At 35.3% G+C, this 72,089-nt stretch overlaps 1 protein-coding gene across 1 annotated transcript; it reads left to right on the top strand.

Annotated features, from left to right (window-relative positions):
- The first annotated feature begins 59,408 nt into the window (after positions 1 to 59,408).
- LOC6033044 lies at positions 59,409 to 66,757 on the top strand. The gene is made up of 6 exons (XM_038262925.1): positions 59,409 to 59,592; positions 59,654 to 62,243; positions 62,300 to 64,195; positions 64,251 to 64,465; positions 64,521 to 66,011; positions 66,069 to 66,757. Exons 1-6 carry the CDS (start codon positions 59,539 to 59,541, stop codon positions 66,420 to 66,422), a joined length of 6,600 nt encoding a protein of 2,199 aa, XP_038118853.1. The 5' UTR covers positions 59,409 to 59,538; the 3' UTR covers positions 66,423 to 66,757.
- Positions 66,758 to 72,089: the final 5,332 nt, after the last annotated feature.

The following is a 72,089-nucleotide window of genomic DNA, read 5'->3' as shown; positions in this document are numbered from 1 at the left end:
AAACTTGCAGAGCTGACTTTCGATGCCTACTACGACCATTTGGGTGAGTTCGTTCTATGTTGAACATTTTAGTGGGGAGGGGGAGAACATAAGTGCGAGAGCCAATCGAGAAATTCAAAAGAGAGATGTGAGCCGGTAACATGGAGTTAAACTTTCGCAACTGTCATGGTAAACTTCACAGAAGCTTGACAGAAAGTTTAACTCCATGTTGCACTTTTAATTTCTCGATAGATCTGAGTGAATTTGTCAAATTAAACTAATTTCATCATATTTTACAAAACCCAAAATAACCATGATATATTCTATCTACAATATTCTACTTGTTGAAGATTTTCATGTCGTTTCATTTTGATTTCAGAACTTCATAAGAAATTATGTGACTCTGAACTGACGTAGCATTTTACCCATATATTTTTTTATTTTTTTTTTAATGCTGATCTTTACCAAAAATTTATTTTAAAAATCAAATGAAAAACTGGTTTTATAGTATAACAACTCCGTAATTTTCCTCTAAATGGTCGCAGTGGCAATAAGGCTCAACAAAAAGAAATAGTATAACAAAATTCTGATAAAATTGCTTTATTCCTTACTATCTAAAAAAATATGGTTATATCATATAGTTATATGGAAAAAAATGTTTTGTAACAGTAAATGCGTTGCAATATTAGTAACAACAAGTAAAAAGTGTTTATTCTAACTTCTGTCTAAAATGCTACGTCGGTTTGAATGGTGTCTTAGTTTCATTACATGAATATATAATCTTAATTCTTGTTTACAGATTTTGGACCCATCCGGCGGTTACATTTAACATTGTATAGAGTATAAATTGTTTCAATGAATTTCAGGCTCACTATTGGATCCAACTGGAAGATTTTTAACAATTATATACAGTTGTAATAGATGTAATGTCTCGATTTTGGCCTCAATATTTCGTTTGCTCGATTGTTTTAATAAGTTTAAATTAATCAAAAAGTTTATTGTATTTTTTAAAGCTTGAATGCTTTGCAGTTCAGTGACCAGCAATTGTTTTGTTTTGCATGGTTTCTTTTATTTTAAATTAAAGGAATTTAAATTTTATGCAGTCAAACTGAGACATTATATCTACAAAATAAAAATAATCCTTAACAAATGTTTTGAAGTTTTTATTAATTAAAAACTGGTCATGATTTTGGCTTGATTGATACATTTTATTTAACTTTAAATTTCAGGATCCCTGGGGAGACTACATTCATTAAATTTATAGTTTAATTTCTAGAATTGTCTCGATATTGGCACCAATATAAAATTTGCTTAACTGTACTTACAGATTATTTAAATTAATTCTTAGTAATTTGCTATGTTAGTTTTTATCAATATTTATTAATCATTTTTTGACAGCATTTTAAGAATATTGCTGCCAAAATTGGGACAATTTTTTATCAGTAAGAACAAACGTTGACACTTGTTTTGAAGTTTTTCTTCTCCAGCGCCTACATTTTTCTCTAATTCTGTTTTAGCTCTAGCTGTTGCTTATTATTTGATCATAGCTGCTTGATACATTTTGGAAATTTAAGCTTCTAAACAACTTGTATTATCTTACAACTTTTATTTCTTTGATCTTTCATTATTTTCCATGTATTTCCCATTTCATTTTAATTTATTATATATTTTATATTTATTATATTTATTGTACATATTATATTAATTATTTTATTAAATTTATCATATTTATTACATCTATTATATTTATTATACTTATTATATTTATTATATTTACCTTATATGTTTCAAACGCCTAACAACCCCCAAAAAAATACTAACCCCTCTCAAAAAATAACATCCCAGGGCCTTCATATATTTTATGGACTGGATGAGGGAGTCGTGGATCGCCTGGCCCAAGTCACATGAATGTCATTGTCTATTTTATCATATCATAACAAATGGTTGGATAGAGAATGATAATCTTTTAAGGTCCTTAAGATATAAGTCGGTTACTAACCAAACCGTCTCAGTTGAAACATACTGTGGTCATGGCCAAGTCCTGCCAAGACGGGGGTACTAATACATACATACATACATACATAATTTTCCATACAAATTTTGCAGCTATCCATACAAAAATGATGTATGAAAATTCAAAAATCTGTACCTGTTGGTGGATTTTCTTTTGATCGATTTGGTGTCTTCGGCAAAGTTGTAGGTATGGATAAGGACTGCACTGAAAAAAATGATACACCGTAAAAATGGGTGATTTTTAATTAATCTGTTTGTCACTAAAACTTGATTTGCAAAAAAACACTATTTTATTTTTTTTTTAATTGTGCTATATTTTGGGGGACACCAAATGCCAACTTTTCAGAAATTTCCAGAGTGGGCAAAAACACTTTGACGGAGTGATGATTTTTTGAATCAATACAATTTTTTTCAAAAAATCGAAATATTAGTCACAAAAATTTTTCAACAAAAATTTTTCATTTTTCAAAATTCAGCAACTAAGGGTCGTATCAAAAAAGTTCAAAAAAGCAAAGTATAGAGAATTTTCTCAGTCTTTCAAAAAAAAATTGGGCAAACATGTGCAAAAGTGGGCAAACATGTGCACTTGGTTTGAAAAATTAAAAACTGCAAATATTTTCAAAAAAGTTACCTAAACATGGCTATAACTTGAAAACAGTGCACTTTATCAAAATTTCAATGAAGTGCTTTTTGATTGCAAATTTGATTTTACATCAAAAAATGAAGTTGAAAATTTTTTGCGACCAATATTTCGATTTTTTGAAGAAATCTGTATTGATTCAAAAATTTATAACTCGGTCAAAGATTTTTTGCACAACCTGAAAATTCTGAAAAGTTGGCATTTGATGTTCATATCCATAAATAAAAAAAAATAAAAATAGTGTTTTTTTTTTTTGCAAATCAAGTTTTAGTGACAAAAAGTTAAATTAAAAATCACAATTTTTTTACCATATATCATTTTTTTAGTGTAGTCCTTATCCAAACCTACAACTTTGCCCAAGACACCAAATCGATCAAAAAATTCCTTCAAAAGATACAGATTTTAGAATTTTCAAATTTTTGTATGGACAGCTGCCAATTTGTAAATGTCCATACAAATTTGGCGGCTGTCCATACAAAAATGATGTATGAAAATGAAATATTGACAAACTAATGATGCAAAATGGCTTCTTTGGGCATACCGAAGGCACCATAAATGTTTCAGCCGGAATAAAAAATATAAAAATTAAAATTTAAGAGAAAAGATCGATTTCGTAGAGACATAGTGAAAATTGCATCACCAAGTCTGATGAATTTAAACTTAATCGTGATAGCTGCATTTCAACAATTCGTCAGCTGTGTGCTATCTTGTGACAACGACCATTTAGTAGTTTTCGAGAAAATCGATTTTTAAAGTTTGATGATAAATATTTTCAAAACTATGAATTAGAGCGTCAAATTTCCCGGAGTTACAAAATTCCCGGGGAACGGAAAATTTTTAAAAATTTCCCGGGAAATCCCGGGAATTCCCGGGAATTTTTGAATTTATCGAAAATTGATCAACATTAATGTTCAAAGTGAGTGTGGAGGTCAATTGAAAAAAACATACAATTTTATAAAAATATTGAAATTTTCTAATTTTATATTCTGTCTTTCAACTCTTACCAAATAAAAAAATCAATTGATTTTTTTTTGTTGAGAAGTATTATTTTTTAAATCAAATTTTGAATCAGTGAGTAAAATCCATGCTTCTCAACCATAAATATGCTTTTAAATTTGTCTCTGTTACCATTTTAAGGGAATATGTTTAAGAATAACGTTGACTCATAAAGCCAAAAAATAAAATCATGCAGAAATTATGTTTTTCATGGCAAATAGCTTGTTCTAGACCGTAATTTCATCAACAAAAATCATTTTTACGATTTTTAGGCAAAATTTTGACTTTTTATTAACCCAAAATTTATATGTATATTGTTAAAAAGCTTATAAACTAAGTTAAGTAAATTTACACATTGATTATTTTTCTTCTTAAAAACATATCAGCAACCTTAGTGATTGTGTAAAATTTGAACACTTTAAATCTGATTTTAACAACAAATACTTTGTACAAAGCCATTTTCAACGACACTATTTTTCAAATACTATTGAAAAACACTTTTTTCCAACAATAGTTCATGGACCTTGTGTGGCCTACCCCAGTACATGTTTTACAAAATAATTATCTAGCCAGTTAAAAAAAATATAAAAAACAGAATGAAATCATTTAATTGTTACCTGGTTTAACAATCAATATTATCTTAAATACGAATTGTTTATTTTGCACCAGTTTTGCCCCAATCCGACACGAAAAAGTCGACAACAAATCGCGAAACACTGTTTCCATGCTGTCGGTAAAGATTGAGAACTGAAAAAGAAGAAAACCATGAAAATCTTGAGTTTTAAAAATCACATTCCCCATAATTACTTAGCTTAGTCCGTCTAGCTCGACGATTCTCCCTCATCATTTTCACACGATCAATAGAAAGCTCCCAAATGAACGCAGCACCGGCAACCGAGAATCCACAAACCAGCAGCCACCACATCGAGATCAGATCCTGAAAGGTAAGCAATTCAAGCTGGGCAAAATGAATTATCTCCCGAGCCTCGGTATCGTCCGTGGTCCACAGCTTCCAAAGTCCGCACTCGACAAGCTGGTTGAAGATATGCTCAAATCGCGGTGCAAACGGTTGCCGGGACGAAAATATGTTTGCCAAAATGAACCAGTTCAGGCGGTCTGACAAGGTGTACATGGTGACATCGGTAGCGGTAGTGAATGCTTTGGTGAACAACGCAATTTCCGAGCATGTCAGCAGGGAAATGCAATTTTCGTCATCTTCACCTACCATTTGTAAGAGCGCTGGGTAGGTGTCGTTTAACTTTGCATAAATGGAGTACTGTGATTGGCAAAGATAGTGATCTGATTGCACGAAATCCGCGATCATTTTGTAGTGCGGCTGCACCTTGTTGTTGTTCATGAAGCTGATCATTTTGGCAAGGTAAGCCTCACCAGCTAGAAAGAATAACCAGGTGAGTGCGATCATCGCAAATCGTTCCAACTTTTCCAACTCGTAGTCGGCGACGTTCAGTCCGAAAAAGTATCCCGAAAGCAGATCTCGTGGCAGTTGCTGTTCGAAGATGCGATTCAGAATCCGGACTATGACGATGATCAGAAGTATTGCAATCCACACCTCAATGTTGAACGGAACTGCCAGATGTCGAAAGTAGGATCCGATGGGAGTTTCGGTGATGAGAAAGCAAAGCCCATCAAGAGTTGGCAGTGCTACAAAGCTGAATTCTACGTTTGTTTGCTGTAATACTTTGAATGGATACAGGTTGATTGAGTTGATGTTCAACGCGGAGTACAAATCTTTTTCCGCAAGTTCAAACACCCATTCCGGACTTGCGTTTAGGTGCAAACACATAATCTCAATCACTTTTCCAAAAATGCCCATGTCGTCCTCGAAGGAGTACGGAAGGTATGTAAAATGGGGAGTTACGTGAACCTTCATGGGATACTGGTGAACATTGAGCAATTTTTCACTAGCCAAGAAAGTCAGTACTTCGTTACATCCTTGCAGTTCAGTTCCCGTCTCGGTAAAGTAGTTAAAACTAAACATCGTAGTGCGATTGGTTGACTTCAAGAAAAGTACCGAATTGACAACACCGAATCGTAGTACGATGTCTGCAAACGAATCCAGTTGATTGCTTTCAGTGGCAAAAATCAAATACCAAGCCGCACTATTCCAATACGACGTCTTGGACAAACTGTCCAGAGCCGTTTTCAATCGATTAGAATCCGAAGATACCAAAACTAGCAGGGAACATTTGCCCTCAACTCCATCTAGGCTATCCAAATTAGTAAACGTGCTGATAGTCCGGGGCAGTTCCAGTGTATCTAACGCTGTTGATATTGTAGCGAGTGATTCGTCGTGGTAAAAACCGGAATCGACGCAGATGTGACGAGGTTTAAGAATAGAAGCTTCGTGGAGCACTTTGTTTGAAATTTCTTCCTCTTTCGACGTTGATTTTTTAAAAAAGAAAATGCAAATTAACAGCAAGACTTTCATGCTGAACTTGTTGGAATGTGACATGGTTGAGGATTACACAAGAACTAAACATTCAATGATCAATGGATAAAATTTATTTTCCTAAAATAAAAATTCAACGTAAATTATTCTCAAGAGAACAATTCACAGTATTATCTACAAGATCAGATATTCTAGGTTTAGATTACATGAAAATAAGCTACATCGAATCGAATAAGCATTCGAATCGACTGTTTAAAAGTTACTTAATTCAATTGCTGGTTGTTCCCAGCGATGGAAGAATCATCATAAAAAGATAATCATTTGACGCTCATCTAAAAAAAAATCGAAAGAGAACTTGGCTCTCCTCTCTCGCGCACGAAAAATCATCATCTTGATTTTTCGACTGATCATCTATTTCACTACTACACTTGCACGTGTAACGTCACAGGTCGAAAAAAAATCTTTCACGTTTTGTAGATGGGCAATGTGTGTAATCAAACCGCAATAAATAATTTTAAGTGGTGCTAACAAGGAAAACCACCAAAAATCAACTGATTGATTTTAGTGGAGAAGTTCGGGAGCGATTTTCTTTTGCATGGGATCGTCTTCTCACTCTTTCGCGGGTGACCGACAGTTCTCAAGAGAAAATGATTTTTTTGCGATTATTCCATCCCTGGTTGTTCCTCTTTCATCACCTTTTAATGGTATTTTTTTTCAAGAAATGCCGTAGAACAGGGTTGCCAGATTCATCACAATATCACTTTGCACATGAATTTGATGCACAAAAATAAAAATTCGAGTAATTTTCATACAATGCACAATATCCATTTATAAATTCTACTTGATTATTTCCGATTTCAATGAAACTTTTTAGACATGTTATCCTAGGCCTATTTAAGCCATTTTTTTTTTGTTTATTGAGCCAGTTGCGCTCGATAATGGCATTTGAGAAGGGCGTAAGTTATTTAAATATTTTTGTATTTCCTAACTTAAATGTTGCTGTATCTCGTATCGTATCAAAAAGTGGTTAAAGACAAACTTGTAGGAAATTGGACGGGCTTTCTGTTAAAAATACACTGAAAGCAAAATACACGCCAATTTTATGAGAATTTTGAATTTTTAAGTTTAAAAGTTAAATTTTAAGGTGGTGTCACGATTTTTTTTCGCTCAAAATTTTTGAAGAAAAAGCCTAAGATGTTACAAAAAGACTCACGAAAATGCAGGATGCTATGCCTCTTCTAAAAAAATTCAAAAAACATTTACTAAAACACTTTTTTTTGTTTGAAAAGTGGTCTAAACGTAAAAATTTTCAAAAACCGATAGTAGGAATTGATTCCCCAGACAATTTTACATTGAAGCCTCCGTATTGATCATTGTCCTATGTCCAATTCTTGTGAAGATATAGAGCTTTTAAAAATAAAATTGTTGAAAAAATAGGTTTTTTGGTGGTTTTAGACAATTTTTATATGACAAACTTGATTTTAAGTCTCAATTTTTTTTTGCCGGAAAACTCGTCCAATTTCCCATAAGTTTGTTTTTGACAGCTTTTCAATTTGACTTCAATTTCAATTCTTAAGCAAAATTCTGATAATACTTTTATCGAGAATAAGAAAATTACACGCATGTGTTTTTCTTTACATTTAAATCAACAGTTGCTGAGACATCGGCTTTTAAAAATTGAGTAAAATTTAAGTTTTAAACAAAAAATCGAATAGAAGAAGTTTCTTGGAATAAAATTATAGGAAACCATTAAAACCAATAAAAAACTAATAAAAATACCCGAAGAAACGAAAAAAAGCTGAATTTGATTTTTTACGCAAAAATCAAACTTTATGTAAATTAACCTCAAAAACGGTACACATTAGGGTAGGGTAGTCATCAATGAGACACTTTTGGTTTTCAACTTTCAACGATTTTTCTAATTTTTTCATCAGCATGTCTTAATGAGCTTTTAGTTGCATTATCTTTCTTTTAATGTGTTCTATCATTGACCAAAATATGAGATCGATCCGACATCTACAGCCAGAGTTATTCAACTGTCTCATTGTAGACGCACTTGGCAGGAACAATGAGACAGCTGGGGAACAATGAGACACTCTACGAAAATCAACATTTTTCTAGCAAAACATCATGTTTTTGTATTGTTCCATTGCAGGTGACTTGCCTTGAACATTTTAGAGCAATTTTGCCAACATGAAACTTTTAATAACAAAAGTTACACTAAAAAGTATTTAAATTTTGTAAAATCCATATATTAATACCAAATAACTTTGTATTTTTGGTTAAATGAAGTTTAAACTTTATAAATATGCCAAAAATCTCTTTTAATTCATGTTTCCAGATTTCCATCGATTTTGAAATGTTTATTGAAGAAAAATCAAAGTGTCTCATTGTTACCCATGGGCTGAAATGAGTGGGGAACAATGAGACAGTCCTGGATTCTGGGTGTATTTTAAATTTTGGCCAAATCTAATGAAAGGACATTGTAGCCCAACTTAATCCCTATGGAACGTCGAAAGACATTTGAAGAAATATTAGTTTTGGTGTAAATGGCAGCCTACGAGCGAAAAAGTATTTTTTGTCCATGATTTACTTTTACACCCCAGAATCAAACATTTATGAATTACTTTTCAAGGGAGCGTCCATAACCAAAGCCACTTATATGGCAGATGTGTATCCAGTAGACACACCTTTCCTCAAAATATGAGCCTGATTGGTTGAAACTACGACATGTGAGAGCCATTTTATCATTGTTCCCCGTGTCTCATTGATGACTACTCTACCCTACCACTATTTTTGTAATGTTTTTTTTTATTCAAATCCGATTTTGCATCTAAAAATTAAGTTGTTGCATTTTTCGATCGTTCTAATAGTTTTCTAACAAACTTTTTTTTTATTTTCAAAAAAATTGGCAACACCGCCATAGCACAAAGTTGGCCATAACAAATTAAAAATAATATTCGACTTTTCGATGGGTAATTCTCTAACAACTCACACGAAATCGGGAAAAGTTGCCCCGACCCCTCTTCGATTTGCGTGAAACTTTGTTCTAAGGGGTAACTGAAGGGCCTGAAGGGCACGACAGGGACTAGGTTGTTAACAAGAGTGCTCTGCACTAGATTCGAAATTTTGAAGTGAAAATAATTGTGCAGAGGAAGAAAATAGTGTGAATTGGATAGAATTTCTTTTGTTGTGTACGGGAAAAGTGCAGTTATCAAAGAAAATCGCATTTCATGGCAGGAAAAGTTAATTTAAATTGTTGTTGAAGCTCCGAGTTTCAGTCGCCGTCAAAATCATTCGATTACAGCAGTACGTTATTTGATCGCTGCGGTACGCCTGTGTGGAATGGAACGATTCCTAAGGGTCAAACTGTCAAACCCGCAAGGCTAACTACGATGTCACTGTATAAGTGTGAAAGTAGTGAAAAGTTTGTTGTTTTCGTTCTCACAAAAGCTGTGAAAAAAATAATTGGATGACAATCATTTATTCAAAATTGTGTAATTGTGAAAAATTGTACATTGAGGTGGAGAAGAAAATGCCTACGCGAAGGACGTAGCTGAATATCCGGCCCTAGATCGTGAAGCAGCAATGTGTTAAAATAATTCCAGCTACATTCGACTTCACTGTTTGCCCCGAGCCCCATCAACATCGCACAAGAGGTGCTGGCGCAGATCATACAAGGCAAATAAGGAAGAGCTAGAGGAGAAAAGCTGATATTTGGTGAGATCAATCCAAAACAAACGAACAGAAAATAAACCTTGCTAAATACGCGTCATTTGACGAGGACTCGGAAGTTCTGAATAACGTTTGAATCAAATTGATGCAAACGTTCTTTAGGGCGGGGCTTGTCGGTTCAGCGGAGGTACCTCGCGCACGGCTAGCCTGCGTAGAAATGGGTCACCGAAGCTCGGCAGAGCTAACACCATCCAAATGCCTATGCTAGTTATTTGTATGTATAGAATATAAATCTAAAATACATAGAAACAACTCAATTTGTAAGAGGCGACCGCGTGGTCCCGTTTGGTTGGTTGCACACACACACACACACAACTTTGTTCTAAGGGGTAACTTTTGTCACTGATCACGAATCCGAGGTCCGTTTTTTGATATCTCGTGACGGAGGGGCGGTACGACCCCTTCCATTTTTGAACATGCGAAAATAGAGGTGTTTTTCAATAATTTGCAGCCTGAAACGGTGATGAGATAGAAATTTGGTGTCAAAGGGACTTTTATGTAAAATTAGACGCCCAATTCGATGGCGTACTCATAATTCCGAAAAAACGTATTTTTCATCGAAAAAAACACTTAAAAAGTTTTAAAAATTCTCCCATTTTCCGGTACTCGACTGCAAAAAATTTTGGAACATGTCATTTTATGGGAAATTTAATATACTTTTCGAATCTACATTGACCCAGAAGGGTCATTTTTTCATTTAGAACAAAATTTTTCTTTTTAAAATTTCGTGATTTTTCTAACTTTCCAGGGTTATTTTTTAGAGTGTAACAATGTTCTACAAAGTTGTAGAGCAGACAATTACAAAAATTTTGATATATAGACATAAGGGGTTTGCTCATAAACATCACGAGTTATCGCGATTTTACGAAAAAAAGTTTTTATAAAGTTACTTTTTGCGTTTCTCTTTGTTTCGTCGTCCGTGTCTTTCGCGGGTGACCATGAACGGCCATGATCAACGACGACCAACATTTTCAAAACTTTTTTTCGTAAAATCGCAATAACTCGTGATGTATATAAGCAAACCCCTTATGTCTATGCATCAAAATTTTTTTAATTGTCTGCTCTACACAACTAGAACATTGCCACTCTAAAAAATAACCCTGAAAGTGAAAAAACACGAAATTTTAAAATGAAAATTTTTGTTCTAAATGAAAAAATGACCCTTCTGGGTCAATGTACATGTTCCAAAATTTTTGGAACAGTCGAGTAACGGAAAATGGGAGAATTTTTAAAACTTTTTTAGTGTTTTTTTCGATGAAAAATACGTCTTTCGGAATTCTGAGTACGCCATCAAATCGGGCGTCTAATTTTACATGAAAGTCCCTTTGGCACCAAATTTCTATCTCATCACCGTTTCAGGCTGCAAATTATTGAAAAACACCTCTTTTTCGCATGTTCAAAAATGGAAGGGGTCGTACCGCCCCTCCGTCACGAGACATCAAAAAACGGACCTCGGATTCGTGATCAGGGACAAAAGTTACCCCTTAGGACAAAGTTTCACGCAAATCGAAGAGGGGTCGGGGCAACTGCTGTGTGAGTTGGCGGAGAATTACTCCGATACATTTCCTCTCGTCAAAAAAGACTGATGAGTGAAACTAATTTAATTTTTCTTCTAAATTGTTGATCGAAACCTAATTTAAAACTTCACACAATAATGAACAATTTAAAAATTGACGTAGGTTTTTGGCAAGCAGAAATGTTTGAAAAATTCGTGTTGTTGCCAAACACGGGATGTCACGAGCCTAAAAACAAAGTTTTTTTTTGCAAAATAGTTAATGAAGAAAAATGTAATCAGAAAAAAGGATGTTGGTTGCCTGATGTAAAATTACACTATTTTTGACACAAAATCTGTCAACATTCCCAGATGCAATATTACCATCATTTAGTGTGTACCTAAGTGCTCGAAACCTTTGTTGCCAGATCTGCAGTAAATGTTTACTATAAAAAGGTTATCTTAATTTTTTGGAGAGTAAATGAAATTTCTCGCAAAACCATCATTAGAAAATTCTCTGCTTGGCTTTTATACTTTTTTAGAACAATTTTGAAGTACTCATTCAGTTTAATTTTGAGTCGAGATGTTGATAAAATGTCTCTTTTTCGAGAGGCTTTAAAAATCAAATCATCTAAGTAAAAAAAGCAAACAGCCGCAGACAACATGTCGACAACTTACATTAAGCTTCGTGTAAACCCCTCCACAAATCAACCGGGTGCTACGATTGTTCCATTTAGCAGTGCATAAGCAAATTGTCTCCCCGACTCGTTAATCATCGTTTCGCACCCCGTACTGCTTGTTGCGGTGACGAAGTGGGGTTTCAAAATCACTTTCAATATTGGTCAAGTGATTTATTGAAATTTTCTCTCTGTTCGTTTTTTTTTAGTTTTCTCCTTCTCCAATGGAACACCACCCCCCATAACTCATATTGCCAATTGACCCTTTTGACAGTCGAGGTATTAGTCCCTCCCTTTTATACAATCCGGAATGCGCCCGAGACCTGGCTCGGAAGAAAGCTGCTCGCGTGGAGAGAACCGAAAACAAAATCCGGAGAAGTGAATGTGCCTTTGATTAATTCCGTGTGGTCGGCCGTGAGTGTCGTACTAATTTGACAAACCTTGGACAATGGTGTTCTGGGGCAACGAGTCTACAGGTACAAAACAAACGGTCAATAAGCTCACCATTCAAGGAGATGGTAGCACTTGGATTAGGAGTATTGAAGAAAGTTGATTGGGTATTCAGGACACACGGTTGCAATTAAAATAGATATTTAGTTGGGTTGAGGTGCACCTTCGGTGTCACTTTCGTTTGTTTGGATTAGCTTAATCAGATTGATGAGCGAGGAATTTGAAGAACTATTATGAATAAATTATGATGAGTTTCACTTTTTTATGTTTTTATGTTTATGTTTTTGTCGTTTGTATTTTTGTATTTTTATATTTTTGTATTTTTGTATTTTTGTATTTTTGTATTTTTGTATTTTTGTATTTTTGTATTTTTGTATTTTTGTATTTTTGTATTTTTGTATTTTTGTATTTTTGTATTTTTGTATTTTTGTATTTTTGTATTTTTGTATTTTGTATTTTGTATTTTTGTATTTTGTATTTTTGTATTTTGTATTTTTGTATTTTTGTATTTTTGTATTTTTGTATTTTTGTATTTTGTATTTTGTATTTTGTATTTTGTATTTTTGTATTTTTGTATTTTTGTATTTTGTATTTTTGTATTTTTGTATTTTGTATTTTTGTTTTTTGTATTTTTGTATTTTTGTATTTTGTATTTTTGTATTTTTGTATTTTCGTATTTTTGTATTTTTGTATTTTTGTATTTTTGTATTTTTGTATTTTGTATTTTTTATTTTGTATTTTGTATTTTGTATTTTTGTATTTTGTATTTTTGTATTTTGTATTTTTGTATTTTTGTATTTTTGTATTTTTGTATTTTTATTTTTGTATTTTATTTTGTATTTTTGTATTTTGTATTTTTGTATTTTTGTATTTTTGTATTTTTGTATTTTTGTATTTTGTATTTTTGTATTTTGTATTTTTGTATTTTTATTTTTGTATTTTGTATTTTTGTATTTTGTATTTTTGTATTTTTGTATTTTGTATTTTTGTATTTTTGTATTTTTGTATTTTTGTATTTTTGTATTTTGTATTTTGTATTTTTGTATTTTGTATTTTGTATTTTTGTATTTTGTATTTTTGTATTTTGTATTTTGTATTTTTGTATTTTTGTATTTTTGTATTTTTGTATTTTGTATTTTTGTATTTTGTATTTTTGTATTTTTGTATTTTTGTATTTTTGTATTTTGTATTTTTGTATTTTTGTATTTTGTATTTTGTATTTTTGTATTTTTGTATTTTGTATTTTTGTATTTTGTATTTTTGTATTTTGTATTTTTGTATTTTTGTATTTTTGTATTTTTGTATTTTTGTATTTTGTATTTTTGTATTTTTGTATTTTTGTATTTTGTATTTTGTATTTTTGTATTTTGTATTTTTGTATTTTGTATTTTTGTATTTTTGTATTTTTGTATTTTTGTATTTTTGTATTTTTGTATTTTTGTATTTTGTATTTTTGTATTTTGTATTTTTGTATTTTTGTATTTTTGTATTTTTGTATTTTGTATTTTGTATTTTTGTATTTTTGTATTTTTGTATTTTTGTATTTTTGTATTTTGTATTTTTGTATTTTGTATTTTGTATTTTGTATTTTTGTATTTTGTATTTTGTATTTTTGTATTTTTGTATTTTGTATTTTTGTATTTTGTATTTTTGTATTTTTGTATTTTTGTATTTTGTATTTTTGTATTTTTGTATTTTTGTATTTTTGTATTTTGTATTTTTGTATTTTGTATTTTGTATTTTTGTATTTTTGTATTTTTATTTTGTATTTTTGTATTTTTGTATTTTGTATTTTTGTATTTTTGTATTTTGTATTTTTGTATTTTGTATTTTTGTATTTTTGTATTTTTGTATTTTATTTTTGTATTTTGTATTTTGTATTTTGTATTTTGTATTTTTGTATTTTGTATTTTGTATTTTATATTTTTGTATTTTTGTATTTTGTATTTTGTATTTTTGTATTTTGTATTTTTGTATTTTTGTATTTTGTATTTTGTATTTTATATTTTTGTATTTTTGTATTTTGTATTTTTGTATTTTTGTATTTTGTATTTTGTATTTTGTATTTTTGTATTTTGTATTTTGTATTTTTGTATTTTGTATTTTGTATTTTTGTATTTTTGTATTTTTGTATTTTTATTTTTGTATTTTGTATTTTGTATTTTTGTATTTTGTATTTTTGTATTTTTGTATTTTGTATTTTTGTATTTTTGTATTTTTGTATTTTGTATTTTTGTATTTTTGTATTTTTGTATTTTTGTATTTTTGTATTTTTGTATTTTTGTATTTTTGTATTTTTGTATTTTTGTATTTTTGTATTTTTGTATTTTTGTATTTTTGTATTTTTGTATTTTTGTATTTTTGTATTTTGTTTTTTTTTTGTATTTTTGTATTTTTGTATTTTTGTATTTTTGTATTTTTGTATCTTTTTTTGTACTGCTGAGATCTACATTGTGACCAGGACGGCGTCGTTGGTGACCAGGATCCAATTTCTACCTAGTAACGGAGAGACTTCATCATGAAATTTCTCAAGCAGGACTAATTTGGGTACATTTTTAACTTTACGGTCATGTCTCATATCTTATACTCACATCTTAATCACAAATCGCAACATAAACCTGCAGCATCAATCAAAAAACGCAAAAACAATACGCATCTTTCGACATGTTTGTGGGTCACCCCCATCAAGCAATGTCCGCTAGATGTCACCGCGGTGCATACTGATGAGCATGAAATCTGCCTAAAACATAAGCCTAGTTCAGGCAGGGAGATCAAAGAGTCCACCCAAGTGCATCGCCACCGTTATTGCACACCGAGCTGTGGGGATGCAATAAAACTTATGCTTATTCAAACACAAATGGAAATAAAAATGCAAATTTGTAACCCAAACACAAGCGCTGCTGGCTGGGTTAGACCTTAACGATGACTTGGTTATTACTTCTGGGTTTTGCCTCTTCTTAACACGCTCTGGTTGAACTGAATGGATGATGATGACGATGATGATGGCGTCTGGGACGACGATGATGATGTCACTCTCATGACTAAATGTGCATGTCACCAATTTGTTTGAGAGATTCTGAGGGGTAATTTGTTGAGTATTTTATGAACAGGCCCTCACAGAGGTTCAGAGAGATTAATTGCAAAACTGTGAACTAGTTTGACTTAGGTTGATATGATGATTTATTCAAATTGAATGCCCCAGTTTAAGTTTAATTTAAATAGCTTTTCTCGTTCAAGTCTAGTCAATTAAGGGAATTTGTTCAAGGGTGGTCTAAAAGAGTGACTTTCAACAAATCTCACACATTTCATACAAATTACTGTTAAAACAAAACAACCCAACTTTTTATGGAAACACCAAATGGCAAACTATACCAAAGATAACAACTCGAAACCGCAAAGAGTTCACAAATCAACATGGTCGAAGTTGTTCTATACGGTTTCAGAATGCCAAAAGAGGTCCGCCGGCCATAAACGGCTGCAGAAACGAAAACATCGCGGTGTTGAGTCCAGTATTCCGGCATGGGAGAAGCGTACCGCGTAAACAAATCCCCTGAAATTTATTTTCATTTCCAGCGTGTTCAATTAAAACAAATCGAGTTGAAGCTCGAGAGAACGCCGGGAACGAAAAACGGGTTGGGAATTTGCTAAGAAGGTCCAATCTTAATGTGGTCACTTGCACTAAACGGCTTATGGGACTATAAATTTGGGATCTGTTTTTTTTTATTGTTGCGAAAATGCGGAAATGGTTTGGTAAGTTGGTGATTCATTTAATTTTATAGGAGGATTCATCGATGAGGAATTTGATCAATCGAATGGACAGATAAATAACAGATAAGCATCAATTTAAGAGTATTCTGCAAATCATACAAGAAATTTTCCTCGTTTTTACAGACTATTTTTTTTATTGTTTCAAAATAAGACCGTGAACCAAATTATCATAAAGTTTTTATCCTACGGCAACGATCGGAGCAGATTTTTTTACAAATTATAGCAAAAAATGTCACATTGTCTGTTAAAGCATTAATAAAAAATGCAAAATTTTCTAGGTTTGTGATACATTTGCGATCGAAATGAATACCATTTTACAATTAGTGTTTGGGACGGGACCTACAAGTTTTTTGCAATGAAATTATCGCTGCATGTTTTTTCAAAATTTCAATAACAAAACAATCAAAAAACATTAAAATTTCAGGAGTTACGAGCGTCACATATTTTGCAACCCATTTGTGAAACTACTGCTTACTAAAAATTCAGATAAGTCGTGTATGCAAAGAGTTGCCTTAAAAAATATTGATCAAATTTAGATTTCTGACTTATTTAACCCTTTCAGGCTTGATGCATATATTACCCAAAAATCAAAATTTTCTAAAGTATTTTCTTATAATTTTCGTATGGTTCTCAGGATCATTTTTCCATCAGGTCAGAAAGGGTTAAAATACATTGTATAAGGATCCATCTATATACTATGCGGACTCTTTTTATGAATTCTTTAACCGATCTGTGGTCCCAAATTCCAAATTTGTAATATGTTCTAAATGTTTTTATTTGATTAAAAAAAATATAAATAAGCATTATACAATATGTTCTGAAGAGTTTACGATTTTTCAGGAAAATTTTAAAAAACTGACGAAACCTAAAAAAAAATTGATGGCACACCGCCTTTATGACAAAAAGTTACTAAAAACACAAAAGAAATGTTGCAACCGACAGGATTCTAACCCAGCACCAACAGTATGGACTGGCGCCTTAGCCCGTTCGGCCATCAGACCAATGAAGAGTGGAAAGCATAAACGCAAATATGAGCTAGGTTTCCCATACTGATGGGGTACATATTTCAGAGTGTAATATCACCAAAAAAAGCTTCATAAAATAATGCAAAAGGCGCACAGTAAAAAAATCATGGTAATATTACACCTGAAACGAAATGAAATGTCACAAAATTAGTGTAATTTTACCTCAGAAAATGTGTAATTTTACAACTTTTCTGGTGTAATGTCAATTTTTCAGTCTAAATTGAGATAAAATTACATCAAAAGAGAGGTAATTTTAACCCTACCATTTAACACCTTCCAAATGCATACATTTTTTATTGTAAACAAAGTTGAAAATAAAATTTATAATCTAAAAATCATTTTCGACCAGAGCCGCAGTTTTTCAACCATTGGAAATGGAATCCAAAATCGGACTTAATTGAACGCGGCTGATCCCCTGGTATGAAAAATAGTGTTTCTTATGTAAAAAATCCGGGGAATCGATTGGTGATGGTTTCATCTACCGCATGAAACGGCAAAGAGTCCATTTTGCCCCAATTCTCCATTTTTTACATTTTTTTCTTGAAAATCGGTCTGTCTTTAGAGCGGAAGCTTTATGCGGCCATCCGAAATGCACTTAACTTATGTGAAAATGTCCCAGGAATCCAGTAAAAATAACCACTTGCTCCGCAAAAATCATCTATGGTCCATTTAACCCCAATTTCGCTATACAAGCATTTTAGGCCATTTTCAAATGTTAGGTCAGATTTAAAAAATCTGAAAATATTTTTATCGTAAAGATCAGACAATTTTACATAAGAATGACGATTTGCACTTGTTAGTTTAACACATTTATGTTGATATAGAAATTAAACTGAATAAAAAGATTGAAGAAACAACTACAATTGAACCAATAGTTGCCTAAATATGATCAGTTGAAAAATTTGATCTACTTAGGAGACACTATGAAAAACTTATTTTTCAAACTTTTAAAACTTTATGAGGTTATGTCTTAGCAGACAGTTTTCTGATCAACAAAGTCTAAAAGAGAAAATTGTATTATTATATTTGTTAAACTGCAAAAAAAATGCAAATGTTTTTTTAAATTATTAATTTTAAGTATTTTTTTTTAATTGGGATTTTTTGTCATTAACTTAAAATCGGTGCACTTTAAAAAAATGTGTAAATCAATATTCGGTCTGATTTGATCTTGCATCTAAATTCAAATTTAAAAATTGTGTATGATTCAAAATCTATTCACTCATTCATTCATAGCTCCGGTACATAATTTTGAACCATCCTAAACTCTGGCCAAAAGAGGCTTTCTATTGTCCTCGTAAAATTACCAAAACATCTTTTTTTTTTTTTTTTTGGGAGGGTGATCCAGCCGCACATCGTTGATGTCGAAACCTCTAAACTGGGCCCTCGTCCTGTCACGTCCGTCAGTAGTCTTGTCGTACATTACAACTAGAACCAGATCTGCCAATGAATTAGTACACTTCGACCAAATAAACACTGACGCTGTATGGATCTGACTCTAGAATAAATGCACAGTTGTGTGTTATTCATAAGTCCAAAATGTTCAATTATTTATATAAGTCCAAATATTCATTTGCGGATAACTACCTAACTTGAATTGAATACAAGATTTAAAGCAACCTATCCGAAAGCTACTCTTATCTCAAATCCCCGACATTTTAATTATTAACCAAAAAAAAACGTTTCTTTTAAAACCTTTACTGGCTTCTTTTAAAAAAACAAAAAAAAATAACAGTTGATATTTTACAAGTCGTGAATTGAAAAAGAGACGACCATTTGTTCGTCAGAATTCCAGTAGATCCTCGATTCGCAACAATGGTCGATACAATCATAATCCGACAACCGTTAGTTCAACAGACCAACGAATTTAGTCCGATATCATTTCACTATTGATTGATCGAGACTCTATGGAAATTTTGACAAATCAGAATGGTTTTTATGCTACTTGAATGAAAATCACCGATTCTGATAAATTACTAAATTCACTGTTACTAATTTTGTCCCTAAATAACTAAAGGCAAAGTATAAAAGTTGATATTTATAGTTAAAATCCTAAATTCTACAAACACTATTTTTAAACCCGCATCCTAACCTGACACCCACATTAAGATAGGGAAAAATCACATATGTAGCGGTTCATTGTACAAATGTGATACTTCCACTATCAGAGAACCTCCTTGTCTCGATGACAGCTTACCGGCCATCGATTAAGCCCTGAGACTACGCCAAAGTGGGTTCTCGCAGCATGAAGTGGTGTCCATGTGTAAAAATGGAAGCTTCAGCAATATACTGAACACTTCGATTTTAATTCCACATCGAATCAAATCATACTCTTTGCCAAACAAGCATCAAACCTATGACACTCATTATGACAAAGCCCAGGGGTCCTTGTAAAATTACCAAAACATCTTGAACATATAAAAAATACATTATTTGGAAATCCAGATTTCAGTGACACTAAAAAAGATTTTTTTCCGTGTACCCATTTGTTCAACAGCCCTAACCATTATCTATAACTTTGCTTCGTAGAATATAACTGAACCCACTACAACCCAACCCCGCCTTTAGACGGGCTTCAGTTTAAAAAATCGCCGAAAATCAATTTTTCAATCATTTTTTGATTGAATCATGGGTTGGAACACATCTACAAAAGTGGTAATCCAGCTGCGTGTAAAAGGCCTGGCTATAAAATAAATATTGCATTATTTTATGCAATTTTATGTAATTTAACACCCTGATATATGTAGCCCATCAGTATGGGAAACCTACTTGATCGAAATGTCAAGTCCATATATCCGTTTATCCTTTCAGCTTTACTTCGGTCTGATGACCGAGTGGGCTAAGGCGCCAGTCCTGACTGTTGGTGCTGGGTTTGAATCCCGTCGGTTGCAACTTTTTTTTTTGTGTTTGCAGAAAAAGTACATGCAGTGTGTTTATTTTGACAAAGGTGATGTGCATGCTTTTGCATGCGATTTTACCATCGGTTTTTTTGCTGTGAAGTTTTACTTATCTTATGTAACTTTGCCAATGTTTAAAAAAAATGTAATTTTTAGGGGTCAACTTTGGCTGTGTTTTTTCTAACATTTCGTATATTTTAAGTAAAAAAAAGTATGCAGTAATTTGTATAGTGTCCCAGACTATGCCTCTTCGCATTTTTTACAACTTAAATGATAATAATGCCATTTTACAAGCAAAAAAATGAAAAGGTAATGTAGAAACATGAAAAGGTTAGATAGGCAAAATGTAAAGATAGGAGGTGGTAGAATAGGCCAAGTACTACCAAAAACAAACATAAAATAAACAAGATTAATGCAAATTAAAATACTAAAAATGAAACAATAAAAATATAAAACAAGAAATGTAAAGTTTTTTGTAGAACAAAAGTTGCTGAAAACAACCTCCTGAACAAGGAAAAAATAAAAATTTCCGAAAAAAATGTGGGCATTAGAGGTATTTGTATTTTTTTTATTCGGTAAAATTACCATCTGGCTAAACTATTTGGAGGATCTTAGTAATGTGACAAAAATAACTGTAAAATATGAGTAATCGTAAATTGATGCAATATATGGTGTTTATATTATCATAGTAACTCAGAATTTCAAACAGTTTACACAGAATTTACATTGAATGTATAATCAGGAAAAGATACTCTAACAAAGCAGTTTAAAACTTATAATGTTTACGTCTTCAACGCAGGAAACAAACAACTCCAAATGCCTTCCATTTCGTTCCACTCAATTACACAATTTTGGGTTCAGAACTACTCCTCGAAACACCAAGTATGCGATACGGTGTCTACTCACTACCGCTGTTGTTGCTACTACTAGCGAGTTTAGAACGTCAATTTTTCACTCGCAACCCATTGCGCATAGCCGGTCACGACTATTGAATTCTCCCAAATGAAACACTACAAAGTGCTACCGCGACAGCGGGTTGTGAAGCAAATTGTTCGGTTCTATGATGAGCAAGGAACCACACGCCATACCTTCTATTAATACAAGAATTTGACATTTCCAGATTTGGTTCGGCTCATGCGCATTCTGCTGCTGGCAGCTTCAAGAACCCTTTTTTCCTTCGACTATTCGTCTAGCATTTTTTTTTTTTTTGGATTCACACACCCAGTTGCACTTCACTTCACGACTTCTTCAAGCAACTTCACGACTTTTGCTGGATGAACTTGGCCGAAACGAGCCTCGAAACGGTTCTAAACGCGAAATTTTCCAACATGTGGTGCAGTTTTCCGGAAATCTTCCTAAAAACACCGCACGCACGTGACCCGACCCAATCGGACGCAATCACTTCCAGACCCGGCACCAGACTGAATCATCTTCGACGAAATATGCCGGCAAGTTCTTCTTCGGTAAACTTGCTTGCTTTTTTTTCTTTTCAATTTTCTGTTTCGGTTCAGATCTGGACCAGCGCCAGTGAGAATATATGTAGCTCACGCCCCAGCACTTATTTTACGACCACGGAGCGAACGAGCGACATCGCTGAACACTGTGCTGTGCAGGGCACCACCAAGTAGGAGAAGACACTTTGGAGCAGCAGCAGAACCAGAACCAGAACGTCGTCCCAGAGTCGCCAGCTACAAGCACTACGACGAAGGTCCAAAATGCAAAACATACACGACGGCATCGTCGTCGACACGGAAATCACAGCAAATTGGACGAGCTGAATGCCTAATTTGGGTTAATTTATTTGGGAATTTGCAGTTTCACCACTTTGGATTTGCAAAAAATGTAACTTCTTGTTATTTAAATCTGTCTTTATTTTTTCACCAATTCAATATTTGTATAGATTTTGATTTTTATATAGTTTTGTATTGATTATCAAACATGAATATTTAATCTAATTTAAAATTTTGCAAAGGAGTAATTCTTAAGAATTTGGATTCATTTCCGGAATTTATAAAATTGGTTATAAGTTGTGTTGAAAGAAGCCATTTTGCATTTATTTTTAGTTTTTCCATGCAAAGCTCCATACAATTTAAAGTCATACAAAATGGGCATGTATATTTTTATGATCGATTTGGTGTCTTCGGGAATGTTTTAGGTTATGACAAGGGCTTGTAAGAAAAACTAGGTGGATTGTTTTATCACTATAAGTGTAAAATTTTAATTCCCGAAAAACCGTATTTTTTATATTCTTTTTTACATGTATTGACAGACTAAAAAACATCATTTGCGCTAGAGTATAAGATGGCGCAAAATCTGATGCCGGATAAATATTTTTTTAGAAACATTAAACATTATTAAGGCTCTGAAAGGCATCATTCCCGATCGGCCATTTAGCGGCCATGTTTATTTTAAGAAAACATTCAAATCTTTTTTTATGATGTATCAATCAAAAAAAGAATTTCTTTGTGTTGTATGTAGAAGCATTTTGCATATAATGAATATTTTTTCATTGCAATTGACTATTTCTGGACTCTGAATTCAGAAGCATCATTGACAGCCATTGATCCAAGAGTGAAAGTGGCACTCTACGTTCTTAAGCCAAATTTAAAAAATCGTTTTAGATGCAAATTCAAATTTACAATCGAAAATGACAAAACACATTTTTTTAAGGGCAGGTGATTTTTATTGAAATTTTTTCGATTTTTGCAATTTAACAATACTTTACGAAGAAAAAGTTAAATATTTTCGAAATGCTGAGATTTGTTTAACTATGTTGACTGCAATGCTGGTTGATGAGATAAAGCCCCTTAAAACTTAAAAGTTTTGAAAAATGATGTTTGCTTAGTGTCATCTAATGATACCTCATGATTCTTTATTCAATTCGTGGTATCTCGAAAACTCTATTACATTTCGAATTCCAAAATTTTAAAATTTCAAATTAAAAAAAAACATTGTTCATTTTTTTGTTCTATTTAAAAACATTTTTTAATTTAAAAATCGAACCCAACAATAGAAAAAGTTTGAAATAACTGTAATTAGCCTTTTTAAAAGATTACACTTGATTCTAAAAAAAATAAAAATATATTTAATATATCGAAAGAGAAGAAAGGTTATAAATTATGGAGATTTCAGTATTCCGTCACCAGGGGAAATTCGAAGTACAGTCCTGACTCGATTATCCGAAAGCCTTGTCAAAATTTCACTTCGGAGAATCGAAACTTTGGATAATCGAATCAAGAAAAAAAATGTTTTTTTCGTTGTCTTATTTTTCATTGTTGAGCTTTAGTATGACCCTAAAACTACTCTAAAGTGATTTAGAATTTTTAAATTCAAGATGGTGGCCAAAATAACGATGATGTAATCTTGAAAAAAATATTTTTTTTTAATTTTTCAGGCAATCAACCATTCAAAATTGACTAAAATCGGGTCGATTTTGATGTTTAAAGTAAGAAAATGAAAAAAAACACAAGATTTTTTTTTGTTCGTGATTCGATTCTCCTAAGTCCCATACAAACCTTCGGATAATCGAGTCTGGACTGTATTTGTTTTCAGAAGTTACTTTCAATCCAAAGGTTTAAAAAATTAAAAATTAAACTATATTTTTATTGTTCAAAAATGAAACATTTGTGAAATTTTATGATCGATTCGAAAAAAAAAATTTTTTTGGAATAATGACTAACATTTCGAATGATCGTAAAATTGAATGTCTGGCCCTTTTAAAAATATTTTTCTTCGGGAAAATCATAAAATTTTGCAATTGTTTTATTTTTTAACATTAAAAATTGAACCATTACTTGCTTAGGTATTTTAGAAAATGTGGGAATGCTTGGATTAGACCTAAAAAAATTCAATTTTCATGTTTCTTTCCAATCTCCAATGTTCCATAGGCATTTTAAATGGAAATTGTCTGAACTTTGCGAATAAAATATTTTCAGGTATGAACAATCATTGACACTATAAAACAAGAAAAAAGGGAATTTTCCAGTTAAAATTAAACTTTAAGTGGCTATATTTTGAAAACTATACACTTTATCAAAAAATCTAACAGTTCAATTGTTAGCAAATTAACATGTTTTTTCATGCATTGTTTCTCTGCCCTCTACGGGTTGTTCGTCTTGCCCCAACGTACGGAAAATCAAAAATTTTAAAATCAATTTTTTACATTAAAAAACAGGATTTTTTGAAAACTTGTTCCAACAAAGTCTTAGTAATGACCTAGAATAAGATGATTTTAATAAAATCCGACAGATTTTTTAACATTTTAATGGGTTATAACGAGCATTTCCTTAGCTTGTTACACTTGCCCCACTTTCCCCTAAAGTACTTTTCGATTGCAAATTTGATTTTACATAAAAAACTGCAGTCAAAAAATTTACTATAATTTCTTTCATTTCCAAAAAAAGCTGATTACCAAATCAGAACTCAACACAGAATAAAAAAGTTGAATTTTGGAATGTTGAAAATTTGGTAGGTTGAATATTACCTCTTTATTTTTGTAATATTACATAAAAAATGTGTAAAATGTGAATATTCATATTCATCAAAAACAGCTGAAAATTCATCATTTTCTGGGGTAAAATTTATCATTTATTTTGCCACAAAATCTGTCACCATTTCCTGATGAATATTACCATCATTTTTTTTTCTGTGAACGGCATTTTTTTTTTCCTAATACTTCGCAATGGCTCGAAAGTTGCGGATTCCCCCTGAAACATATAAAAAATCTTTTTGAATCAAAAGTTATGTTAAGTTTCAAAAGACTTAGCATGTATATTTTTTTTACTATAAGTAAATTTTTGGTGTTCCATAACGCACAAGATTTCTTTGATAGTCTTTAGGCCGATGCAAATATTTAAAAAAGTTTTTGTCCCTCGGCCCTGGCCGAGGTCAAGGGGGAGGGGGCAAAAAAATAAAAAAATATAAAAATCTAAGTTACAAGCCATAATCTTCACATTTAAATGAAAAAAGTGTTTTAAAATGCATTTTTTTTAGTTCAGTTGTTTTGCAATCATTAGTCCATGGTGTCGATTTCTGGAAAAGTCAGGGAAACCCTTGAATTGTCAGGGAATTTTATTTGACCTGGAAAAGTCAGGGAAAGTCAGGGAATTTTAAGCTGGGTCAGGGAATTTTGATGATCTTTAAAATATAACTACAAAATTTCATTTCTTTTTGAAAATTCGCCCTTGGTGATGTATTTGAATGTCTTCCAGGCCAAACTTTGCAACATTAATAATATTTAATTTTTTATATTGGTCAGTCCGGAAGGAACGCAAAACTCTATATAAAAAATGCTTAAGAAAAGGGTCATGAAAAAAAGGCATTTCTTCGCGCGTTGCTTGTTTGCCATATGTTTAGGTTTAAAAATCAAATAATTTGGACTTGCTTTGTTGAAAATTACAAATTACTGGCGCACACAGGGTGGGACAATACGAGGCAGTTGCCCCACCATCCTCAGAGATTTTTTTTTCTAAAATTGGTCGTTTCCTCTGCATATAGGGACCACAGAGAAAATCATACATTTTGTCAGAAAGATTAAATGATTAAAAAATTCTAAAGTTAAAAAAATCGAACTTTTGAAAATTAAAAAAATCTTAAATCTTAAAAGCTCAAAGATTCTAAATTTTAAAAAATTCTGAAATTCTGATATTTTGGAATTGTTGATTTCTTAATTTTTTAAATTCTTATTCTATAATTCTGAAAAAAATGTAAGGTTAGAATTTTTTCCAAAATTTCACGTTTGTATTCGTTATCTAAATTTATATTTTTCTCAAAATTAAACTGAAAAATGATTTAAAAATGATCCAAAGTAATCTAATTTCAGGATCAGGATAATTTTCTGTTTTTTTTTTTTCGTTGAGTGCAAAAACTTTGATTTCTTTTTAATTGAATTTTCTTCCTTGTTTTTATTTTCTCAATAAGAAACGTCGAAAGATGAAGATGAAAATTATGAAGAGATTTTTTTTTTCAAATGTGATGTTGAGGATTTCTTAAATAAATGTTTTACTAATTTCAACTTTCTTTTAAACATACTGACTCTGAATATTTAATTTCTTTTAAGTTTTGAGTATTTTTTTACCCTTATTTAGTGTTCTTTTATACTGGATACATTCAATTTTAATCTTTTGAATCTTAATCATGTTTTAAACTTTTCTCGAAGATACAGACATTAGGATGTGGGTGTACTGTGCTTATATCCAAAATATGAGCTTGATTAGACGTAACAGAAGCTGGCCTTTGAATTTTAGATAGGATTCAACCAGTAGAAATATTTTTTTTAAATTTAAACATTCTCGAAGAAAAAATGTCTGCCTGTGTGGATCAATCGGACCGCGCACTGGACTCACAATCCAGACGTCACCGGTTCGAATCCCGAGGCGGACGCAAAAAATTCTCAGTGTAAAATAGCTAGTCGGTGCCCTCTCCCCGTGCCATACATTCACACTTAGGAGACCCGGGAGGCGGAGTCTTGTCGCAAAAAGAATGATACACGCCTGTGGATTGACGAAACCGAAAGTTTTAAGAGGGCCACATTAAAAGGTGTTACGTCAATTCCGTTGAAGAAAAATAAAAAAATCAAAACATTAAAAAAAAATCAGCTCCAACATTCAAAATTGAATTATTCAGAAATTTGGAAATAAAATTAGAAAAATAGTATTCAAAAACCCAAAAAATATATTCAAAAAATTTAAAAGATCCAAAGTTTTTAAATTAAAATTGAAAAAACAATGAAACGAACAAAAAATTATTGTTATTATTATTATTATTTATCTTTATTAATGAGCTAACAGCCGGAGGTTCAAGGAACAAATTTTTTTTTCTTATTTTCCTAAATTCTTAAACTCTTAAATACTTAAATTCTTAAATTCTTAAATTCTTAAATTCTTAAATTCTTAAATTCTTAAATTCTTAAATTCTTAAATTCTTAAATTCTTAAATTCTTAAATTCTTAAATACTTAAATTCTTAAATTCTTAAATTCTTAAATTCTTAAATTCTTAAATTCTTAAATTCTTAAATTCTTAAATTCTTAAATTCTTAAATTCTTAAATTCTTAAATTCTTAAATTCTTAAATTCTTAAATTCTTAAATTCTTAAATTCTTAAATTCTTAAATTCTTAAATTCTCAAATTCTTAAATTCTTAAATTCTTAAATTCTTAAATTCTTAAATTCTTAAATTCTTAAATTCTTAATTCTTAAATTCTTAAATTCTTAAATTCTTAAATTCTTAAATTCTTAAATTCTTAAATTCTTAAATTCTTAATTCTTAAATTCTTAATTCTTAATTCTTAAATTCTTAAATTCTTAAATTCTTAAATTCTTAAATTCTTAAATTCTTAAATTCTTAAATTCTTAAACTCTTAAACTTAAATTCTTAATTCTTAATTCTTAAATTCTTAAATTCTTAAATTCTTAAATTCTTAAATTCTTAAATTCTTAAATTCTTAAATTCTTAAATTCTTAAATTCTTAAATTCTTAAATTCTTAAATTCTTAAATTCTTAAATTCTTAAATTCTTAAATTCTTAATTCTTAAATTCTTAAATTCTTAAATTCTTAAATTCTTAAATTCTTAAATTCTTAAATTCTTAAATTCTTAAATTCTTAAATTCTTAAATTCTTAAATTCTTAAATTCTTAAATTCTTAAATTCTTAATTCTTAAATTCTTAAATTCTTAATTCTTAAATTCTTAAATTCTTAAATTCTTAAATTCTTAAATTCTTAAATTCTTAAATTCTTAAATTCTTAAATTCTTAAATTCTTAAATTCTTAAATTCTTAAATTCTTAAATTCTTAAATTCTTAAATTCTTAAATTCTTAAATTCTTAAATTCTTACATTCTTAAATTCTTACATTCTTAAATTCTTAAATTCTTAAATTCTTAAATTCTTAAATTCTTAAATTCTTAAATTCTTAAATTCTTAGATTCTTAGATTCTTAAATTCTTGATTTTTGTTACCATCTCAGATTACAGAAAACCTGGTAAAATTTGAAGTATTTTTGGAGTTATTTTGTTTCAGTTAGAGACATTTTGAAAAGAAGATGTAGGAAAATTTTCTTCGATTTTTCTAAGTGACGCTTTGGTAAGATTATCAGTATGAACTGTATCTTAAATTTAAAATCTCAAGATCGAGGATTTACTATAATTTTTAATTTTTATTATTTTTCTTTATTTAGGTTTTTGATCAAAACTTCTAAAAGTTGATTTTTTTATTTATTTTTTGCCAAGATGTTTGTTTTGGCTTTTCTCTCTAGTTTACCTAATCCTAGCAAAAATACATTTTCAGCGTTTCAAGATTCTGTGTTCTGAGTTACAAAATTGAATTTATTATGATACTCTTTTGTATGTTTGCCGCATAATAATTTATCTTGAAATGACGCGGATTTTGCGTTGATTGGGTTTCGGGATGGCGCGGATTTTTTCGATTTCTCTGTAACAACCTTGAATAAAGAAATTTGAGAGTTCAAGAATTTATAAAATATGGTCTCTTCGGAAAAGTTGTTTCAACTTTAATTAAGATCCAGCATCCGAGATTTCATAGGGATTGTACAACTACATTTTACATATTTTTTCCAAACAACATTCAAGGGCTTACAAGGAGGAGTTCCGTGGTCAGATTGAGCTTAAATTTGAAATCTATTCCAATACACCCAAATATCTAAGTTTGATAAATAATGACTTTTTGAAAAGCTCGAGCAGGTTGTATTTTAGGCTCTGGTCAAGGTAGACATTTTTTTTTTATTTCACAGCAAAAATATTTTTAAAAAAAAATATTTAGGGATATGTTTTCTTCAAATATCCAGGAAAAAACGTTAACTTTAAATACAAACATTGTTGAAAAAGACCTAGACCGTAAACATGTACTTGAAAAATTCACATTTAATTGTATATTTTTCTTAGTTTTTTTAAATCTTAAGGTTCAGCAAAATTACATATTTTTTCAAGTGGAGACAAAAACTTTTAGTTTATTTTTTATAAAAACACAATCAAAAATGGCATCGACCTAAAAAAAATAAAAAAGTCATTGAAATTTTTCAATATCTTAAATTTCCAATATTCAAAAAGGAAAATGCATGAAACCATATGTTAGTAAAAAATAGAAAATAAAAAAAAAATGGTGGTCTGGAGAGGTCAGGGAAAAGTCAGGGAATTTTATTTTGGGATTTGGATCGACACCATGTTAGTTTTCAAAAAATCTAAGATCTGACAAAAACAAAAATTGTTTTGCATTCGAAAAATTTCAAAAGATTTTGCATCGAAAAATTTCAAAAAATCTTAAGATTTTTTAATAAACCCGAACATGCTAAAAATGATTTTAAACGCAGGAGAATGTATTTTAATTTGATTGCAGCTGGTTGCCCTTGAATTTTCATTGAAATTTTGAAGTTTATTGTAAAAATATTTTTTTTGCCCCCTTATTTTTCGAGCCAATTTAAAAGGGGGGGGGGGGTGACAAAAACTTTCAAAAATATTTGTACCAGCCTTAAATATTTTGAAAAATCACTGCTGATAACAAAATAAAACTCATTCTACTTGTCTGTGAATCCCGTTCCCGCGGGTGAATCGTGGCGTGCGCTCTCTTCACTCCATTTCTGCTCCGGCAGCGGGCAAGGGTCTTTTGGTGGGCCAGGCGTGGGTTGCCTTCGTCCAAGGGAACTTGTCGTCCTCCAGAAACCAGCCCCTTTTAACATGCCAGACATAAGCTACTCGCGTGAGATGATGTCGTTGTCACGAGATATATTTTGTGTTTTTTTTAAGCTGAAAATTTTCAAAGTTTAAAAAAATGATTTTTTAAAGCAATTAGGCAAAACTTATTTAATGCAAACAAAACTCTTAGAGAAAAATTAAACTTGCAAATCATTGAATAGATCATTTTGACCTAAAGGGTCACGTGTAAACTCATGTCCACAACTTGAACACAAAAAACGGAACAAAAGTAAAAAAGTCACGACGTTACTCGCTCTGTGCTCTATGCAAAATTCAGTGCCAATGTCGGCAGATGACTTTGCAATTTACACTGTTCAAAAGATTTTGTGATTTTTCCCACAAAATTAAAATGAACTTGAAGTTTGTAAATTCAAGAAATTTGATATTTCTAACGTGTAACGTGTAACTAAACTTTGGCAAAAAGCAATGAGGTGCACTAATTTTCTGGCTATAAATAAGCCCTCATTTTGTTTACTACTGATGCATCGATATGCAGAGGCACGAAACGAAAGTATACGCCCTTTCTATATGAATAATGAATGAATCACCCGTTCTGGGAATTGTAATGGGTATGGCCAATAGGAAAAAACCAATTAACGGCTAATATTTGAAAGGGGCGAAACAACACAAAATTAAAAATAAAATTTGTTTAAAAAAATAACAAATAATAATCGTGAATACAACTAACTTTAATCAAATCAAAAACATGTGTTTTGATTCCCTCAAAATATGTTAGCGTCTTATTCTTTAATGTGTCTGCTTACTTTCCCCCTCCAAAACATCTCCACCGCGCAGCTAAATATGATTTACACGTACATTTTTAGACATTCTGACCCTTGTCTGGCAGACAACCCAAAAAAAGACTAAAAGAAGAGAGAAACCAACAAAACAAAACTGCTGTCGCGTGCCACTGCAAGCACGGGTGCAGCTGTTTCGGCTCTTTTTTGGTTAATTCATATCTAATAATATTTTTTTGGAAGGCTAAAGAGAGGGACGAAAACATCGAGCTAATTGCTTGCGAGAACGAGAAGGAACCAACACGGAATTAATTTACTCCCAGTGTGCACGATGGAGATATCCGATTACCTGTCATCGGAACGGGAAGGTAGAATGACGAAGTTTGGACGTTTTGGGAAGTTAGCTCTTTTTATGACAAATTAGTCGTCTTTTCGGGTGTCAGAACTCATGTCGGTCATGCGTGTTTAGTTTCGGTATGGTTCGATGGGGGTTTGATGGGAATGAAATGGCAAAATTTGTACAAATGAGTCATCACAAACAGAATGCATGTGACATAGAGATGGTAATATATTCAATTTTATTATTTATTTCTGGAGAATAAAAAAGATGAAACACAAAAGATTAAACCACATAAAATGTTTGGATTTCACTGCACTAAATTTTACCTATCTTTTTTTTAAATTTGACCATATTCCCTATAAAATCTTATGCATTATTTTGGGTATTTTGATTTTTTTTTAAATATTCTAAGTTTTTCAAGAGATAAAATGGTTCAATTTCGGTTTTCAAATATTTTTAAAATTTAGAATAGCGAATAGCGAAAGACTGCTAAAAATTTAAATTAAGTGTCATTTGGTAAACACTGATTGAAATAAGGTAATTTGAAGATAACGGGTTCAAAAACGTTTGGTCTAAAGTAGATTATTTCACTCATTTCACATTTTTGACAAGGTGACACTAAAAACTATTTTTAAACTCAAAAAACCCAAAGAACGAAAATGTATACCTCAAAGTAGCTTTAGCTTGAAAACGGTACATTTAAAAAATAATTGTACATTTCGATTGCAAATTCGATTTTCCTTTGAAATTTTTTAAATATTTGCCAAAACACAATATTTTTTTCAAAAATTTAAACCAAACCAGGTTTGGCACATGGCAGCACTGTGGCTCAAAAGATGTCTTTTTTAGTACCCTAAAACATATAACAAAAATTTCAATATTATAAAATACCTACTTTTAGAATGCAAATTCAAGTCATAACATGTTAAATAAAAAAATGGGATTTTTTCCGACAAAAAAAATTTCAGCAGCTTTTAGGAAAAGTTCTAAATTTAAAGTAAAAACAAATACCATTTTAAGTAATTCTTCAAAATTTATATTGAAAAACACTAACTATAAATTAACACGCTTTTGAAGGTAACATTATCTTGGATTCTACCTTTCAAGATAATTGACATTTGTTTAATGCTAAAGTGCATAAATAGTAAGACACATTTCCAAAATAGCTGCAAAAAAACATCTTACTATTTACTTATTCATTTATTGCTCTTTTTTTTATTAAAAATTAAACTTATCTATTGGGCAGTAAATGGGTAAAAATGCTGGTTGTAAGATTTCTGGCAAGTTATTTGAAAAAAAAAACTGAAAACCTCTCAAAGGAGAATCTTCAAGTTTATACATTAAATTTCTGAGCAGTTTGATAAAACTGAGTTTTCCATAGTATTTTAAGTTTTCAGAGATTTAATAAATGCATATTAAAGTGTTCATGAAACTGTACAGAACAGTACACATTCCAAAAAATGCTTAAGAATTTTTAAACAAATCAATGAATTTACCAAAATTTGATTAAAAAGGAACCTAGCTCCAAAACATATTGCGTATGCTAGATTCAATAAGTTTTGCAATAGTTACAATTTACAATCAAAGAAATTTTGTTATAATAGCTCCTTTATTCAGTTTCAACTTAACACATCAAGGACTAATAAAACTTGTATACTAATCATTAAAATTTTAGATAGATATTTAATTTTCATTTCGATTTTTTGTAATTTTTCCTTGAAATTCAATTTTTTTTATTATTTTAACTACAGTCCAGACTAGATTATCCGAAGGCATCGGAAAAATTTCACTAAGGATAATCGAAACTTCAAATCTCAAAATATCCATATTGCATATTTTGAAAATTTTAGTATTTTCGAAAAAATACGGTCATTTGTGGAAATTTTTGTATTTTCGAAAAAATACGGTCATTTGTGGACATTTTAGTATTTAAAAAAAACTTTGATTTGTACAACATACAAATGCGTTAAAACGCATACAACATTTCAATGCGTTTGATACCCATATTGCATATTTTGAAAATTTGAGTATTTTCGAAAAAAATATGGTATTTTGTGAAAATTTTAGGTTTTAGAGAAATAAAACTAATAAAGAAATAAAGTGAAAAAAACATACACAATTTCACTGCGTTTATGTTTAAAATAAGAGTATTTTGGAAAATATACGGTAATTTGTAAAAATGTTAGTATTTTCAAAAAAAAAAAACTGTGATAAATTGAAAAAGCATCTGAAATTTCAATTCGATTGATACTCAAAAAACGGGTATTTCTGAAAATTTAAGTATTTTACAAAAAAAAACTCTAATAAATTAAAAAAGCATAAAACATTTCAATTTGTTTGATACCCAAATTGCAAATTATCGAAATTTTAGCATTTTCGAAAAATATGATATTTTGTAATTGTTGAGAACATATTTATACTTTGAAACTTAGGCCGTTGCAAATATTTTTTTAAGTTTATGCCCCTCGACTCTGACCAAAGTCGAAGGGGGGGGGGGGAGTTAGTTGATTTGACTTTTATTTTGATGAACATTTTAGGCTGGTACAAATATTTTTAAAAGTTTTTGTCAGCCCCCCCCCCCTTCAAAATAGGCCCGAAAAATCAGGGGGTAAAAAAAAATTTTTACAATAAACTTCAAAATTTCAATGAAAATTCAAGTGCAGCCAGCTGAAATCACATTCTTCTGCGTTTAAAAGCATTTTTAGCATGTTTGGGGTTATTAAAAAATCTTAAGATTTTTTGAAAATTTTCTATGCAAAATCTTTTTTTTTTCGATACAATTTTTGTTTTTGTCAGATCTTAGATTTTTTGAAAACTAATGATTGCAAAACAACTGAACTAGTGTAAAATGCATTTTAAAACACTTTTTTCATTTAAATGTGAAGACTATGGCTTGTTATTTAAATTTTTATATTTTTTTATTTTTTTGCCCCCCCCCCCTTGACCTCGGCCAGGGCCGAGGGACAAAAACTTTTTTAAATATTTGCATCGGCCTTAAAGATTTTTGAAAAAACATATTTTTTTGCCCCCGATTTTTGGACTAATTTTTAAGCGGGGGTGGGGACATAAACTTTGAAAAATATTTGCAACGGCCTTACTAGATTTTCAAAAAAATATATTCTTAGTGAAAACATTGAAACCTTAACATGATTGCGTTGGATCAATCAATTTTAGAAAGATTTAAAAAAATAGTTATCGTCCATTGTCGACGATAAGATTATCGCCGATAGAATCATCGAAATAACGATAACGATAACGATAACCATTATCGTTAGCGTCAGACGATAATATTATCGACGATAATTTTATCGATTAACATCTTGATACCTTCTGATAATCAAACTTCAGATAATCGAAACTTGGGATAATCAAGGATTCTGATAATCGAGTTCGGACTGTATCAAAATAAAAAAAAAATGAGAAAAAAAAACTTTTTGAACACATTTCACTTGCCTCTTGAATATTTTTAGTGACATTATTTAATTACCAAATCTCCAAACCAAGAGACAATAGAATGATTGTTGTCGTTTTTGTTCGCTTCTTAAAAATATACAATAAATTTCAGCAGACATCAATGATCTTAATGTGTCCCAACATTTGATCTTGATAGCCAGCACATTCACAGACATTAACAATAACAAAAGCATCAAAACCCTTCTCGGTGCAATGAAACATAAACATCAAAACAAAAAAAAAACAAAAAATGAAAACATTTCATCCCTTTTACCCAAAAATAACCCATTCTGGAATTGTTTCGCAACGCGGTACCATATCCATACAGCAAATTCCTTCATATCTTTCATCTCTTTGTCGGTTGGCGACGACGAAGACAAGCAGCTGCCCATCCCTTGTGACGAATTTTTTTTTGCGTCATTAGGTGACAGAGGAAAAAAAAAGGATGATAAAAGAGACCAGTCCTTCTGATGCTGTCATTTGGCAACGTACTTAAATTGAAGGTATGATGGTTTGCAGAACTTAAATTCGTATTAAAAGGAGGGTTTATTTTTTTTAACTATTTGAAAATGAATTTATGACACATTTTTATTAAACAAATATCAAAAAAAAAAATCCAAAAAGATTTACTTAAAATTATGTCACAATGGTAACTTCTAGCCTACCTTTTTCCCTCAAACACCTTGATCATCATCATCCCAATTAGTCAGAATTTTCACCACACAGTCCGCAGGCAAAGTTTGCGCACGTGTGCGCTCCGCTCTCAGCGAATAGGGTCGGCTACCTTACCCCTCCTTACCCCAAACGAAAAGGGATAAAACCGACCGAGTCAATGACCTTCTCCCGGCAAAAACACCTCCCGAGGAGCAAGCCGGGATTGATTGACAGGTAAACAAATTGTTTTATTTGCGCTAGATTTTCAGAATTAGCGTGACTTTCGCCTTCAAGGGGGGGCGGAGGAAATCGAGAGAAAAAGTTTCACGTGTATGTTTGAGGGAGCCCCTGTTTTTGGAGCAGGAAAAGTTTTCTTGACAGCAAACACTGCAAAGTTGGATTGTTCAAGAAATGTTATCAAAACAAACGAAAGGTTGAGTGCATTCACCCTTCAAAAAAAAAACTCGTGCCTATTGTAGGCCATTCAGGCAAGGTGTGAGATGAGTAGCACTTTCAAACGAATGAAAGAGGAGAGTTGTGTGTAGATGAAAAAGAATGGTTTTATGAATGAACAACGTTGCCCGCGGTTTGTACGCTGAATGGTTGGCACGTATACATCGTCGGTGTCGTCGTCGTCGGTTGGAAGCGAACAAGTTCAACAACTTTTGCATACCCGTCGGGCGCATTCAACTTCCGAGGGTATTGTCGGTTTCACAAAAAAGGTAAATTTTCGTTTAATATCTCCCCACTGAACTTTAATGTCCAGAAAATCATGAATCATGCAGACTTAATTATAATACTCCTGTCAGTTTGAACCCCCCCAAATAAATTAGCATCATTTTGCCCGAAATCCCAGCACGCAACTGCTGTTGATTCTCACTTCCCCCCTCAAACTATATATTGCAATGTCTTGCTGCCTTTGAAAATCCCTCGAGAGACTCGGTCGTTCACAGCCCACCTGCCGCGGCTCTACACGAGGGTCAAGCGCATGGCCAGTGGGAACTCCTAAACGTCCGTATTTTTATTGCGATGATTTAAAAAAAACTGTTTTGCCCTTATTTCTTGATTTGAATTTATATTAAAATTTATCATACCCTTTCCCATCACTCTAAGTGGTGGTGCCTGAAAAATGCTCGATAATCCGGAACGTTCTATGAAATTTACTAAAACCAAGTGCACCAACCAGTAGAGCAGCTCTTTGTGAACATTTCTGTTTGATTTGATTTTACCAAAAAATATTCCTATATCTTTTACAAGCATTTTACAACAATATTTTCAAAGTCTATTCTCGTCTAACGAGAATTTCCTACGCAATTCCTATTATCGGCCTATTTTTTTTTCTTTCACTGTTGTGGCTGCCAATTTATGCTTGCTTTTTTACTTTATTTGAGTTTTTTAAGTATAAAATTTTTCAGAACAATCCGTATTTTTTTCAAAAATACTCAAATTTTTAAAATTTGCAATATGAGTATCAAACGAAGCGAAATTTTGTATGCTCTTTTACAGTATTAGAGTTTTTTTTTAAATGCTGGAGTTTTCACAAAATACCGTAATTTTTCGAATATACTCAACTTTTTTCATAAGCAATATGGATATTGAGCGAAGCAAAATTTTGTATGCTTTTTTAACTTTATTAGAGTTATTTTTGGAAAATACTGAAATTTTCACAAAATACCGTATTTTTTAAACATTTATAAACATGCTTTTTAACTTTATTGGAGTTTTTTAAATAGAAAATTTTCAGAAAATACCGTATTTTTTTCGAAAATACTCAAATTTTTAAAATTTGCAATATGAGTATCAAACGAAGCGAAATTTTGCGAAGTTTTTTTTTTGAAAATACAGAAATTCTCACAAAATGCCTTACTTTTTCGAAAATACTAAAAAAAAAATTTGCAATATGGGTATCGTGCGAAGCAAAATTTTGTATGCTTTTTCACTTTATTAGAGTAACTTTTGGAAAATACTGCAGTTTTCACAAAATTCCGTATTTTTCGAAAATACTCAAATTTTCAAAATTTTAAATATGGGTAACAAATTAAGCAAAATTTCTAATACTTCATACAGACATTCAAATTTCTTATGTTCTATTCAAAATTTTGCTTAGTTTGATACCCAGCATTTAGTTATGGAAAATCGAGTTTTTTCAAAAAAAAAAAAAAAAATATGTTTGGGGAAATTTTAGTGCCCTACAAAAAAAAGTAGTGAAATTTCAATTCGTTTGATACCCATTTTTTTAAATCATTATCATAGAGTAATAGCTGGTTCAATTCTTTCGATACCCATATTGCAAATTATGAAAATTTGAGTACTTTCCAAAAAAATACAGTACTTTATGAAAAATTGTGGTTTTTTTTTTAAAGTATAATAATGTGAAAATGTTGCAAATTATGAAAATTTGAGTATTTTTCAAAAATATGGTATTTTGTGAAAAACATTGATTTTTCTAAAAGAAAAACTCTGATGAAGTGAAAATGCATACAAAATTCCGCTTTGTTTGATACCCACATTGCAAATCAGGAAAATTTTAGTACTTTCAAAAAAGTACGGTATTTTGTGAAAATTTTAGTATATTCGAAAAAAAAACTCAAATGATGTCAATCATCTTCCCAAATTTCTCTTCGTTTGAAATATTGCAAATTATGAAAATTAGTGTACATTCGAAAAATTCGGTGTTTTGAGTATTTATTAGAGGTGGGCAAAAAAAGAGCGAGCCGCTAAATGAGTCGGTTCTCTAAAAAGAGCAATCGAACTATGGTTCACAAAAAGAGCCGCGGTTCTTTTTGAAATTCTTTAAATTTTTGAACTTGTGTCTTTTCAAGATTATAAACTTTAATTCATTAAATTTCCAACAATTTGCACCGCTTAATTCGTTTTTGAGGATTGAAAATGAGCAATTCTCGCTGAAACCGTCCCACTAGATGCACATGTTCTCAAATCGTTACGGCAATGTTCTCATTCGATTCAGCGCACCAAAAAACCATTAAAACAACCTTCGAACCATTGAAAATGTCAGCCGTTAGCCACCTGTAAATAAAAACTTGTATTGAACTATGGATTTTTCGAAAAATGCCTTAATTTGGAGAAATGATATCTCCCAAAATACATTATCAAACATCAAAAAGTTATATATCGTTGGAAAGGTAATCGCGAGGGCTTTTTATCGCACTTTGAAAAACATTTCAAAAAATATTTTTTCAAGGGTAATTTTAAGGGTTTTTGAGAAACTTACTCTTAATTTTGAATTTTGACCGTGTTCGCAACCACTTATCATTACGCAACCATTTTCATTCGAAAGATTGGAAGATTTTGCATAAAATCAACTTGAGAAAAGTAGTGTAATGAAATAGTTTTCGTATAGTTATTAACGGATGAAAGAAATTGGTAAAATTTCAGTTAAAAATAACCAAAGCTCAGACTTCAGAAATTGTCACTAGGTGCGTACCGTTGCCCCGCTCTTCTCTATTCTATGTCAAAAAAATGGGATTTATTTAACTTTAATTTTCAATTACTCTCTATATAACAACCAAATTTAAAATTTTCATTTGTCCAACATAAATACATTGAAAAAAGTTTTAATTGAAAAACAGACTACACTTATTAATTCCACGTCTAATAATCTTTCTAGTTATTTCTGACTCGACATTGTACGGCTTGCGGTTTCAGAGATATCGCAGTTTGTCAATGAAGGTTTTTAACATTGTTTGCAGAAAAGTGAAACTTTGGGGTGGTGTCAAATAAAAGGACCTAGTCCGATTTGGACGAAAATCGAGTTTGTTGGTTGTTTTATGGTATCAACAGCCCCATACAATTTTAACTTGATCAAAAAATATTGATTTCAACTTTGCACTTTTTTGTTCACGATTGAGGTTATACAAATAAAGCAGACCTTCCCAAAACAAATTCTGTACATAAAATATTACTTCAGTTAAATGTGGCGAATCGAGACTACAGTCTAAGTAAGGACATTAGTTTTCAGAGTACTTAATGGCATAAAATTTAGAAACTTGTTTGTTTATGTATGTTTTTACATAAACAATTTAAAAATATGATCTGATGAGTGAAAGTATAGTTGAAATAGCTGTCCCTATTCATCCTATATGTCCAGATTTGCCTCATATGACTGTAAATTCGGCTCAAATACAATCCTGCTTTGTTTTGACTGTAAATTAGGCACATTTCTGAAGTCTGAGCTTTGGTTATTTTTAACTGAAATTTTACCAATTTCTTTCATCCGTTAATAACTATACGAAAACTATTTCATTACACTACTTTTCTCAAGTTGATTTTATGCAAAATCTTCCAATCTTTCGAATGAAAATGGTTGCGTAATGATAAGTGGTTGCGAACACGGTCAAAATTCAAAATTAAGAGTAAGTTTATCAAAAACCCTTAAAATTACCCTGGAAAAAATATTTTTTGAAATGTTTTTCAAAGTGCGATAAAAAGCCCTCGCGATTACCTTTCCAACGATATATAACTTTTTGATGTATGGTAATGTATTTTGGGAGATATCATTTCTCCAAATTAGGGTATTTTTTCGAAAAAATCCATAGTTCAATACAAGTTTTTATTTACAGGTGGCTAACGGCTGACATTTTCAATGGTTCGAAGGTTGTTTTAATGGTTTTTTGGTGCGCTGAATCGAATGAGAACATTGCCGTAACGATTTGAGAACATGTGCATCTAGTGGGACGGTTTCAGCGAGAATTGCTCAAATGTAATTTCAAATATTTCAATGCTTTTAAATTAATGTCAAATTTGTCAAAATTGTCCCACTGTGCTCTCTTTCAAGATATTTAACTAAAGCGAGGCTTTTTCCAACTTTTGAGAGCTGAATCGACATACCTCATTAGGGGGTAGGCTATTGCAACTTCCACATAAATTTACATTAAAAAGCCTTTTAATAACGCTTGTGTCAAAAATATCTGAACACTACATAAAAGTATTCAAACCAAATTTTTCAGTTTTTCAAGTTTACTTTGAAATTACTTAAAAGTAAAGCTGAAAACATAAATTTGAGGTTTACAAATGCAAGGAGAATTTCCTGGTTCCTAGTTTATAAAAATCAAGAATGCTATCGTATTAAACACCAAGCTTTGAAAAGCCTTTTCATCCAAATTTTGAAAATCGTGATCGAGCCTCGATAAATTTAATCGTGAGAAATGCTGTTTATTTTATTAAAAATTGGCGATTGTCCACGATCCATACAAAAAAGTTTTTTTTTTGTATGGACAATTGTCCACGAGGGAGGGGGGGGGGGGTAACAGATTCTCAAAAAAGTGTCCACGTGGTTTATGGATGGTCCCTATTATATCACCAGCATTTGATTATTTTTTTCAAAGCTTAGATAAAATTCAAATTTTAAATGTCTGTAAAACAAACATTTTGTTTTCGATTATTAATTTTTAGAGATTAATAATAAATCAAACCCATTTAAGGGTTACACAAGGCATCCCTGAACAATCCCCCCCAATGAAACCCCTCTGCACGCGGTACGGAATAAGGGTGGGATAAGCGAATTATACTTGGATGCTCCTGATGCCGACCACTTCCAACCAACACTTCCACCCTGTCGGAAGAGACCCCCCACATTGGCTTTGGCTTATCTTATCATGCTGGCTGCCGCAGTATTGATTGTTATGAGGACGCTTAATGCGTGCCACAAAACTATAACACTTGGAGCTTCTGCGAGGATTTTTACGACCTAATGTGTGAGATAGTGTGACTCAACGTTAATTTTAGATTTAGTTTTTCTTTAAACAGATGTTGGTTGATTATTTCACCACTCCACAAACCGGGGAACAATCGTTCAAATGTATCAAATTCCGTCACATTACATGAACACTGACACGGCTTCGTTTTACATTTTCGTACGTACCTTGTTCTCCTAGTTCCGAAGTCGTCTGGAAGCACAGCACTCTAGATCCACTAGAATTAATAGTTGGTAAGCTGACACCTGTCGGCACCGTTGTGCACAGTGTCGTTGCACAAAACACCGTTGACAATGCAGAGCGCTACGAGATTCCAACGGCCAAGGTCTCGAATTTCCAAACCGCAAACAATCCGCGATGTAACAAATGCGGCGTAGCTACTGTACCGGACAGCAGCTTCACACTCTCACTTCGTAGAACTCACCCACTAAGAATAGCCCGGTTCACTCTAGATTGATAACAACTTCATAAACACTCAGACGCACAGTTTACGGCGAACACACGCTTTTACGAGAGAGCAGTTGCGTCGAATGATCCGCCGGACATATCACTTTGAATCACACTAATTAATTTATCTTGTTTAATACTGCTGCTGCTCCGGCGAGACAACTCGGCTGGTAATCGATCGCGAGATTCTCGGAAATCAAACACGCTCTGACAGCAGCAGCACCACTTGTGCGGAGATGTCCACACCACACCACTCTCTGGTGACTGGTCGGGATCGTCTGAAAAGATAGAACGAGAAACACATTAAACACGATGTAATTCTAGTAACTTTGCTTGGTGAGTGCAAAATAATTAACGTTGATTGTTTTAAGCTGTTGTCGAGATACAGCGTCGGAAAACCGATACAAATTATCACCATTTCCATGGGCATGTGAGTTTATGATATTTTAAAATGGTATAAAAGGTATTTGATAGAACTTGCTGATGTGACATAAACTTTGAAGATCTGGCAAACCTGTGTCGTATCACATGAGGAGTATAAATAACATTTCAAAAAGGCAGATTGTAAACTTTGATGAACTGATGGAACCACATTTATTTACTGTTTTGGAAATGTTCTTGAAAACATTTCTAAGCTACCTGGCAACACTAACCTACACTTTTTGAATGTTGCTTCAGAAATAAAGTGGACTTTTGAAAACTTCCCCAAGTGGAATATTGCAAGTTTGGTTGAAAATGATTCTATTCATAGTTGGAAAAACAAGAACTGGCAACAGTGCCATTCTATTTTTTTTTTTAATTTATAAAACAAAGAGCAACAAACATAATTCAGCATTTACAGTACAAGCTTTGCATCTAACAATCTTCACTTTCATTTATATATTTGACATAATTATCAATTAGTTGTCCCTTAATATGACTCTAATATTTCTTAACTCGAAATATCAATTTTTCAATTTTTCAAATAGTTTCAAGGAGTGCAAATTTCCGAAAATATATTTTTCGAAAATTTCTGAAAGTTCCTAGAAAATCGTCTTAAAAAACATTGCACATTGCACATTGGTCCAGATCGCAAAATTAAGTGGAAAAAGAAGGGAATGTTGAAAAGGGAAAGAGTTGTCTGTAGGTTTGGTTTGATTTGAAAATAGGGTGGTTCACGGTTAGGGTAATATGCAAAATCTTACTTTTTAGGAATATTTTTAGGATTTTTTTTTACTTATAGAAAGTTGTTGGGCTTGCCAATCCCAGCAACCTTGTCAAAGACACCAAAATTTTATCTCGCATTCTACGCCTTCTACGACCAAATTTAGAGAATGCATTTGAGCGAACCTTCAAAAATCAGTTTTTTTAACGTGGCAATTCAGGGTTATGTTTAAAAGAATAATGATGTTCGAGGCACTTTTATAGCTCCAAAAAACCAATATAAAATTTTTAAATTTTCAGTCAATTTGTAATTGAGGGTCCAAAGTGACAGCCGTTTTAAGGTAGAAAAGATGCAATTTTGAAACTTTAATATCTCGAAAAAGCGCAGACCAAATTTTAAGCGCCACATTGCATTCGAAAGGGGAGATCTAACACTTAAAACGCTGGCAAAATGTCAGGAGTATTATTCTTCAAACTCGATCTAATGTCTAATTTTCAAGGGAAAAGTCTTTGGAACCACCCAAAAGAAACTCGAAAATTGTCCGACTATATGTTTTTTCATGTAATTTTACCCGCTGAATCTGAATCTGCCCTCAGAAATTGGCCAAAGTGTCAAAAAATCAATTTTCGGTCATATTTTGGGTTTTCTATTTAAAAATATCAACTTTCTAGAAGACAAAACAAATCCCAAAAATATTCCTGATAAGTTAGATTTTCAAAACCACCCTAATCGCGAACCACCCTAATTTTGAACCAAACCAAAAGCTGCCCTTTTCCATTTGCAACAACTTTTCTGAAGACACCAAAGCCCCAAAATGTCCCCATTTTTTCTGAAAATCAATTTTCCACCTAATTTTGCATTCTGGACCACTGAGCAATATTTTTAAAAATGTTATTTTTTAGGGATCAACTATGACTGTGTTTTTTTACTAACATTTCCTAAATTTTAATTAAAATGTAGTACGCAGTAATTTTTGTAGTGTCCCAAACTATGCCTCTACGCATTTTTCTACAATTTAAGTGATGATGGTGCTATTTTATAGCGAAAAATGTGAAAAAAACAAGAAGTGACTGTGAAAACATGAAAAAATAGACAGGCGAAATTTAATGATAGGAGGTGGTAGAATAGGCCAAATACTACCAAAAACAAACTTAAACAAAACATGATGAATGCAAATTAAATATTAGAAATGAAACAAGAAAAATATAAAACAAGAAGAGTAAAGTTTTTCGTAGAACAATAGTTGCTCAAAATGACCTCCTGAACACGGATTTTTTTTTTTTTTTATCGAAAACAAAATTTGAAAATTTATATTTATTTATAGAACAAAGTGAGAAATATAAAAAATAAGGTTCATTTTTTGCATCTTTACTTTCATTAATTAATCTCAATATAATGAAAAATAGTGTGAGGGCGAAATTTTAAAAATGGCCAAATAAATTCAGATAGAATATTTTTTACCGTTTTCAAAGTTTTGCCCGCGCACTTTATTTCATAATATTGAGAAATAATTAATCAGCGGGAAAAACAGAAGAAAAATCTATTAAAGATCAAAGAGCGAGAATTAGAGTCATATTCAGGGACAACAAAATGATTATTATGCTAAATAAATTAATGAAAGTGAAGATTACTAAATGCCAAAATTGTACTTGGAATGCTGATTTTTTTTTAAATTTCTCACGTTGCTCTGAAAATTAAAAAAAAATCAAATTAGAATGGCACTGTTGCCAGTTCTATCTTAATATTATTTGATCATTTAAAAAAATTGAACTCACTCTATTTTTCATATTATTAAAAAGTAAGTAATTATCAGGAAAAAAAAAGAAAAAAATAATTTAAGATCAAATCTCTATGAAATCAGCAAATGCATTTTATTTGCATTTTTTCAAATATATTTGACTAAATTTTTTCAGAATGCTTCGAAAAACTGTATCTTGAGAAGGAAATTTCTGATCGATTTGGTGTCTTCGGCAAAGTTGTAGATTACAGGTGGCAACTTCGAGTCACAGAGAAGCATGGAAAAAAAATGTGCAGTGGGGTAATATTGTTTTTGAAAAATAGTGAGCCTTAAAAAAAAAAGAATTTCAAGCAATAAAACAGCTTACATTGATGTAGAAAGGAATTACCAAATGAAAAGAACTGTACAACATTTTTGATAAAGTGCGCCATTTTATTTTCGAGATTTTGCCACTCAAAGTTGTATTTCAACTCAAAATTTTCTATTTTTAAATTTTTGATTTTTTTTTTTGGAATTATATGTTTCGAAAATTTCTGAAAATTTCCTATAAAATCGTCTAAAAGCATTTTGAAAAGTTAGTCCTGATTTTAAAATTATCAAAATATGTTTTTAAGAGATCAGAAATGCGTTTATCCTTTCCATGCATCATCGGTCTGATGGCCGAGCGAGGTAAGGCGCCATTCCTTTTCTCTACGAAATCGGTCTTTGTTCTTCAATTTTAAGTTTGGTATTTTCTTTAATCCGACTGAAACTTGTTTGGTGCCTTCGGTATGCCCAAAGAAGCCATTTTGCATCATTAGTTTGTCCATATAATTTTCCATACAAATTTGGCAGCTTTCCATACAAGAATGATGTATGAAAGTAAAAAAAAATCTGTATCTTTTGAAGGAATTTTTCGATCAATTTGGTGTCTTTGGCAAAGTTGTAGGTATGGATACGGACTACACTGGAAACAAATTATACATGGTAAAAAAATGAGGGTGATTTTTTTATTTAACTTTTTCTTACTAAAACTTGATTTGCAAAAAAACACTTTTTTTATATGTTTTAGAGGACATCAAATGCCAACTTTTCAAAAATTTCCAGGTTATGCAAAAAATCTTTGATCGAGTTATGAATGTTTTAATCAATAGTAATGTTTTCGAAAAATCGAAATATTGGTCGCAAATAATTATTTTTTTTGAAAATAGTCACAGTTTTTCATTTTTTTTTTTAAATTAGTGCACTGTTTTTGAAAAGCTGAGAAAATTCTCTATCCATTGAAGCATGTTTAAGACAAACTACAAAACCGTTCAACTATGTTAATGGTTATGCTTTTTTTTAGGGAATTTTGTTCAGTTTTCGCCACATCTAGCAAACATATGGTTGAATTTAGGATGAGCCAATCGGCTTGAAAAGGGCGTGTTTAGATTTAGGGTTCACCGGCTTCATTATTCTTGTACAGTTTTCTTCTTTTTTTTCGAGGGAGGTAAACAAATATAGCGGAGGCCATTCGGCATTCTGCTTTGGGTGCAATTTATCTTCATTTTCCCGGCTGAGGATGTGGGATTTTTTTGTTCACTCTTTCTGAACGCTTCTTGCAACATACAGGAGAAAATGCACATGGTAAAGGGGAACGGAGTGTTGTGGATATGCGGCCAAAAATGATGGTAATTGTTGGACCAAAAATGGGGTTAAACCGGCCTGATTTTTTCGATGGTTCTGAAAGGAAAACAATTGAATCGCCCCTCGGGCGGCCCAAATACGAACAATATCTTAAATAAGCACCATTTGAGTAAACATTTGAACAGCCAAACTTTTGTAGCTCAAATCACAGTTTACGCTCAAGTTCAGCAAAGAGCTTGTTTTTCGGGGGAATTATCTCACCCAGATGAGATGCGGTTTTGTTTACCAGAGTTGAAAGACGTCGAGAAGTGATTTTCACATTCTGTCCGTCGGATTTGTACGTGATTCTCGGTTTTTGCCTTTCTAAACTATCTCACAGGCAGTTTCTGCTCTGTTGATTGCTTGCTTCGGTTGCACCGTATTATTCATAGTTGAGCGTTTTCAGTGCATGTGGTTGACCACCACCAGCATCATCATCAGGCTCAATTGACTGCAATTGAGCTTCCTCTCGTTCCGATTTAAAGTTGTGACACGACTTGTGCGACTTTGATTTGTTTGGATTTGCTTACCTATAGAAACTTATTTTCAAATTTAAGAATATTGTTTTAAGAAAATACGCCTCTGGGAATGTTGACAGATTTTGTGTCACAAAATTGTGTAAATTTACGTGCCATTAAGGTAAAATTACATCGAAAAAGAGGTAATATTCAACCATTAAACTTTTATCACTGTGTAACTAAATACCTACAATTGGCGTCTTTCAAAAAAAGATATTAGCTTTCCAAAAAAGTGACAGGGAATTTAATTTTTTGCCTCAAATTTCTGTAAAGAAAAATTAGTTCAAGTGACGTTTTTACTTGAATTTTGTGTGCGAATCAAGTGGTGAAATAATCTTTTGTTCCACTTTTTCGCCGCCCAATTCGGTTGAAGATTTTTCTCGATTTTTCCACTCCAGGAAGCGAAATCGAACGCGAAAAAAAAAACAAAATTGCTGGAATTTCTCACACACTACATGTGTGTGCGTTGAAACGGTTCCTCAAGATGTGGTCATCTTGAGCTGGACTTGAGACGAGCAACCTCCTCCAGTATCTCAGCGAGAGATCTGCTGCTGCGATCAATAGAAGATATCGATCATCGGCCAAAAGCGGCCGAAATGTTAAGGTTATTGCACCGAATATGAGTGGAAGCTACAATAGGAATAAAAAGAGCAGCATTTCACTCAATGAATCTGCCACGGGGTGGTGTACGCAATGACCCGAGCAGGTTGATGTAACAGACATTATAACGTTTTTTTAGGATTTCAAAACTAATTGAAAATAATTTCAAAACAAAGATTTGAAATTATCAATTAAGAAATGTTGTTACAATTTTAAACTATTTTTCTCTTACAAAAATATGTATTAAAATAATGACATTGTTTACTCATTTCTAATCGCGTTCACCAAATCGGGCCCCAAACAGTGAAATCAATCAATACATCGATATGTGAAGTTTGCATGCGTGAAGTGAAGAGGAAGAAATTTCCTCCCAAAAGAAAAATAATATTATTGAAAAGCGGCGGTGGGGTAACCCACTGAGCGATTCGATTCGGCCCGACCGAACGAAATCAAACAGTCAAAAAAAGTGTGGATAAATTGTTTCATAATTATTATTTAAAAAATTGCTCAAATATGTGCTGCTGTCTGGATAAGCCGCGGCAAGCAAAAATGCTGGAAAATCTTCGATAAGAGCCGACCATTTTTCCACTCAGGAAGAGCACAGACAAGTGGAGGTTTTGCTTTTTTTTGTAACAACAAAAAAACAGGTATTTTTTTAGAATATTTGTGTTTATTCCTGTCATTGTATTCAAGATTCTACAAATCAATTGGTTTGCAAAAAAAAGCTGTACAGTTGTATGTGCCAACATGTGGAAAGAGCGGATATTAACGTCTGCAATTTTGTGTTTTTTGTTATTCGTGCGTAGGTGGCACAGATGGTCAACTAATCAATAGTTGAATCGTCTTAGAACGATCCCAGACGGAGAGGGCACAGCTGCTGTTGGGGAATTGTTTTGATTTTTTGCTAGACTGCACGGTAATGACTTTGGAGGGAAATCCCCGCAGGAATTGGCGTTTGTGAATTTTGTACCAGTCAAGAGTAACGGATAAACTTTACATTGTTTAAAGTCCATTTTGCTGCTGAATTTGTTTTAGTTCTTGTTCAGTCTTGAAAATTTTAAGTTTTATTTTACCTTTTTTGCATTTTTAAATATCTTTTAACTTTATTATCCAGTCTCATCTGTTAAAAAAAAATTAAAAATTTAAATTACAAGCCTAGGTTTCAACATTTGGATGGAAAAAATGTTTTAAAATGCATTTTACAGGCGTACAATTGCTTTCCAATCGTAAGTTTTAAAAATATCGAGGTATTGACGGATTTTCTTTTTTCGTAAAAAAAAACTTTTCGTGGGACTGTACATTAGTATTTCATGAAAATTTAAAATGTTTTCAAACATGCTAAATTTGATTATAAACGCGGGAAAATACATTTTAACTGGTTTTCAGTTGATTAAACTTCAATTTTCATTAACATTTTGAAGTTTTTCGAAAAAATATTGTTTTTGCCCCCTGATTATTCAGATCAACTTTGGAATTTCCCCTGGGGGGGAATTTTGCCATTGTGGAGGGGGGGGGGGGTGGGGTGGAGGGTGGAATGAGGGTTCAATAGAAATTCAATGTCTTAAATCATTATCTGCACATTCATAGCAACTTTCAGTTTCTTTGATTGAATTTTGACATTTCTTGAAACAATAAAATGGTTTTTTTATATTTCTCAAAAATATGTATTTTATGTGATTTTTTTGTGACAGATTTTTTTTGCTGGTTTCGGTGAGATTTTTGTACACTTTTTAACAACAACATTTTTTTTGAAAAATAATAGAAAATTGAAAAAAAAAGTTTTTCAAATATTATTTAAAATTGTTTGAATTCTTCACACTTTTGAGAGTAATCTGTCTTCTGCCGCAGATAATTATTATTTTATTTAATATTTGTACATATTTTATAATTGTATTTATTTATTGCAATTTTAACGAAAAGTAGCCTGGAATATTGGATTTTCATGTTCATAAAAAAAATGTTCAAATAAACAAACAATCAACCAAACCCAAACCTGCGTTGTCTGTAGGTTTTTTTTAGGGGGGGGGGGGAATTAAGTTCTTGCAAATCAGTCAAGGGGGAATGGATCGCAAAAGGTTGAGAAACACTGAAATAACTAAAATTTTCTGCAAAATTTAGCCCGCTGCAAATATTTTCAAAAGTTTTCATCTCCCTTTTCGAAAAGGCAAAAAAGGTAAATATTAAATTATCTGTAACCAATTCTTAAAAAATCAGGGTTGCAGAGTAAACTACAAAATTTGCTAAACAAATATAAAAAAAGATGGATATTGTGCTCTTTTTTTCTTTTTTCACCGACAAGATAAATTCCATGATTTTTACACTGGATAGACAGATTAAACAATGCCAAATTTCACGGGATTTCGCGGAAATCATCAAATTTCACGAATTTCACACTGTCCACGAAATCGTGAAAAATCACTAACCCTACTAATAATGATTTTTTTTTCAATAAGAGCAATTCTCTACAAAAATGGTACGTAAATATTCAAACACCTGTTCTGATCAATTTGGTGTCTTCGGCAAAGTTGTAGGTATTGTTGAAGACTATTGAGAAAAAAATAGGTACACGGAAAAAATTGCCGATATTTTAATTAACTTTTTTTTCATGAAAAACTCAATTTCCCAAAAAATACATATTTTTTGTGATTTTTTATATGTTTAAGGGGACGAAATTCCGCAGCTTTTGAGCCATAGAGAAGTATGGTAATAAAAATTGTCGCCGAGTTATGATTTTTTGAAAAAAAAAATTAATTTTTGAAAAAAATCTAAATGAAATAAATATGGCCTAGTTTTTTTATGTAAAATTGAATTCAGCCTTTAAAAAATATTTTTTTCAATAGTGTGCAAACATGGGCACTAATTTTAAAATATGAATAACTGCGACTATTAAAAAAAAATACCTGGAAATAGCTATAACTTGAAAACGGTGTAAAAAAACGAAACTATTGGCACTACGCCCCCCGGGGCATGGCCTTCCTCTAACGTGGGATTTCTGCTCCAGCGCCTCTGACGAGACAGGAGAAACCGGGACCGACGTTTTACTTCACCATCCGATAGAAGCTCAGTGGATAAGGCGGGAATCGAACCCGCGTCTCATAGCATCATCGGGATCGGCAGCCGAAGCCGCTACCCCTGCGCCACGAGACCCAAAAAAACGGTGTACTTTATCTAAATTTCACTTAAGTATATATTGATTGCAAATTTGATTTTACATCGAAAAAAGAAGTTGAACATTTTTTGCGACCTGATATTTCGATTGTTTGAAAAAATCGATATTGATTCAAAAATTCATAATTCGGTCAAAGATTTTTTGCCCGTTCTGGAAATTTCTGGAAAGATCGCATTTGATGTCCCCTAAAACATATTAGAAAATAAAAAAAAAATGTGTTTTTTTGCAAAATAAAGTTTTAGTGACAGAAAGTAAAATTAAAAATAACCAAATTTTTTTTCGGTGTAGTCCATATCTACAACCTACAACTTTGCCGAAGACACCAAATCGATAAAAAAAATCCTTCAATAGACACAGATTTTTGAATTTTCATACATCATTTTTGTATGGACAGATGCAAAATGGCATCTTTGGGCATAACGGAGGCACCAACAAAGTTCCAGCCGGATTCAAAAATACAAAAAAAAAATCGAATGAACGAAATCTCACAGAATTAATCAATAGTTAAGAAGATTACTATTACATTATTTTGAAACTAATGACTTTGGTCAGTTATCAAGGACGGCTAGCTCAGTCCTTTCCAGGACAAAAGACCATCAACTCAAAGGTAGTCGTAGACCAAAGCTACTGACTACTCATCACTCAGGGTCGGCACGAACTACTAGGCGGATTCAGGTAAATACGGATAGGGTAATAAAAATCACAGAACCACACTTTTCAAAATAAAACGTATAATTTATTGAAGACGTGTATTTGTGTGTGGGTGTGGGCGTGTAAAGCACTTTGGGACAACGTACCGTACTGCTGCAGCAAGTCCTCCGACTGAACGCCTTCGGCGTTCTCCTCTACGATGGCCGGTCACAGGAGCGCCCTCGACTGTGCCGCCGGAACTCCCAGGTGGGGGGGGGTTCGTTGCAGCCAAATGACGGTTGATGGCTGGTGCTGCTGAACCGGAACTCTTGAGCTGCTGGGCTGGGTTACGCAGAGGTAGGCCAAGCGGGCGTTGCTGGTCCTACTTACGTCAGACGCCTTCCCTCAGTGGCGTATTCGGCGGACCCGGCACCTGGCCGATCTGGTCCCACCGAGAGGGGAAATCTCCTTGGTGGTTATGGCGCCCCGCGCCAGAGATGCTGATGGTCCTATTACTGTTAGGTGCAGGCAACGGCTCCTCCGCGCTTATAGGCCTGGACCGACCGAAACCCGTACGTCGTCGAGTCGAGCGGACTGGTGACTTCCGCCAAGCACTTCCACTTCCGGAAGGCCAAGGTGTGAACAGCACAAAGGACGGCACTGTCACTTGTCGATCTCGACTGATCGCACGGACGTCTGTCTAATCAAAGAGCAAAAGAGGCCGATCTTCGGGATCGGCGAGCCAGGTCGACTTCTCCCTCCTATTTTCCCTGGAGGGAAAAACCACCATTTTCCATCCCACCCATTGTGTGCCGTCTCGACGCGACGCCGCCAAGAACGGTCTTATTCGCAGCGGTACGAAAATCCCTTCGCTGCTTTGTAGGGTGTGATGTTGTGTGTTGGGGAATTAAATTAAAAAGTGAAGGTTCGTTCAAGAATTGTAACCAACGGTTACAATTTTTATACTCTTTGAAGTTAATTTCTCGTTATAGTTTATATGAAATTACAATAATACTTCTGACTTAAAAGGTATTTTCAGATGGCTAATGTTTTGACAAATATTTTGAAAAGAGTAGGGTTAAAGTCACTATTTTCAAAGTAGGTCGCCAAACTCATAACTAGAACCCTCCCACATGCCTTCCCCCATAAGCGCCACCATCCAAGCAGGCAGTCCTCAACAAAAAACCTTCACTGAAATTCCCTTCATCAACTCCGTCAACACAGCCGTCGTCCTCGTCCATGTCCCCTACACCAAGTGCCATCTGTTACTAACCCGGGTAGGCAACTCTACGCATTCAGCCCTTTAAAAATGTTAAACTTTGTCACACTCGCCGCCCCCTTCTGGTAGAGAACCGTTTCTGCCTGTTGGTGTGGTGCATCGTACACTTCAGACCAGACTTCAGGACGACGACATCCCTCTGCTATGTGTTTTGAAAACTAAAGCATCCTGTTGGGACAGGATAGGGCATGCGTCGTACACAGTTGCATACATGCCGGGGTAGTACCAATACCAACGCACGTTTGCAGGACCTACCTTGCTCCTTGGCACGCACACCGGCTTACTTTGATGACTGGGATGCTGGCAGGAAATCCCAGTGAATATCTTCCGAAACTGTCAACCCGTATGGTTTTGTCGTTTAAACTAGTTTCTTGACTGATGAACTAGCTCTTAATTTGACAGCGCATTATTTACTGCAACGGCCACAGATGCATTTCGTACAGAGGCTCACACAATGCAACTCGCCAAATCGGGATCAACCAATTACGACAATTCGCTAACACATTCATTTTCGTCGATGCCACAATTGCACAAACTTTTCATTTAATAACACTGCACAAAAACAAAAAATCTCCCCAAAAAACAAACACACACACACACACAAACAGACAAAAATCGTGTCACTTTCACGTCGTCTTCGTCACGGCCAAAAAGTTGAGCCCAATTATTGGCTCTATTCGCGGCGGCGGCTTATCACTACTATCGGAGCAGCCAGCCAACTCCGGTCTGCGGGGTGTTTGGATCGATCGGAGCAAACGTACAAACTGCTGAGCCGGTTTCCCCGCGTACAGATGGGACCAATATTGCACCGAGAGACTCTGCTCTTGTTTTGCTCTCTGTTGAACTTGTTGGAGAGAGGAAAGTGAGGAAACAAGAAAGAGAGAGAGAGAGTGCAATGTGCACATGGCACGCTTTGAGGATTTTGGCTCTCCTTAGTTCTAGATAGAACAGAAGGGAGAGAAAGTGTTTTTGGGCCGACAGTTGTTTGTCTGTACGATTGTCTGTGCGGCAAAATAGGGAGTGAAATTCTGTTTTGTGGTGAATGTATGCGGTGAAAATGAAAAAGAAACTGTTACCACTAGGGGTGAAAAACGAGTGTGGAAATAAATAACAAAATCATGCTAAATACCTAAAAACGTAAATTTATATTTCGCCACATAATAATTGAGCAGTTCTCTTAGATTTCAGTCATTCGGTTTTGCCTTCCTCACGTTACTGAGGAAAGGCTATAAAATCACTCGAAAAATGAACTTCTCAATTAAACCTCCTAGGCCCACCTTCATGTATACCTATCGACTCATCATTCTGAGCAAATGTCTGTGTCTGTGCAAATGTCACTCGATTATCTCGACATTGGCTGACCGATTTTGTCCATTTTGGCGTCATTCGATCCGTCTTGGGGTCCCATAAGTCGCTATTGAAAATTATGCAGTTTAGTTAAGTACTTCAAAAGTTATGCTAAAAAAACGATTTTAACAAAACTCCGGAAGATTGTAAAAAGGGTGGTTTTTGTAAGAAACCCCGTCATGCTATACATTTTCAGAAAGGTATCTAAAATACCTTTCCAACGCGTCCAAGACATTGAAAATTTGACAAATCTATCAAAAGTTATAAGCACTTACGTGTTATTTATACTCCTTTTCTAGGCCGGATCTCAAATATGTTGATTAAAACGTTGACCGGATCTCTCATGCGACCTATCAATGGATAGATAACGTCATGATTCGAATTCCCGGACGCTTCGAAACCCGGACACCTCATCTTGTTTTATCAATTATTTGGATATAAGTTCGCATTATGAATGTCAAAACTGTGTTATTTGATGAATTCTAACATCAACTTTCATTTGAAGTTTGTGTGAACGCTGTAGTTAATGTCAAAACAGTTAAAAAAAATAAAATTATAAGATTACCAAAAATGCGAAACATTTCACGTGAAATATTTCATAGGCGTCCGAAGCACCGGGAAGGCAAAGCAGAAATTTATCGTTTTGATTTCCTGAAATTCAAGCAAATTTTTATATAAAATATCGATTGTTTTGATGTTAACAGCTTATTTGAGACCTAAAGAATGCCATTGACTAACATTTCAGTCCAAATTTGTGCGATTCATTAGCAAAAACGAGTGTCCGGAATTCGAAGCAAAAGTGTCCGGATTTCGAATCAGCCTCTATCAGTGTCCGGGATTCGAAGCACAACAAGTCATTTTAATTTTCAAATTCTGACGAAAAATTGTTTGAAAAGACATATTTTGCATGCGTTCTCTTAAAACTGACTGTTTATACTTCATCCTGATGATATTTCTTCAATTCCAACTTATTACATGTTATTTTGTCAGCTATAACAAAAATGATATGCTACTAAGTGTCCGGATTTCGAATCATGACGTTATTCAAGCTTTCCAATGCGTCCAAAACATTGAACATCTGACAACCCTATCAAAAGTTATAAGCACTTAAGTGTTATTTTCGCACTTTTAAGAGGCCGGATCTCAGATATTTTGATAAAAATGCTGTCCGAATCTCTCATGCGACCTATCGTTGGATAGATATTCAAAAGAGCTTTCCAACGCGTCCAAAACATTGAACATCTGACAACCCTATCAAAAGTTATAAGCACTTAAGTGTTATTTACGCACTTTTTGCTTTTTGCATAGCACCCTTTAAATGTGAGGAAGGCGCCAACCAGCTAAGGGTGGATTAAGTAACGTTTTTTTTGTATTTTTTAATCCAACTGAAACTTTTTTGGTGCCTTCGGTATGCAGAAGGAAAAGGACTACACTGAAAAAAATGATAAACGGTAAAAAAAATATATTTTTTAGTTAACATTTTTACACTAAAACTTGATTTGCAAAAAACCACTAATTTTTTTTTTTATATGTTTTAGGGGACATCAAAACTCAACTTTTCAGAAATTTCCAGGTTGTGCAAAAAAATCGTTGACCGAGTTATGATTTTTTTAATCGAAACTGATTTTTTTTAAATCGAAATATTGGTCGCAAAAATGTTTCAACTTAATTTTCCGATGTAAAATCAAATTAGCAATCAAAAAGTTAAAGCCATTTATAGGTAACTTTTTTGAGAAAAGTCGAAGTTTTTAATTTTTTTTAATTAGTGCACATGTTTGGCCACTTTTGAAAAAAAAAAATTAAAAGCTGGGAAAATTCTCTATATTTTGCTTTTTTAACTTTGTTGATACGACCCATAGTTGCTAAGATATTGCCATGCAAAGGTTAAAAAACATGAAAATTGATGTTTTCTAAGTCTCACCCAAACAACCCACCATTTTCTAATGTCGATATCTCAGTAACTAATGGTCCAATTTCCGAATTTGAAACATTCGTGAAATTTTCCGATCTTTTCCAAAACAATATTTTCAAAATTTTTAAATCAAGACTAACATTTCAAAAGGACGTAATATTCAGCTGATCTGTCAATAACGGAGACGCAGCTCATTGACAGTCAACCATGCTTATGCTCATACTCAAATAAAAATAAAATTCATTCAAGTGTAATATATTTTGCACCTCATGACGTTTAAAGATACTACAAGGCATTCATTACATTTAAGTTTCATTAATCATTTAAAAAGCTTCAGTTATTCCCAACGGCCCGAAGTTTCAATTCCCATCGCATCAACAGCAGGACGATTTCCAGCCAGAAATACCGTCACTAGAAGGGACACAACCCGACTCATGCGCACTAACCATCACTTCGTGTCAAATTGAAAGGAGCAAAAGCGAGGAAAACCATCCTTCCGCAATGCATTCCTTGGAAATCCTCCTCTTACAAGGGTGTAACAAATCATTCGTCACAACAATGTGTAAACCCTTTTGCCACACACGGTGGATTCTTTTGAAACCCAATCGTCCCCCTACTGTTTTAATCTCTTCCAGGAAAACTTCTCAACCCATCGTCATAAATGTCCCGTTTTTACGATGGGGGGAAAATCCAGGTCTGCATTTTCCTCAATCCTTTCGTGCTGGCATGTCAAGAAGCCACCACCACCTCATCAAGTGTTTACCAACCCCTCGCCCCCACCTGGCCTCACACCGGAATCCTTAATCCTTGACTCCTTCTTCGGTCTTCGGTTGGTCCTTATGAAAAACAACACTGCCGAACTGGCGGGGGTTGGGCAGAAAAAAATATTGATCGAATTCCGTCTGGCTAGCGAGGGACACGAAATCGGAGGATGACACTCCGTGATGGTCTTTTCGGAAAAAGGATTTCTACTTTTAGAAGGCGATGGTCACGCACAGCTTTGGTTCAACGGATTGGCACCTTCGTTGTCGAAGTGGGTGGTTCCTGTCAACCGTTTTTCTTGGTAGACAAGCGAATCCTTTGTTCTCAAGCTGTTATCATTGATAAGCGATTCTCTCCCATTTATAACTGAAAACATTACCTTGCTGCAATTCGTTCGTATCGTTAATCCGCTATCCAATCGGCTAAACACTAATCACTTCAAATCTCCCCCAAAATAACCGCCCCTTTTCACATTTTCTGCAAAATTTTCACGCAAAAAAATTTGCAATCACACCCATGAACGGAGACGACGGAGTAAACAAAAACACGACCGACGCGCGTCGCACCCGAGAGAGAACTGTCAAAATTTGCAGCCGCGGAAAAAAACGAAAAAGGCGTCCTTTTACGCTCTCGCTCTCTCTCGCGTGGAGGTCTCTCTTGGTGGAAAATCATGGGAGAGCGAAAATTTAATAGGGATGTCTAGGGGAAAACAAATATCAAGTTGTATTCTCGATTTCATTGGTAGGTTTTCAAACGAGCACTTACAATGAACTCAAATTGATGAGCGATGAACTCAAATGCATTTAAAATGACACAAACAGGAATCAGGGAGTAGGAAGTAGGACACGAATGTCAAGAAAATGAAGGAATTCGATGATAAATGGGAGAGAATTGAGCGAAAAGAGACCGGAAATGGTAATTTTTCTCTCAATTCTCTCTCGTTTTGCACAAACGATGAACGTTTTGATCGAACGATGATCATTTTGCTTCGTGCATGTTTGAAAAGATCTGAGTGAAACGGATAATATTGTTGTAAATAAGTTACTTGGCCACTTCTCTACGAAATCGGCTTAGTGATTATCACGCTCAAAATCTGCAAATATCACGGGGATCTTAATTTAAAAACAACAAATTTCACGCAAATTTCGCGGAACGTAAAAATGCTAAAATAACCTTGAAAAACATGTGTTAAAAATACAAAAACTGCTTTTTATGGTTTTTAATATAATATTATTCAAAAAAAATCAAATCAAATCAAATTATTCGCTCTACAGTATTGCCTTGTCGTTCTCGAATGCGAGATTCCTACTCGAATCTAGGTGTCCGAAAGATTGATTGTTGAGGCAATTGCAAACCTCTTTTTACACCTTAGCTTCCATCCACCCCGGGATTCGAACTGACGACCTTTGGATTGTTAGTCCAACTGCCTACCAGCGACTCCACCGAGGCGCAGGACCCAGGGAGACGACTCCTACACCTGGACTGAGCTAACGACCTAACTCTTTAGGTTAGACCGGGACCAACATTTACTTCCCTGTCCGACGGAAGACGTGATCAGACAAATCTCGTCTCAAAATTTGCCACCGGAACCTTCTGGGATCAAACCCAGGCCGACTGGGTGAGAGGCAACCACGCTTACCCCTACACCACGTTCCCGGCTATAATTTTATTCAATAACATTCAAAAAATCACAAAGTTTGAACAAAAACAGAACAAAACTATTCCTAGTTTTCAAAAAGTTTCAAGTGTTTTATGGATGATCTCTATACTTTCCCAGTACATATATTTGTTTGAGATTTCATCTCCCTTTTCAAAAACTAAAATAAAAATGAAAAAGGTGCCTTCGGTATGCCCAAAGAAGCCATTGTGCGTCATTAGTTAGTGTCCCTATAATTTTCCATACAAATTTGGCAGCTGTCCATACATAAACGATGTATGAAAACTCAAATATCTGTATCTTTGGAAGGAATTTTTTGATCGATTTGGTGTCTTCGGCAAAGTTGCAGGTATGGATACGGACTACACTGAAAAAAAAGATGACTTTTCATTTTATCTTGAATAAGCAGCATGAATCTTCTCATTCTTTTAAAACTTAAACATCAAACTTGATGATTCCGAGAATATGATTTTTATATTGACTGATTTTTTGTTGTTACAATTTTATGTTAATGTATATTTTTCTTACAAAATTAATATCACGATTTTCAATCAAATAAAAAAACGGATAAAATGAATTTTAGCAGGCTTTATGTTATGCTTTTTAAGCATTGATTTGAGCAAATTAATAAATTTTACAGGATTTCACGATGAGAAAAAATAGGTACACGGATTTTTATTCCGATTTTTAAATTTCCTTATTTTTATTTTTTATTTCCCGTATTTTTTATTTTCGAGATATTTTTATATATTTAAGGGGACCAACAACTTTTGAGCCATAGATTAGAGGTAAGGTCAAAAGTTCTGCGGCTGAGTTATGAATTTTTGAAAAAATAGTAATCTTCAAAATTTCATAAAAATTTTTTTTACCAATTTTTAATTTAAAATTGAAATTGCAATCGAAAAGCACTTAACAGATTTTTTGATAAAGGCCCAATTTTCAAGATAAAGCCAGTGAAAGTTTCATTTTAGCGTTTAGCATTTTAGCATTCTAAAGTTTTGTTGTATAGGTCCTATAAATATATTTAAAAAAAGAAACAATAGTTTATAGGACCTTCTCGAAAAAAAACTCTTGATTTGCCGTTTTTCGATTTTTAAAAATAATTAACATGAGTTCTAAAAACTTGTTTTTTTCAATTGTTCAGAAAATTTTCTATAAAATTGTCTAAAAGAAAATTGAAAAACCTAAAATCGAGTAACTACCATTTCATTTTGCCCTGCGTAAAAAAAACGATTTCAAGCCTAATTTTCAATTATTCGATGACAAAATGTATCACATAATCTTTAAAGTATGGAGACAGTTCTGTGCAAAAATTTAAAAATACCGGAATTTAGAAAAATGTATTTTTGAAATATAATTTATTTCCAAGAATAATTCCTAAAAAAAGTGTTCGTATTTAACGAATGGCCACCTCTAACAATGTTTTTCTTTTTAAAGTAATAATATTTGTTGCCACCTGTTCAGTAATATAAACTCTAATTTTTTTTTATGCAGGGAGGGAGACAAAACATTAAAATAGAATTAAAATTTGATATTTAATAAATAGTGTCTTGATTTTTTTTTTCAGGAACTTGAAATAATGATTGTTTTAACAATGTTGCTCTTTATTTACTTTGAAATTAATTTTTTAGCTGCAATTGCAACAAACTACGTCAAAACAGCAATTTTTATAAGAGTTTCAGAACAAACTTAAAATTTGTTAACACAATTCAATTTTTAATTATAAATTTTATTGCAAACGATTGGAAACAGTTTTCCTTTATCAGATTTTGTACCCGTCCCTTTTTTCTTTTTATAATAATGCCCAAAAATATCCCCAATTTGGCCGTCATTTCCCATCGTCCGATCACAGCTCGCGATAAGTTTCCTTTACCCAGTATCCAGTGCTCATCTATTGTCCAGTCAATCTTGCAACCTAGCTGTACCAGCTTGATCCCCATCGGTTGGCCTTCCTTTGTTCTCCCTTGACCTTGCTCGCGACCCATCAGAAAAGCGGCATGACTCCACAATGAACACGTTGATCGTACTAATTTTAACGGTTGCTTCTGTGGCGATATTTGAGGTAATTTATTGTAAAATTTGTGAAACTGTAAAATTTTTAAGGAGGACCTTTGATTTTACAGCACCCGCATCGAACAGTCGTGCACGCCGTTCGGCCTAGAGTCCAAGCTGCGCGGGGTCCCAACAACCCTCAGAATGCGGCGGCGGCACGCAGTTTGGCTCAGGAGATCCAATCGAAGCCCGGGGACAACAAAGGGGCGCTGAAGGTTCTTCGCGAGCAATTGCTGCAGTCCACCCACCACAAGCAGGACGAAATGGTCCAGATGGTTCGGGACAGCCAGATGCACAACGCACTGCACGAAGCGATCGACGAGAAGATCGTCGACCAGAGCTTCATCCGGACGCTGGCGTCGGTTGGGGAACCGCCATTGATCAAGGACTACACCCGGGACATGCTGCTGGTGAACACGATCAAGGAGGACGTGAACTTTACGTTCGGGGAGAATGTGTTTGCGTGGAAGACGCTGGAGCACAAGAACAAGGATCATCACGTGATTGTGGGGTTTAGCCGCGAGAAGATCGTCATTCTGTACGAGCACTTTGGTGAGTACTCGCTGGAGCAGGAGATCGCTATGGTTACGGTACCGACGGCGTTTGAGGTGATTACCGTCTGGGACAGTACGGACGACACGGCGGTGAGTTGCTTGGTCGTGGCTACCGAACAGATTCTGGTGTGGTACACCATGCGATCAAAGACCAACTTTGCGCTGACGGAGGAGTGGCGATGGCCGGTGTACAAGACGACGACGCTGATCAAGCACATTCGCCAGAAGGACACCGACATGCTGCTGATGGTTGGAACTCACCCGAACGCCCAGCAATCAGTCTCGGCGACGCTGTACGAGTTCAACTTCGAGCGGCAACAGTTTTGGCTTATGCAGATGCTCGATCTGGACTTTCCCTGTCGATCAATTGGTGTTGTCAACGACGGTAACGAATATCTGGTTGCGATCCCCCAGAATGACACCGCTCGCATCTATTCGCTGAAAACGGGACAAAAATACCGCGGAAAATTTGATCTGATCGCTAACTTTACCTCGGAAGACGTCAACGCGGTCGGGGCATTCCAAATTGGACGCTACCTGTACATCGCGATCGGCGGGAAGTCTCCCCAAATTCTGCGCTACATCAACGGTAACTTCACTTCGCAGAACATCCCGGCGGAGGCCTTCGAAACGGTGGAAGCGTTCTTTGTGATCCCAACCCGGACCTATCGTGACGACATGATCTTGCTGGTTCAGCACAAAATGACCTTCTCGACGCACGAGCTTCAACGGCTGGAGATCTTGGTGTGGAACGGGGAGTCCTTTGACATCCGCAGCAATATTCCGTGCTACGTGGAGAATGACATCACTGGGAATGAAGTTTCGTGCATGTTGGATCTGTACCGGGCGTCGGGTATTGTCGGGTCGACCATCATCCAACGCGGCAACCAGGTGTCGATGATCATTCCCAGGTATCAAGCTCACTCCAGTCTGTTTCACTTGAATGTCGGTATGCTTTCCGGATCGCATCCAATCACGCAGAAGATCCAGGAGATGCGCGATACCATAGACGCTTTTACCAAAATCATTCAGAACCAGGACTCGGTGATCATGCAAGCTATGGAACTAATCGCCGAAGCGGGTCAACTCGACAAGAAGTTGGTAACGTTCGAGAACTGCTCGTTTGACACAATCCAGTCTAACGTAGCCGTGCTGCACGCCAACTTCCGGTGGCCAGAGAGTGGGATCAACATCGGAAATGCCACCTGGAAGTACGAGGACACCGCGATCGACGTCCCAGCGATCGCTCAAGCGATAGAGTATGAAAGGTCTCAGCTGGTACAGCTGGAACACCAGCTCAAGTTCACCGTCCGTCGCAACAACGATAGTTTCTCGTTGGACCTGGAACAACCACTGCGCGTGCACGGGAAGGTGGAGATCGGAGGTTCGCTAGTCACGGATGACTTATATGTCCGGCGATTGGAAGAGGAACCCTTCACGATTCGGAACCCGAGACAGACGGAGGATTCGCTGAAGGAATTGCACGTCAAAGACCTCAAGGTGCGCTATCTGAACTTTGATAACCTGAACGGAGTTCCAGCTACCGAGCTGGTCTTCAACACTGGAGACAAGATCGAGTTGACGGACAAACTGGTGATCGATCAATCGTTGACAGCGGACAATATCATCCTTCCGAAAGGTGGAACTGTGAACGGAGTCGACCTCAGCGAGTCAACCATCTACTTCAACTGCAAGAATCGTCGCTGGCCAGAGCTGCACTTTGAGCACCTTGAGGTAGCCGAAAACGTTGCCGTGCAGGACACGATCAACGGGCTCAAGCTGGACGTGAATCAGTTCCGGTCGGCAATCCGCGAAGCGAGCGCTGAAAAGCCCGATGTACTGGTCACGGACAATCTCGTCCTGGACGGCAGCGTGTACTTCGAAACCATCAACGGGATACCGTGGATGGACTTTATCCAGCGAATCGTGCTGAAGAATCGACCGAACCGGCTGCGCGAGCTGCGCATCGATGGTAGTCTGATCCTGGAGCACCCCAACACGACAGTGTATCATTTGAACGAGTTGGCATTCCCAAGTGATTACCTGTTGTCCAGCAGCCCTCGAGAGGCCATCGTCACCGGGTACAAGCACTTTGTCAACACAACGCGTAAGTATCTTCGTAGAGTTGCTTCGATATCTCAATAACTTGAAATTTCCCCTAAGACATAAACATCCTGGACATCGACCAAACCGTCAACGGCATCGACCTGAAAGAGATCGTAACGCTGCAGGACGACCAGCACATTCCCGGCAACGTAACGTTCGCCGAACTGCACGTGTCCGAGCGGCTCGAGGTGAAGGGAGCGGTCCGCGGCAAGCACATCGACGAGTTCCTGGACAATCCGACCTTGCTTCAGACGACACTGGTGAAGGCGGCCTGTCAGTTCAAGCGGCTGCACGTTGACGGACCGGTAATCGTGAAGGGCTCGCTGAACGGGGGTGACGAGCTGGACGCGGTGCTGGCGGACGTGGTGTACGACACGGAGCACAACGTTGAGATCGCGGCTACGAAGCGGATTCAGTCGGCGGAGTTCTTGGGCAAGGTCACGCTGGAATCGCGCATGATCAACGAGTTCCGGCTTGAGGAGTTTGTGACGCGGAGCACGGAGCAGGAGTTTGACGTGTCGGAGATTGTTGGGGATGTGTTTTTCCAAGATCTGACCGTGGGTGGGTTGTTTGACGGGATTAACGTGACCGAGCTGGACTTGAACTCGATCAAGTTGTTCGGGGATCAGTACACGGAGGCGTCGTTGGTGTTCAAGAACCCGCCGGACGCACCCTTCCCGGATATTGACGTCAGAGAGTTGAGGGTCGAGAAAACGTTGAATTCTAAGGCGCGATCGCAGTACTTGGACATTGAGCAGGAAGAAATTGTTCTAACCGGGGACATCGTGGTCAATCATCTCGATGTGAAGCACCTGGAGCTAGTCCGATCTCCGATGGACGGTCCGTCCAAAACGATCGGTAACGTACACTTGCCGACGTTCGACGACTTGCGATTCAGCTTGACACGCCCGCAGCAAATCTTGGCCCCGTTCTTGATCGACAAACTGTTCGTCAATGGCCAACTTCTGACCACCAGCATAAACGGGCACGACTTACGCAGCTTGAAAGCGGATTTGGAAAAGTTGGACAACTTCAAGAATCACCTGCTGATGGGCCACATCCCGATTGAGAATTTGTACATTGGAGGTGACCTGCAGGTGAACATGTTGAACGATGTGAACTTTGACGGCCTGCTGCAGGAGGTCATCTGGTTAGACCGAACGAACCGGATTCCGGGCACGGTGCACTTCTTGGACCCGCTGATCGTCAAGGAGAACCTAACGGTTCGTGGGCTGGTGAACGACGTGGTGTTCAACGAATTTCTATCCGATTTGGTGCTGAAAACCGACGAAGTGGCGGAGTTCTACGCGCCCAAGGTGTTCGTCAACGGGCTGGTCGTCGAGGGTAACGTCACAACCGAGAGCATCAACAACATTCTCGTTAGCGACCTGGCTTTGAAGAACCAAACGGTCTACCTGCGCGGCGATGTGGAAATCGTCGGCGACGTGTACGTGAATCATCTGCTGGTGGACGAAAGCCTGAATGGAGAACCGATGCGCAACCTGCTCGACCGCTACAGGTACGACAGCGCGCGGGACGTGCACGTGGTCAAGGGTGATCTGTACTTCCAGCATGCCGCGATCAAGACGTTGAACGTGCAGGGATCGCTGAATCAAATCCCCGACGTTGACGCCTTCCTGGCGTCGTTGATTCGGAAAGATCAGGACTACAACTTCACCAAGCCGATGGAGTTTAAGAACGAGGTGATTTTCGAGAAGGGAGTGACGATCGGGACTTTGAACGGAGCTGACATCTCGAATGTCCAGAATGAAATTGTGAGGATCAATGACCCGAATCCGGTCGAACTGTACGCCGAGGTGGTGTTTAAGGACGAGGTTCGTGTGGAATATCTGAAGGTTCAAGGGGATCTTATCGCACCGAACGTCAACGGTATCAATCCGGATAGCTGGTTGAAGAAGGGAATCATGACCAATCAGAACGCGGAGATCTTTGGTAGGTTTGTCGTAGTCTGATCAAGAGATTTATACTAATTTGTTTAAACTTCCAGCCAAGGTCGTCTTCGAACCGGGAACGTTCATAGCGGAACACATCAACGCGCAGTTCTTGAACGGGCTACCAACGGCCGATATAATCACACTGACGACTCCGCAAACCATTAAGGCGCCCGTGTTCCTGAACGAGATCACGATCACCCAACCTATGGACGTGGCTGGATTGATCAACGGAGTCAACTTCATGTACGAACGGCAGAACACGTTGATGGTGAGTGTTGGAAACACCAATTGAAGAATCGTTTCATGACCCTCGATCGTTTCAGACCTACGGTAACCAGCACATCCGCGTCCCGACGATCTTCAACTCGGTACGGGTGCTAAACTCGCTCACCCTACCGCCGATCATCAACGGACGGCCGTTCGGGAAGCCTGTTCTGCTGGGTCCCCAAATGACCATCGAGTCGCCCATCTCGTTCCGCAAGCTGCGCGTCAAGTCACTCGTCACCGAGGACATGCTTTCGGGCGTTGACTTCGACGCCTGGTACCACAACAGTCTGTGGACGGCCGGACGGGAGCATCAGCTGATTGAGGGGCCGGTGATTGCAAGAAACGTTAGGTTCGGGGCGGATGTTGAGGGGAATGGAAAGATCAACGGGGTTGACATTAAAGAAGTGATCCAACGGATGAAGGCGGCCAAACAGAACGTCGAGGATCAGCTGCTGGACTACCGGGCCGAGCTGCGATCGATGTGTTCGACGGCGAAGAAATTGGTGGGGTCGAGTCAGAAGCAGGTTTACTACTTTAAGTACTTTGTGCAGCGGCAGGTCATCAACGGTGGAGAGGCTATTGAGTCGTTCCATTTCTTCGATCATTTGGGCTATCACTTCTTGGCGATCAACGTTGGGTGCGAGAGTCAGTTCTACCAGTGGGATCCGGTTGGACGGGTGTTTGTTCCGATGTTCAAGTTTTACACCGGGGTGGTGGAGGAGTGGCAAACGGTGGTCAACGGGGATCGCGGGGTTTATCTGGTGACGCGATCGTCGAGCGAAATCACCAAGTGTAAAATTTTGGGCGTTGGCGTGTGGCTGTTCAGCGCCGTTCAACTGAGGCTGGTTTGGAACGCTGCGGAACCGGAACTGGTGCAAGCGATCGGATCGGATCCTTCCAAGCCGGACAGCTTCTACGTGCTGAAGGGGGGCAAGATGTACGAGTACACCGTTGATGGAAACGTGGTAGAGCAGTGGAACCTTCCAATGAGCGAAACGGGTTACAAATTTGTGCCGAACGATGTTGGACTGGGACTTGCCGTTAGTGACGGTAAGATGTTGGTTGTACTGACCAGTGTCAACCGATCGTCAACTGCTAGACCTAAGCGATCCCCAGATGAACTGATTCAAATGGCCCTGTTTTCCTCGCAATCCATGTACGATCGCATCGCGTCGAAGAACCTCACCTCGGAACAAGTTGGCGCGGCGTTCCCCGCTCAATGGGAGACGACCGAAGTGATCGAGGCGGACGATCTTCAACCAATGCCCCATCCCGATAGGCTAATCAACGACACTTTGGTGCACGTCAACGTTGGCGATGAATCACCCGTTCGATCGCTGCAAGACGAAGTCTCGCTCCCGGAGGCTACAATCGCGCGGGAGATCCCACTCGGTGGTATATTCACGGCTGAAAACCTCAACTTCCCGGAGTATTCGCGCGGTGAAATGATCGCGTTCCGCGCCGGACCTCACGATCGCAAGCGTAACTTGGTAGCGGTGTCCACCGTGGTAGACTCGGTTATCCACGGCAATAACGACGTCATCAAGGTAAGATCGCTAAGCAACCTTCTAACATTTTAACTCAACCCAACTCCCTACTCGCAGATCTTCGTGGACATCCAGACGGGACTGCTGTACCAGGTGCTGCACTGCCACCGGCCGTCGCAGCTGACCTCGCTCGAGCTGCGTGACGAGACGATTCTGGTTTTCCTGGAGGATCGCCGCAACGTCCAGGTGTACATCTACCGGGGCATGCTGGGCTTCGTCAAGCTGACCAGCTTCCACCTGGCGGCGCCGGTCGTCCAGATGAGGGCCGTTTCGTTGCCGCAGCCTTCGCTGCTCAAGTGTCGATCGCACTACCTGGCGATCGCTACCGCAGGTCACGAGTTGGTGTTTCTGAAGGCCAAAACGCAGGGCGACTGCGGACTTGAGGTGGACGTGGATTGCACGTTGGATTAGTGTTTCTTCTTTTTCTTTATGCTGTTGTTAGCGTACAATGTGTCCAAATTGTATAAGTTTTGTTGGTAATACATGCAAAAAAAAATTTGAAATTTTTAAGAATTTTGAATTGATTGCTCGACTTTATTCTACATTTATATTAAAAATCCATTCACATTTTTCGAATAACACATCAAAACGAAACAAGGGCCGCTGGTGCGTCCGGTTGGGGAGCATCTTCGGGACCGTGGTCACATGATTCCTCGGTGACGGCCGGTTCGGTCGCCGGGGGCTCGACTGGAGCGTCAGTTCCGGCCGGCGGTGCCGGCTCAGGAGCAACGTCCTCTTCCTGGCCGGCGTGAGGAGCTGATGGAGTTTGAAAGTATTTAAAAGTGTATTCTAGTTATAAAATTAAATAATGATTATCTTACCAGCAGTAGCCAGAGCGGCCAGGCAGCAAACAACCAGCAGGACGAGTGTGAGTTTCATGTTGAAAGATTTTTCAAAATGTTTTCAGAACTTTACTGGAAGATTAGATCTGTGGGACTGATGCTGAGTGGACACTGTCAGCAGGTTTTTATACTGAACCCAGATAGTCACACTGACACGAAGAGTATAGATTTAATCGTTCTTACTCATATCAACCGAGGCACAGTAATTCAACCAATTCAACTGTTGATAGAGTATTGTTTCGGTTAATTGTTCAAGCTCAAGATTAGAAAAGCTGACCTACCAGGTGTATTTATTTTCTTTGTTTTTAAGCTTTTTTTATTTTAATTGGTATTTTTGCTTATTTTAGCGTGACATACTTGTATGACGCCTAAGAATCTGACACCTGACAATGATCCGACACATGTAACGCCACCTTTTGGTTGAATTTTGAAACTGTTGCTTTTCCCCATACATTTTTTGCGAATTTTCCCATACAAACTTCAACGATAACCGAATTAGCTCAAATTGGCACAATTTCACATTTTTGCCTCAAGAATCGAACTACGGTTATTTCTTGAGATTTCCCAAAAAAAATTAGTTTTCCTTTTCACTGTCTATACAAAAATGGAGAGTAAATATTCGAAAATCTTTATCTTTTGAAGCAATTTCCTGATCGCTTTGGTGTTTTCGACAAAGTTTTTAGTATTGATGGCGACTGTTCAGAGAAAAATTAAAATGGAAAAAAAATCCAATATTTTTTTTTCGCAAAAACTCAATATCCCAAACCCCGTGTGTTTTATTTATTGATTTTTTGTATATGTTTTAACTCCAACTTTTGAGCCATGGACAAGTACGGACAAATTGTTTGCCGCCGATTTAAAAAGACTTGTATTTCGGAAAATTAGAAGCTTTACTAATTTTTTTTGGCTGCAATTTTTAATGTAAAATCAAATTTGCAATCGAAAAGTATTTCACAGTTTTTTTTTAAATAAAGTGTACCTTTTTGTTGGTTGTGCTATTAGAGCAAAATAGTTCGGAGTTTTTTTTTCTTAACTTATTTTTATTAGGTCCTTTTAGGTGCTGTGACCAGGTTGGGACCGAGGATCAGTAAAACAATATATAATAACAAAAAAAACTCCTTAAATTCCATACTTGGAGATCATGTAACTGACGAGGGTTACTTGGTCCAAGCGGGTCTTGCAGGTCTTGAACCTACCGATGTACTCGGAGAAAATCCCCCACAGCTCAGCCGAACTGTAGAGTACCTCCCCGGCTTTCTTCTCCGTGGCTCCACCGTCTCGGGGGCCACCTTGGCTGCTTCCTGCGGGACGAGGGCGATACTTGGATTTTCCGTCCGGAACTGCGTAAACGCCGGAACTGCTGGACCCTGCTTCTCCGCCTTCCTTGCCGGCGGTTTCGGTTTCGACGCCTGCTGGCGCCTCCGGATGATGTCCGCACGCTTAGGGCAGCTGCGGTCCGTGGCTTCGTGGGCTCCAGAGCAGTTGGCACACCGCTTCGGCTCGGCTTCTTGGACTTTGCACTCGTCCGTCTTGTGGGGACCCCCACAGTTGTTGCACCTGCCTTTCAGGTGTCAGTTCCTGGTTCCATGACCCAGCTGCAAGCAGTTCCTGCACTGGGTCACGTTCGGCCGCTTGTTCCGGTAGGCCTCCCACCGGATGATAGTGTTTGTCACAAATTTCATTGCAAAAGAGCTTCTTCAGATTGGTGTATCCCTTGGGGAAGACCACAATGTACGGAGTTTCGTCCACGGTGGACTTTTCCTTCCGCTTGATGGCATGCACCTCCAGCGCGTCCAGCTTGGGATCCCTCTTCAGAAGGTACTTGACCTCGTCCGGTTTCAGTTCATCAGGAAAACCACGAAGAACCACCCGATGACTTCGTTCGCTCCGCCGATCGTGGGAGTAGAATTCCACTTTCTTCTTCTTGAGTAGCTCTTGCAACTTGTCAAAATCTTTGACAGAGAAGCAGGTCACCTTGGTTCCAAATCGCCGAGGCGTCCCCTCCTCCTGCTGGGCTGGCATTGTTGTTGTTTTTGTTATCCGCTAGCGGGCTGAACTTGTTGTTGTTGAGCAGGGTCTTCTCAACTTTTTCTCCTTCGATGCCGATTCCAGTGACCTCGCTGGACTTCTTCCGCTTCCGATTTCCGCAGACGGGACGAAAATCTTCCTCCTCGGAGGATTCCTCCACCTCCATCTGTCAAAAACTTCCAAGCACGCGAGATGACAACACGAGCAAAACACGTCTAACTTGTCGCTGGCTGGCGACTGAGTGTGAAAAGGTCGTATGATAATTTAAAATTCCGTTTTGAAGGCGTCTGGACCAAATGCCTATGTCTTAAAAAATGTTTAATCTGATTCCTCGGGAAATCATCATGTTTCTTTTTAAACGCTCAGTTTTTTCAAATTTTAGAATTTCAGTTTAACACACCGTAAACCGGGGTGACATTGTTAGGAATATTTCCCAACTGGTAAGGTTTTTCTCAAAACTACTATTTTTAAAACATGTTTTAAGGTATGCCACACAAGGTCCATGCACTATTTTTGGAAAAAAAAAGTTTTTTCAATAGTTTTCGAAAAAATACTTGCGTTGAAAATTGTTATTTTGAATTCCGGAAGTCATAGTTTTTCTTGTTTAAATCAGATTTAAAGTGTTCAAATTTTATTTTTACGTCAAATGTACCATCAGGAAGAGTACATTTTTTTTTAAAGAAAAAACTATATGGATAAAAAAATGTTTAAGATAACTTAGTTTATAAGCTTTTAAACAAAATACATATAAATTTTGGGTAAAATTGCTAAAATACAGAGCTATGCCTGAAATTTGTTAAAACAAGTTTTGTTTATAAAAATATCGATTCATATTGCAACTGAATTCGCAGCACGAATCAAATGTTTTGACAGTTTACTTGAAATTTGTTCTAGTGAAAATGCCTACAAAGGAGATTTTTTCAAATTATGTTTCAAAAACACATAAGAGCAATTCCAGCTCAAAACAGGAATTTTTAGGTACTTTTTTCTCGACCCTCACCGATTTCAATGAAACTTTGTAGACATGTTATCCTACGCTTATGTAAGCCACTTTTGTGTATATGGAGCCAGTTTCACTCGATAATGACATTTGAGAAGGGCGCAAGTGTTTTAAATATTTTTGTAATTCGGAATTTAAATATTTCTGTATCTCGAAGCCGTTGCATCGTATCAAAATTTGACGGACTTTCCGAAAAAATACACTGAAAGCAATATTAGCATTATTTTTTTTAAATTGATATTTTGTGAAAATTTTAGTGCTTACAATAAAAACGTAAACGTAGCGAAAATCATTATAATATTTGTGGTAGTTTGAATATAAATTGAAAAAATAAATATTTTAAACAAACTGAAAATTTGCACTAAAAAATGTAATGCAGTCGTCATTTGGCTCGTTTGATACGCAAATTTATTTAAAAAAAAATCACAACAAATATAAAGTACAAATATTTTTTAAAGTTACTGTCACCCGCCTCCTCCCCTCGCCCTTCAATCGGCCCGAAAAATGAGAGGGCAAAAAAATAATTTTCTAAAAACTTCAATGTTTCAATAAAAATTCCAGTGCCATCAGTTCAAATGAATTTAAAATGCGTTCTTCTGTATTTAGAACCATTTTAAGCAAGTTTGGGTTTATTCAAAAATGTGTTGAGTTTTTGTATATTTTCGATGTACAGTACCGGAAAAAGGATTTTCACTCAAATTTTTGTTTTCTTCAAATCTTACATTTTTTGAATACTAATGTTTGCAAAACAAGTTAACCAGTGTAAAATGCATTTTTAAACACTTTTTTAATTCATGTGTAAGACATTGGCTTGTTATTTAAATTTCTCTATTTTTGCCTTCCTCACTAAGGTAAGGCTATAATCCTGCTCTAAAAATGAACTTTGTATAAAAACGTCTGACCCATCGTTGGTTAGGTAATCAAAAGACCTTTCCAACGAGTCCAAAACATTGAAAATCTGGCAACCCTGTCTCGAGATATGCCCACTTAATTGATATTGATGTACTTTTTTGAAGCCGGATCTCACTTAAATGTATGTAAACTTGGTCCGGATCCACCATCTGACCCATCGTTGGTTAGGTTATCAAAAGATCTTTCCAACGAGTCCAAAACATTGAAAATCTGGCAACCCTGTCTCGAGATATGTACACTTAAGTGACATTTATGTACTTTTTGGAAGCTGGATCTAATTTAAATGTATGTAAACTATGTCCGGATCCACCATCCGACCCATCGTTGGTTAGGTTATCAAAAGATCTTTCCAACAAGTTCAAAACTAACTTAATCCACCTATGTGGTTGGTGCCTTCCTCACTCTTTTCCAACAATGGGTGATATGTGATATGATGGGTTTGGACACAAATTTCGTCTAATTTCGTTAAGTTCCGGAATACAAAAAAAAACACATATCACTCAAGGGCTCATAAGTTGCATCATAAGTGGTCAGAACTCGAGATAGGGTTGCCAGATCTTCAATGTTTTAAACTCGGCCTTTCAATTACCTTACCAACGATGGGTCGGATGATGGATCCGGACATTGTTTACATACATTTAAGTGAGATCCGGCTACAAAAAAGTGCATAAATATCACTTAAGTGGTCAGAACTCGAGACAAGGTTGCCAGATCTTCAATATTTTAGACTCTTTGAAAAGGTCTTTCAATTACCCAACCAACGATGGGTTGGATGATGGATCCAGACATTGTTTACATACATTTAAGTGAGATCCAGCTACAAAAAAGTGCATAAATATCACTTAAGTGGTCAGAACTCGAGACAGGGTTGCCAGATTATCAATGTTGTAGGCTCGTTGGTAAGGTCTTTTGACTACCTAACCAACGATGGGTCGGATGATGGATCCGGACATTGTTTACCTACATTTAAGTGAGATCCAGCTACAAAAAAAGTGCATAAATATCACTTAAGTGGTCAGAACTCGAGACAGGGTTGCCAGATTATCAATGTTGTAGGCTCGTTGGTAAGGTCTTTTGACTACCTAACCAACGATGGGTCGGATAATGGATCCGGACATTGTTTACATACATTTAAGTGAGATCCGGCTACAAAAAAAGTGCATAAAATTAACTTAAGTGGTCAGAACTCGAGACAGGGTTGCCAGATTATCAATGTTTTAGACTCGTTGGAATGGACTTTCTATTACCTTACCAACGATGGGTCGGATGATGGATCCGGACATTGTTTACATACAT

Source organism: Culex quinquefasciatus, chromosome 3 (genome assembly GCF_015732765.1).
Source record: "Culex quinquefasciatus strain JHB chromosome 3, VPISU_Cqui_1.0_pri_paternal, whole genome shotgun sequence".
Lineage (NCBI taxonomy): Eukaryota > Metazoa > Arthropoda > Insecta > Diptera > Culicidae > Culex > Culex quinquefasciatus.
Note: the sequence above shows the minus strand (reverse complement) of the source record. Positions and strands in the feature narration are given on the sequence as shown.

Bases quoted from the DNA above. Each gene is read 5' to 3' on its own strand.
- LOC6033044 (XM_038262925.1), top strand. From the start codon at position 59,539: ATGAACACGTTGATCGTACTAATTTTAACGGTTGCTTCTGTGGCGATA. The intron at 64,196-64,250 runs GTAGGTTTGTCG...TTAAACTTCCAG, and splicing joins TCAGAACGCGGAGATCTTTG to CCAAGGTCGTCTTCGAACCG. The intron at 66,012-66,068 runs GTAAGATCGCTA...CCCTACTCGCAG, and splicing joins GCAATAACGACGTCATCAAG to ATCTTCGTGGACATCCAGAC.